Raw genomic sequence first — 67,134 nt, forward strand, 5'->3', positions numbered from 1 at the left:
CCAAACCTGAGCAGATTGTCCTATTAGTTGGAGCAATAAAGATCGTTCAAGCTGGCACCAAGCACCAATAGGACATTTGTTGGTCAGGATCACCTCCACTTAGATTCCCTTCCACTGGTCGTCAATTTGTAAACCAAAAAGTATCTGAGACAGGTCTCAATCAATTTAGAAGTTTATTTTGCCAAGGTTAAGGGCAATGCCTAGGAGGAAAAAAGCACAGAATCACAGAAACAGCCTGTGGTCTGTGCCTTTCTCTGAAGATAATTTTGAGGGCTTCAATATTTAAGGGGAAAAGCAGGCTGGAGGGGGAAAGGAGAGGGTATGGTCACACTACAGAACCCACATGTTGCAAAAGAAAAGGAGCAGGTAGGTGAATAGTCAATTATGTATTCATCTCATGCTCAGCAAATTGGCACTTTACCTAAGTAGCTACCTGTGCAGATAGGTAACATTTTATCAGTAGGAGCAAAAAAAAATCAGCTTCTTGTATGACTCGGCCTTCAGCTTAATTAATTGAGGTCCCAAGTTTTTGTTTTCCTTCCACAGATCTGGAGTCAAAAGACCTGAGTTCCAGTTCTGCCAGCAACCTTCTGTGTATCCCATCAACTCACCTCTCCTCTTGGGGCCTTCCTATTAGTAAAATGAAAAGATTGGTCTGTGTACTTTCAAAGACTCATCCAGCCTCAACAATCTAGCAGTCTGCAGGTTTCATACCTGGGAAGAGGGAGTACCTGCTTTTAAACAGGCCATTACTTTAATAGCTGTTGAGCTTCTACTGTGTGCATGGCAGACATCCAGCAGTGGTCAGGATGTGTGCAGTCTCTGAGGGTATTAGTTTCCTATTGCTGCTGTAATAAATTACCACAAACTTAATCGTTTAAAACCACATAGTTTATCATCTTACAGTTCTGAAGGTCAGGATCCTGCCATTAGTTTCACTAAGCTAAAATCAAGGTGCCAGCAAGCTTGTGTTTATTCTGAAGGCTCAAGAGGAGAATGTATTTCCTTGCCTTTTCACACTTCTAGAAGTCATCTGCATACCTTGGCTGGTGGCCTTTCCCTGCACCTTCAAACTAGCAGCACAGAGTCATCATGTCACCTTCACTGATGAACCTTCCTGCCTTTCTCTTATAAAGACCCTTGTGATTATATTAGACCCACTCAGATATTCTAGGATAATCACCCTACTTCAAGGCCCTTAAGGTAATCAAATCTGTAATGTCCTTTTTCCTATTTAAAGAAACATAGCCACAGGTTCTAAAGTTTAGTACGTAGATATCTTTAGCAGGGAGACCTTTTATTCAGTCTACCATCCTGGGTTTAGCTTCATTTATTAAAAAACCAGGAAGCTCTCTTCAAATATAAGCCTATAAGAGATACTCTTCTCTGGATATTATAAGGGGTACCAATGAACTCTTAAAGTGAAAAGTGCCACCGTCTGACCACTGTCACCATCACTGTCACCAACAAGCATAGACTTTGTGAAACCCAATTCCTGTTGCCAGCAACTGACATGCACAAGGGCATAGACAGGCAAAGTTTATGTTCAAACCCTTCAGCAACATTGTCTTAAGATAATTTCCAAATGAGATAACATCAGAACAGATATCCAGGAGCAGCCAGGCGCAGAGTAGATGCTCAACAAAAGCCAGGAGTTTGGAGGTTTTCTCATAATCTTCATTAATCTGTGAGTTGAGGGTTCTGATATGCTTTTTGGCTGTACTTCTTTGGTAGGTTTGCCAGGCCAGATCCAGTTATGTCACAGTAATCAAGCATGCCAATGCTTAGGCTGCTTGACAACAACATTGAGAGGCTCTGATAAAGACCACTGGACAAGGGTCAATCTCTTTATCTTCAGTTCTGTGAATGAAAATAATCTGCTAATGCACTGGGGCTTAGCCATTGTTTGGCACTGACCTATGAGAGGAGGTTGCCCCTGCACTGCCTTTCTCTCCTCCCAGCTGTGTCTTATAAGCTGCTGTCACCTTAACCACAGGTTGTCCAGAGAAACGAAAACTCTCCTCCCAGGGGATTATGATCCTTCCACCTGCACGCCAGAGACTTAGGGCTACAATGGCATAGATGCCACAAAAGAAAAGGAGAAAGGAACTGACTTTCTGGCAGATATAGAACTGAGTCTCTGTGAAGGAGTTAACAGCCTTTCTGGATCAATAATATCATTTTCTGGTAAGGAAACAATGCATTTGGTAACACGGAGGTGACTCTAGTAAATGAGAAGTTGGGAAAGTACCACAGTAGTAAGAGAAAAAGTACGTTGGCCGGGTGCACTGGCTCATGCCTATAAACCCAGCACTTTGGGAGGCCGAGGTGGGAAGATTGCTTGAGCCCAGGAGCTTGAGACCAGCCTGGGCAACATGGTGAGACAAAAAATTTAAAAATTGGCCAGGCATGATGGCACATGCCTGTGGTCCCAGCTATTCAGGAGGTGGAGGCGAGAGGACCACTTGAGCCTGGGAGGTCCAGGCTTCAGTGAGCTATGATCATCACTGTACTCCAGCTTGGGTGACAGAGTGAGACCCTGTCCCCCACCAAAAAAAAAAAAAAAAAAAAAAAGAGAGAAAGAGGCATATTGTCTTGCCGTAATTGGATAACTGCAGACCCAACCCTAAAAAACTGTCCTCTGACAGGAAAATAAAATGTTCTCCTACTTCATTAAGGCTGATAGAAATGTAGCAAAAACCTGGTAGTATTTCCTTGCACAGCTTTGGAGACAACAAAGGTGGGCTGGAATTTTTGCTGCTTGCTAGATGGATGGCTTTTTGATAAGTTGCTCACTTCTCAGTACCTCAGTGACCTTATGCATGAAATAATAAATTGCATATACAGAAAATAAAATGCCTACCTCCTAGTGCTGTTGAAGTATTTAATACGACCACACACCAATTGGTCGATCATTTTTTTTCACTGTTAATGTTTCCCTTAACACTCTGGAAATCACTAAAACTTTTAAAATCATCTAGTTTGAGCCTTAATTTTACAGATATTTTCTGGAGATACTTTGTTACATTAATTTATATACAAATTTCAACGAAGATAATGTTTTGAGCTAAAATAGTCAGTGATTGTCATATTTGACCCTGGAATCATATGAGCTTTCTACAAAACCCTAAGTCAAGAAATGGTTCTGTTCAATGCAAAATGGCAGCTTTTCAGAGTTTTGTGATCTCCTTAAAGGTCTATTCACACCAAACCTAATCTGGAAATCAAAAGCAGATCAAAGAGATAAAAAAGAAGTAATGTTGTTGGCAAAAAGATTTTAAAGTTTAATTGAAAAATTCTACTTTATAATATCTTAATTTATATTTTATGACTAATCATTAGGTTTGCATATGCAATATCTATTTCACTCTATATATATACAACACAGGAAATGCTGAAATGTATATTCAGATCTGATCTGTTGACATTTAGTTTTAAATTTGTTGGTATGTTAATTGGGTGTTTTCTTACGATTTAGAAAATTTGTCCATAGAAGCAAGGAATAAAAAAGCAATTCATAAAAAATCATTTTCCAATTTAGAGGGGATGGAGAAGAGATTTGCGTTAAAAACTATCCACTATATTCTCTGCACTAGTTTCTTTAGGAAGCAAGAATGTTCCAGCTTCCCCCATCTTGGAAGTTTTTCCACTTCATCATTAAACTGAGACCAAGAAAGGACAAGATAATGGAAGTGAAAGTTAAACTGCTTCAGACTGATGGAGGCTCAGCTCAGCCCCAAGAGCTTGGAGCACAGTGACAGTGTGCATTATAAGAGGCAGAAACAAGATAACTTAGCAGCTCCAATCCAATAGCTTTTCTTTGTTGTTGTTGTTGTTGTTTGAGATGGAGTCTCACTCTGTCACCCAGGCTGGAGTGTATTGGTGCAATCTTGGTTAATTGCAACCTCTGCCTCCCACGTTCAAGTGAGTGTCCTGCTTCTGCTTTCTGAGTAGCTGGGATTAAAGGCAGGAGCCACCATGCCCAGCTAATTTTTGTATTTTTAGTAGAAATGGGGTTTCACCATGTTGGCGAAGCTGGTCTCGAACTCCTGACCTCAAGTGATCTGCCCACCTTGGCCTCCCAAAGTGCTGGGATTATAGGCATGTGTAGAGGACTACATGCTCGCAAACGAGACATTCCCGATAAGTCCTGCTCTTGCAAACAAAGCAGGGCGTTCCTTCCCTGTAAACAGGGAGGACAAAGGAGCCAGCTGCAAACAGCAGACCCTGGGTGCTTATTTATGTGTAAACGTCTTGAAAATCCAGAAAGTCAGGGAAAGGTCAGAAAAACAACAATGTGTCTTGTGACTTGGCAACATTCCACAAACGACTGTATAAAATAAAGCAGAGCGCGCCATTCGAGGTGGCCGCCATGTTTGTCTTATCTTGTGTTGTTTTGTGTGTTCATTCCTTTGTTTAGGAAACACGCGGACCCCAACATCTGGCACAGCAAGCAGGGTCCATGGCTCCATGAGGGCAAGGAACTGGAGGGGGAACACCCCGGGCAGGTAAATAAAGAAAGGGGGACCCACGGGAAAATTATGGGGAATTCCACCTCTCTGGCCTCTGCATATTTGTGGTTACTCCAGGGACTGTTGATGTCTATAGGAGTAGAAGTTAAAGAACATAAGACTTTGAAGTGATTGTTTGCCCATGTTGAACAATATTGTTATTGGTTTCAATATCAAACCAAAGTGCAGTTAAATCGAAAGGAATGGTTACAAGTGGTTAAAGTCCTGCGTCGAGCTCATCAGAGAGGGCAAACGATGCCTCTGACTTTGTGGACTTTGTGTAGTTCCATTACTCAGGCATTAGAGTTACTTGAAACTGACTCAGAGCATGGCGATACTGCCACAGGAGGTGAGGCATCTGAAGCTTCAGAGAGGAATGATCCTAGAGAGGAACATATTTACGCCCTGGTTGTTGAGGACAAGGAATTGGAAAAAGAGCTAATGCCTCCTTCATCTGAAGGAAATTCTGATTTGCAGCGCATTTTAGAGATGTTACAACAGTTGTTAAAATTGCAAGGTACTGCTGCTCCTGTTTCTCCTATCTCTCTGCCATGAGCCTTCCCTGTTACCTTCCCTTCTGTTCCTTTGGAAAAGGATTTCCCTTTGCCTCCACCTCCAACCTCTTTGCCTATGTCAGGTCAGGTTTTCTCTGTGCCTCTTCCTCCTGTAGGAGAAAAGAAGGAATCAAAGGAAAAGGATGATTTCGAGGAATTAGATTTATTCCCAATAACACAGGCTGCTTTCGGCCCCAATGCTCAGTTCCCAAACGGTGGCCAGAATGTGACTTTTACAGCCCTAAAATTTAAATTTTTGAAAGAAATGAAAGCTGCAATTTCTAATTATGGACCTCAGTCACCATTTGTTCTTGGCCTTCTTGATTCCTTCTCTTTAGAACATATGATGATTCCTATTGACTGGGAAACGCTGGGACAGGCTGTCCTTGATTGTTCGCAATGGCTTCAATTAAAAAGTTGGTGGTGGGAGGAAGCAAGAGTACAAGCTAAAAAAAATGCTACCCGAAATCCCCCAGGACCTACTGAAGAGCAGCTTATGGTTCAGGACAATACGCCACTCTTAATGCTCAGGCAGGCCTAGATGATATTGCTTTAACTCAGATTAAAGCCTTGTTTATAAAAGCGTGGACTAAGGTTGAAATAGCGGGTAAAACTTCTTTATCTTTTGTAAAGATCCTACAAGGAGCCACTGAGCTGTATCCAGATTTTGTAGCCCGTCTTCAAGATGCTGTATTAAAGACTGTAGGTTCAGGCTCTGCTGCTAAAATTCTTTTGGATACTCTGGCTTTTGAGAGTGCTAATCCCGAGTGCCAAAAATTGCTGTGTCCTGTAAAAGCTAGTGGAGCTGATTTAGCTGAATACATTTGGGCTTGTGCAGGTGTTGGAGGAGCTATTTACAATGCTCAATTGTTTGCTGGGGCACTTTCTAAGGCTTTAAAAGGCAATTCTAAACAAAGTATATGCTATCAATGTGGGAAACCCGGTCATTTTAAAAAGGAATGCTGAAAAAATTAGGCTCTTCTGCTCTAAAAGAAAAAAGGTTACCATCTGATATGTGTAAATGATGTGGCAAGGGTCAACATTGGATCAATGAATGCCGTTCAAAAACTGGTAAAAGTGGGAATGTATTGTCACCCCTCTTGGGAAATGGGAGCCAGGGCCCGCCGGCTCGGGGCCCCAACAACTACAATGCAGGCCTACCCCAGTACCCAGTGAGCAGTGGCTTACAACATCAAGGAATGACCTCGAGTCCTCCTTAAAGACATCTTACCCTACCCCAGTTTCTCAGCTTTATGCTGCCACTAAGCAGAGTGCCACTGCTGACCTAGCTATTGTCCAACCTTGTACTTTATCTCCTAATGGAGGCATATATAAGTTGGCGACCGGAATGTGTGGTCCTTTGCCAAAGGGACATGTAGGACTTTTACTAGGTCGAAGCAGCAGCACTATGCGGGGGTTAATGGTGGTCCCAGGAATTATTGATCCTGATTTTACTGATGAAATCCTTATTATGGTACAAGTCTCACAATTTATGCACCTAGAGGCAGGGGAATGTATTGCACAAAGTTTGACGTCTTTGAACCCTATGAACCCTGTAAAAACTTTGCTGACCTCTGTTTCTAGTAATGTATTGATTGTTGTTCTTGCCTTTGTCATTTTCACAGTCTGCTGGAGACGGTGCCAAAGGGCAAACACCGAATCCCAGCGAGCCCAACATGTAATGATGGTTTTAAAAGAAATTCAAACTTGTAAATAAGGAAAGGGGAAATGTAGAGGACTACGTGCTCGCAAACGAGATGTTCCCAAAAAGTCCTGCTCTTGCAAACGAAGCAGGGTGTTCCCGATAAGTCCTGCTCTTGCAAACGAAGCAGGGCGTTCCTTCCCTGTAAACAGGGAGGACAAAGGAGCCAGCTGCAAACAGCAGACCCTGGGGGCTTGTTTATGTGTAAACATCTTGAAAATCCAGAAAGTCAGGGAAAGGTCAGAAAAACAACAATGTATCTTGTGACTTAGCAACATTCCACAAACGACTGTATAAAATAAAGCAGAGCGCGCCATTCAAGGTGGCCGCCATGTTTGTCTTGTCTTGTGTTGTCGTGTGTTCATTCCTTTGTTTAGGAAACACGTGGACCCCAACAGGCGTGAGCCACTACACCCGGCCTTCCAAACCAATAGCTTTTCTAGGTTTCTTTATATATCAAGAGCTGAAGTCTTCTGCCACAAATGCTTCTGAGGTTTTTTTTTTTTTTTTTTTTTTTTTTGAGACGGAGTCTTGCTCTGTCGCCCGGGCTGGAGTGCAGTGACCGGATCTCGGCTCACTGCAAGCTCCGCCTCCCGGGTTCACGCCATTCTCCTGCCTCAGCCTCCCGAGTAGCTGGGACTACAGGCACCCGCCACCTCGCCCGGCTAGTTTTTTGTATTTTTTTAGTAGAGACGGGGTTTCACCGTGTTAGCCAGGATGGTCTCAATCTCCTGACCTCGTGATCCACCCGTCTCGGCCTCCCAAAGTGCTGGGATTACAGGCTTGAGCCACCGCGCCCGGCTGCTTCTGAGGTTTTATTTTTAATATGTAGCATTTATTCATTCCTAGCCACGAACCATGCACTGTGTTAAGGTACTCACTAAAACCTTGCAACTACCTAGTGAAGAAGGTATTATTACTGTCATTGCACAGATGAAAATGAGACACGGAGATGTTAAGCAACTTGGCAAAGGTCATCCAGAGAAGCAAGTTTGAATGCAAGTGTGGTGCAAGTGGTGTGTGTGTGTGTGCGTGCACATCTGGGTTTTAGGAGAGGGACGGGAGTCTCACTTTTGGCAGAATGCTAAACCATGAACATGGTCCACTCTGCTTCTCTTTTCTCCCTCTTCTTTACTCTTGATAATTGCACTATACTTCCAGAAAATTGCCAGGTAAGGCACTATCCCTCTTCGTTTTTACCTTGCCATAACAGAGAGTTTAACACCAACAGTATTGCCAGAAATAGCTTTTCCTGAAATACAGCAAATTGTGTTTGCACCAAATGGACCTGCCACTTATCCAGAAGTCACTCTGAGCAGCACAGAGGGCTTGGCAATAACAATGATGGATGGCACACCCTGCACCCTCCTTTCTATTGTTTATTTGTTATCACCATGCCGCAGATTCAGGTACTCTTTACATTTGCAGATTCTTCCACTCCGTTCATAACAACTACACAAGCCTGAAGGCAACAGGGTGAAGGCCTTCACCATCAACAAGAAACCTTTATTGAAGAAGGCAGCACAAAGGAGAATAAATAGCAGAGAAGCTAAGTAAGTAAGCTTTGAAGTCAAACCAGAGAGGTTCAAACCTTGTCTCTGTTTGGTTGCGTCATTGAGCTCATGGTGGTAGAGGCAAGACATGGTTTGTCTTGAGCTGAATGACCATGGATAAGTTCCTTGAGTGTACATAAGCCTCAGTGTCTTCATCTGTAAGATGGAGATAGTAATAGCACCAACCTCACAAGCTTGTCATGAATATTGAATGACATTAGAAATGCAAAGTGCCTGCCTACATCAAGAACCTAAAAGCTGCCTTTTATTATTGCAGATCTTCTGTGAGTCATGCTTAGTGCTAAGAACGTATTACGTCGCCTCAACCCACACCAGCTGGGTAGGGAGACAGGGCACATATATGAAAAACTATCATTGATAATACAAGGTAGACGACTGTCACACAAATAGCATAAATGCATGTTGTGGAAAATCCAAGGAAGAAATAAACACCAAATTATAAAAAAAAGTAATTAGATTACAGATGGCAGTCCAGAAAGAGCAGGCAATTTTACCAATACTAAAAGCAATTTTTGAAAAAGAAATAAAATCCAAGTCTTCTGGTACATATTGTAGAATTTTTAAAAATAAAACTGTGCCACAATAATATTAAGGAAAATAACCTTAACAACAGCAGTAGTTGGCTGAGTGCAGTGGCTCATACCTATAATCCCAGCACTTTGGGAGGCAAAGGCAGGAAGATTACTTGAGGCTAGGAGTTGGAGACAAGCCAGCCTGGGGGACATAGTGAGGCCATATTTCTACAGAAAAAAAAAAAAAATTAGCTAAGCATGGTGGTGTGGCACTGTAGTCCTAGCTGCTCAGGACACTTAGTCAGGGGGATTGCTTAAGCCCAGGAGTGTGAGGCTTCAGTAAGCTATGATTGCACCAGCCTGGGTGAAAGAGCAAGACCTTGTTTCTTAATAAGAAACAACAAACAAACAAAAAAACAAACAAAAAAAAAGCAGTAGTAATTAACACTTGGAAGTCACCTTTTACGAGCCAGGCATTTTATACACATTATCTTATGAAATCCTCACAGTAACCCCAGGAGGGAAGTACTGTATTTTTCCCTATTTTACAGAAGAGAAAATTGAGGTGCAGGAAGATAAGTAACTTGCCCAAAGTCCTACGGCCAGAAAGAGGCTGAACAAGGACTTAAACCCAGGTTTTCAAGCAATCACAATGGAGAGTTGAAGGGGAGAGGAGAACAGGGTAAGCAGGAGCCAGGGAAATGACAGGCCACTCTTAGTAGGGGAAACAGACATTCATGGCAAGTTAACGGGCCGCCTCTACTGGAAGAGAAAATTCAAGTAGAGGAGTTAGCAGACACACAACAGTGTATAAAGCAGATGAAAGAAGGCTCTGAATGCCAATCCAGACAGCAAAGTTTCTCTTTGTCTGTTGTTTGGTTGGGGAGAAGACAGGAACAGAGTGACAATTCTGTAGTTAAGGGGTTTTTTAAGACTCATGTGGTCCCAGACAAAGTGAAGAGGAAGAGTTCAGTGGGAGGGAGACCAGTCATTGGCTAACAGCGCAGCTCTGAGGAAGGATGAGGTGTTTTTCAGGTGTTCCCCAACTTGCCAGGGACACACAGCCACAAATCCACCTCCCAGTCTCACCACAGAGCATCGAGAAACTGATACTGTCTATCCATCTCTCCCTACAGGCTGTAGTACTTCTATGTCCATAGCAGTAGACAAAGTTCTTTGGGAATCATGAAGATTTTTTTCCGCTACCAGACATTTAGATTCATCTGGCTCACCAAGCCACCTGGCCGGCACTTTCACAAAGATCGCCAGCTTTGGACACCTCTGACTCTTGCTGACTTTGAAGCCATAAATCGCTGTAACAGTCCATTGCCTAAAAACTTTAACTTTGCTGCGGATGTGCTGGACCAGTGGGCCCAAAAGGAGAAGGTATATGATGATGGGCTTCCAGTAGATGCTTGGTGTCCCCTTATCTCTCAGTCTTCCATTTCCTTGTTCTGTAGTCTACCACTTAATTCCAATGCACTCTTTCACCCTCTTGGTTTCCATTGTTTGTTTTCCAATTGTCCTCCCCTCTCCCCAGGGAAGATCTTAGATCCTCAGCTACAAATGGCTGGGTGGCCCTGGAGCCTTCTCTGTCCCCCATCCCCAGGGTGGTTCCTCACAGAGTTAGGCCTCTTTTCCTTCTCTTTTCTCCAAGCCCCACGCAACAGTGCTTTGTTTTTAAGTTGGTCACAGGCTTATCCAAAAAGTAGTAAATTGAGTTTTGGTTTTATGAATACAGTTATCATTGGAGTAATTAGGAGAGAATTGGAGGTTGACAAGAATAAAGCAAGCAGCCCTTATGCAATGTTTACAGTGCAGCCTCAGGATGAGTTCTCTGTGTACTGATCCTCATCCCCTGCCAGGCACTGAGCTAAACACTTAACCTAGCAGTGCTTATCAAAATGCACTGCAGGCCCCATGGATGGGAACATGATGTTAGGTACTAGACAGACAAGGTATTAAATAACACTGAACCAATTCTTCCTGTTGAATACATGGGGAAACCTTCCTTGAAAACCATTGTGTCTTTAGCACCTAACACTTGCTAAACACTCTCTTGAATAAAGACCACAGGTAGAAGCTAATCATCTCTAGATAAAATTTAATGGCATAGTTTTTTTCTTAGCATAATTGTTTTTCAATAACCTATTTTTTAGCAAGTGGTAATAATTGTCCAATATGGTGCTGATTAAATGTATATTCCTTCTTAGGTAAATGTATACACCTAAGAAGTGAGTCAATGTAGAGAAGTATACAAAATAAAGAATAGTGCAGGTGCAGACAGAGCTGACAGAAACAGTGATACTTAAATGACTAAAGATTGAGAAATACTGACCTATATTATTTCACCAAATCCCTATAACAATATGGGAGGTTTGCAGATGAGGAACTTGACCTCATAGAAACTAAGCTACTTATCCAAGGCCACACAAAAGAACATAAACCAAGTCCCTGATCTTTACAGAGGTTACATCCATAGGAAAGAGACACATCTGTCATATGATGAATTGGAGCTGTCTGGAGTATGAGCACAACGAGGAAGGAACACAGAGAGGTCGGTGGAGAAACAAAGAGAAGTCTAAGAAAAGCTCTCAGACGAACTGACATGTCAACAGGGCTTTTAAGTATTTGCCAGCCAGAGAAGATAAAATAAGTTCTCCAGGTAGGGGGAAGAAGGGGGAGGAATTTTTTTTCCAGATAATACATAAAGCAAAGAGGTTTTGCAGTACAGATGACTCACTTTGTAGAATGAAGGGGAAGAAGTTTCCTCTAGAAGTCAATCAGTAGTGCCTCCCTCGACCCTGTTTCTTGTGACTTGTGAAAACCACACCTCAGCCTTAGGGTACAAAGAGATGTTTGGTTCTCAGTCAAACTTAGTAGATCCATTCAGGTTATTTGGATGGGACAGAATCTAATTTAGGCAAGAAAGAAATTTATTCAAGTAATATAGGAGAGCTCACAAAATTAGGCTGGACGCTGGAGAGTCCATCTCGATGAGGACAGGAACCAGGACAGTTCTCTGAGGATGCATAAGCACCAACAACCCATAGATAAGTTTTGTACCAGCCCTTTTCTATCTTTTGATTCCTCTCAGAAAACCAAAAAGTCCGGAGAGAGAAGGTCTGATTGGCTCAACTTTGGTCAAATGCCCACCCACTGCTCAGGGAAGGGTAAAAGCACTCTGAGGGATTCTCTTTTCAAGGCTGTGTTCGATAGAGAGGAGCAGTGCCCTCAAAGTCCAACTCAGGGTGCTGTTAGCAGAATGCACCAGAGCCGGTGCCAAAGGGGGAAAACAGCAGATGCCCCATGTAAGAGTAATCAGTCATGTAAACCTACTCCTCTCTTTCCCGTGTGTCCCCGGTCAGACAGGGGAGAGACCAGCTAACACAGCCCTGTGGTGGGTGAATGGCAAAGGGGATGAGGTAAAATGGAGCTTCAGAGAACTGGGCGCCTTGTCCCGAAAAGCTGCCAACGTGCTCACCAAGCCCTGTGGCCTGCAGAGAGGAGACCATGTGGCTGTGATTCTGCCGCGAATCCCTGAGTGGTGGCTGGTCAATGTGGCTTGCATACGAACAGGTCAGTGCCAATATTTAACATTGTAAATCACACAGAAACATAGAAAGACTGAAACTCAAGGGTTTTCTGAAATGTTAGCTCTGATTAAAGCTATGTGTACAGAAGACCAAAAAAAAAAAAAAAAGAAGAGTTAAGGTAATCATGATATAATGATAATAACAATAACACTAAGAGGGAGGTATTAGTGTGATAACCATTTTGCAGAAGAGGAAACCAAGGCTCAGGTTAAGAAGCTTGCCAAGGTTAGCTGGGCATCATGGCTCACGCCTGTAAGTTCAGCACTTTGGGAGGACGAGGCGGGTGGATCACGAGGTCAGGAGTTCGAGACCAGTATGGCCAACATGGTGAAACCCTATTTCTACTAAAAACACAAAAAATTACCCAGGTGTGGTGGTGTGCACCTGTAATCCCAGCTACTCGGGAGGCTGAGGCAGGAGAATCACATGAACCTGGGAGGTGGAGGTTGCAGTGAGCCGAGATCTTGCCATTGCACTCCAGCCTGGGCAACAGTGCAGGACTTTGTCTCAAAAACAAACAAACAAAAGCTTGCCAAAAGTCACAATTAGAAAGCCATTCTAGTCAGTCACAGCTAGAAAGCTATGCAATCGAGTTTTAAAAACAAAAGCTCTATAAAAGCAAATTTGGGTACCAACATCTCTTTGCAGTGCTGGATTGTTTAGGACATGTTCATCCAAAATTTACTTCTCTGGATATATTTAGATTCTCCCTGGAAAAAAAATTACAAGAAGAAGAAAAAGTATTTATACATCAGGACTTGTAAGAATATGATTGGCACTTCCCAGTTGAAAAATCTCTACCTTTTTTTCAGACTAACTAATGTATTCAATGATACACTTTCTCCCAAAGTAGTAATTTATAATTTACCCCAAATAAAAATTCGACAGGATTTTTTCCACTCTAGGACAGGAGTTGACAAGCCATGGCCTGTTGGTTGGGCACCTATTTACATAAGTGATTTTAATGGAATACAGACATGCTTATTTATTTACATACCGTCTATGGTTCCCTTTGTTTCACAACAGCAGAAATCCTCATTGAGATGGAGATACTATGGCCCTCAAAGCCTAAAATATTTGCTATCTGGGCCTTTATTGAAAAAGTTTTCCAATTCCTGCTCTAAAACATGACATAAATGTTTATAAGTCAATTAAAAATAAATAAGAATATCAAAGGATAGAATACTGTAAAGAACACAAAGATGTTTGTTGCAATGCTATTAATAATAAAAATTTGGAAACAACTAAATAGAAATGACTGAATTATAATAGGTGAGACTAAGTTTAGTTGAGGTGTGTGTGCATAAGTGATTAAAATTATGGTAACTCAACTTGAAATACCCCTAAAATGATAATTACAAGGATTTCATAATACTGTTGAAAATGATCTGTCAATATTAAATAAAAACAGCATTATATAAAATTTGTTTATATAAAATTCTTTTTGTATTCACTAAAAACAACCTGCAAATGTTAAATCAATTGTGTGTTGAGAGTAGATTGAAGGTGATTTGTTATAAAAAAAGTAATATTGCTTAACGTAAGTTATGAAATGTATAAAATAATAATGAAAACTAAACACGCAGGTTGAATGGCTAACATAAAACACTAAATTAAATGTAAAGCAAGGAGGTGAGATTATATTTTCCAGCTCAGAATTATTAAATCTTCAGTGAGAATATTGAAATTGTACTATACCACATAGCAAAATATTTTGGATTTTTGCTGTAAAGTGTATGCAGTAAAGCCTAAGATATTTGCTATCTGAACTCCACTAGAAGAAAACTTCTCCCAACCCTGAATTTAGCGGTCTACCCATTGAGCACATTCATATCACCAGTCTACCAAGGGTACCAATTCTTTGTGAGTCATTAAGAACAAGTGGTTTCTAAAATAAATAATCTTAAATTTTTACATGGAGCGAATATTCTAAGGTGTTTTCTTAATCAGCTTCCTTATCCTTTTGCATTTATTCACTTTCTCAAGAAGGGATGATATTTAAAAGCTTTTAAAATATATTTATAAAATAAAATCTCCTTTCTAGCAATTCAACTCCACATTTTTGTATTTAGCAAACTTCAGGGAACTCACCAAGAAATAAGTAGTTTGGCTTATAGCACAGGTCTTGGGAGTTTGGGAAATGTATCTTTGAATCTTTTCTATCCTTTGCCACTTACTGACTTTGTGACCCTTGGACAGGTTATTATTTATATACTGGGATTAATTTTAAGTGAGATACTGGGCACGTAATAAGTGCTCAATAAACAGTAGTGATTATCTGTAATACTTTATATACACTTCACTTCTTCTTCCCAATAATTCACCTTAGAAAGTACAAACTTTTCTCTTTCATCTAATTTGGCCATGTATGTTCTTCCCAGAATGAACTGGTACTTTAAAATCAGACGTCTCCAGTCAGTGTTTAGGATGAAATGAAGAGGTGAGATAAACTAAGCACTGCTAAAGTAGTCTAGGCAAACCTTGATGATGCCAGACCACTGGAATCCATAGAGTTGAGGGCTGGCTCTGCCACTCACCAGTTATGACCAAATCTCATATTCCATCAATGGGCACAACCACATGGACCTACTAGGGTTGCTTAAAACAGTAGTCTCTAGGCATTTTTGATTGTATAATCTATCAATAAAAATATTTAGGATACACATCTTCCCATCTGGGTATAGCTATTTATTTGCTTCTACTGCACTAATAGACTATGCATATTATAAAACATACACAAATGAGATAAAAGCATTAAAAGAATTGTAGTTTCTCAATAATTTCTAATTCTTTAAAATTTTAAATATTATTTTAAAAATTAAACAGGAATGTAATCTCATTATGTTGCCCAGGCTGGTCTCAAACTCCTGGGCTCAAGTGGCCCTCCTGCCTTGGCCACTCAATGCGTTGGGATTACAGGTGTAAGCCACCATGCCCAGCCAATAATTTTTCAGATTTCTATTTTCATTTCTTAGTCCCAATGGATTGTTGAAAAACTCACTTTGGAGACCACTGTTTTTTTTCTTTCTTTCTTTTGTTTGTTTGTTTGAGACAGAGTCTCACTCTGTCACCAAGGCTAGAGTACAGTGGTATGATCTCAGCTCACTGCAACTTCCATCTCCAGGGTTCAAGTGATTCTCTAGGCCTCCTGTGTAGCTGGGACTATAGGTATGCGCCACCACACCTGGCTAATTTGTGTATTTTTAGTACAGACAGGGTCTTGCCATGTTGCCCGGGGTGGTCTCAAACTCCTGAGTTTGATTAAGCAATCTACCGGCCTCGCCTCCCAAAATGCTGGGATTACAGGCGTGAGCCACCACACCTGGCAGGAGACCATTGGTTTAAAGAATTGAATGAGACAGTGCTCATGAAATGTGTTATAAGCTGTAAAGTGCTATTTAAGTGGTACATAATAATGATTCAAACGGACGTTAAAATGTTACATAGTAATGGCCCACCATTATAATGTCTACTATATTCCAGACACTTATTGCTGTTATTCCCATTTTACAGATAAGGAAAGAAAGGCACAGAGACATCAAGGTCACAAAGCTTGTAAATTGCAAGGCCAGGATTAGACCCATGGTCTGTCAAACTCTGAAGCTAGTGCTCTAAGGGATCTCTCAGGAATCAGGGTCCTGTGCAATATCCTTGGGGATCAAGGCAGAGGTAGCTGAGGTAACTGAAGAATGGATTGTGATGCTTCTCCTCACTGAGGCACAAAGCCCAAGTCTTCCACGATGGACAGCAGTTCTGTTCAGTGAGGGGCCCTCTGTCCTTCCCAGGGATCGTCTTCATACCGGGAACAATCCAGCTGACAGCAAAAGACATCCTCTACCGGCTGCGAGCATCCAAGGCCAAGTGCATTGTGGCCAGTGAAGAGGTGGCGTCAGCGGTGGAGTCCATTGCATTGGAGTGTCCTGACCTTAAGACAAAACTCCTGGTGTCTCCACAAAGCCGGAATGGGTGGCTCAGCTTCCAGGAGTTATTTCGGTGAGTATTTTTCCCAGCCAATCTACTCTGCTGGTAACACCACAAATTATAGCTACATCTGGGAATCTCTTTGCCTCTAAGGACTTAGGAAAACTGTGAGTTGATCTGGGCTCTTACTTAGAAAAGAATTACCTAATAGCCGGGTATGGTGGTTCACACCTGTAATCCCAGCACTTTGGGAGGCTGAGGTGGGCAAATCACTTGAGGTCACGAGTTCAAGACCAGCCTGGCCAACATGGTGAAACCCTGTCTCTATTAAAAATACAAAAATTAGCTGGGCGTGGTGGTGCCCACCTATAATCCTAATTACTCAGGGGGCTGAGGCATGAGAATCACTTCAACTTGGGAGGTGGAGGTTGTAGTAAGCTGAGTTTATGCCACTGCACTCCAGCCTAGGCAACAGATTGAAACTTTGTCTCAAAAAAAGAAAAAGAAAAATATTACCTAATAAATGGATTTAAGGGCAGAAGAAAGGGACATAGCTCTGCCTCCACCCTCCTGCTTTCTACTGTGGTCTATGATGAAAATCTTGTGTGGTTTGGCCCTTGCTTAAAGCTGGACCACATCTCCTACTACTCTCCCTTTTCTTCCTCAAACATGCCCTACCTCAGCTCCTGTTATTTCTTCTGCCTGGAGGGCTCTTCTTATCCCTTTTCATGAGTGGCTCCTTCTTGTCATATTTTGACTCAATATTTTATCCTAAGAAGCTTCCCTTGACCACACTACCTAGAATAGAACTACGAGCCACTCTGTCACATCGTCCTCCTGTTCTCTTCATATCACTCATCACCATCTGAATTATCATGTCCATTCATCTGTTCCCTTATGTAGAGTCTTTTTTTCTCCTCTAGAGTAGGGTTTGGTAAATTCAGGCCCAAAGGCCAAATCCGGCCTGCCACCCTTTTTGTTGTTGTTGTTTGCTTGTTTCTGTTTTTTTTTTTTTTTTTTTTTTTTTTTGAGACGGGGTCTCACTTTGTCACCCAGGCTGGAGTACAGTGGTGTGATCTCGGCTCACTGCAACCTCCACCTCTGGGTTCAAGTGATCCTCCCACCTCAGCCTCCTGAGTAGCTGGGATTACAGGCACTGGCCACCATGCCTGGCTCATTTTTGTATTTTTAGTAGAGAGGGAGTTTCACCATGTTTGTCAGACTGGTCTCGAACTTCTGACCTCAAAGTGATCCACCTGCCTCAGCCTCCTAAAGTGCTGGGATTACAGGTGTGAGCCACTATGCCCGGCTCTGTTTTTGTAAATAAAGTTTTATTGGACTGCATCCATGCTCATTTATTTCCATATTGTCTATGTAAGAACAGCAGAGTGGAGTAGTTACAACAGAAACTGCATGGCCCACAACGCCTGAGATACTTGCTATCTGCTCCTTTACAGAAAAAGTCTGGCAATCCCTGCCCCAAACCATAAGTTGTAAGAAAGCAGAGACTGTGTTTGGTTCATCTTTTTATCTCTAGTTTCTAATGCGTAAATCGTGCTTAATATTTATAAGCGAATGAACAAAAGAGATCACAACTGCAGTTTTCCTCATAAGTAAAATGGCAATAATTACACTGTACTTATCTCAAGTGTTGTTTTGAGGATACATTAAATGAATATGCGAGAAAGTGTTTTTTAAGCTGTAAAAAAATGAGTAAAATGTTAATTAATGGTATTATCCTTCAAAGAGGTGTTGAATAGCTTATGTTTATAAATAATTCTTCCAGAGAAGTTTATAGAAAGAGAAGACATGTAAACCCTGCTGAATAATAGGGCAGTTTTTCTTGTTAGAATGAAATTTTATCTTACGAATTAATATAAACCAAATACTATTGGCCAATCCCAAAATTCTTTCCCAAGGGCCACACCAGTGAATACTACTTGTGTCTTTTATAAGCTGTGTAACCTTGGATAAGTCAAGTAACATTGCTGAAACTCTTTATCTTATCCATAAAGTGGAGACTACGATAGTATCTACCTCATGGGTTTGTAGAAGGACCAAATGTGGTAAAACATGTAAAATTCTTAGCTGAATGCCTGGCACAGAGTAATTACTCCATAAATATCATAGTAATTTTAACGGCTATCATTATTATTTTCAAGTTAACAAAGTCATTCAACGGTATAGTGATTCCTAAGGTAATGGCATTTCTATTATTTGAATATGCATCTCCATTAGTAACATACTTTTTAAACATACCTCCAATACATGTATTCATTTATAAATTATATACATGTACTTTTGTGCATTATACAAATACCAAAAATAAAAATGTTAGAGGATGAGTAAAACAGTACTATTGTGCCACTGCACTCTAGCCTGAGTGACAGAGTGAGACTCTGTCTAAAAAACAAAAAAACATATAATTTGCGATTCTTCTTTTTTCTTCTCTGCCCCAGTTGCCTTGCACACTCTTTGAGCAGCAAGCACTTCCACTTTGGAGACTCCTGTCCTAAAAATCTTTGCAATAATCTGTTGAGTCCCCAAGAAACCTTAAAGATGCCACAAAATTTACAACAGATAAAGGACTTTGAATTCATGTGGATTTCAAATTGAAATTTGCACACTTTGGGAGTGGTTTTCAAGATGGAAAAAATCCTCATTTTAAACAAATGACTTTGGAGTGTCATACCTCCAAAAAGGCCATGGATTGTTTCTCTAAAAACTAGGGAAGGGATAGCTGTCTCATTGCCAACAGTTGGCTAGTTTTTCAGAAGACTACACATAGCAATAATGTGGGCTAATTTTACATTGTCAGAGTTGATCTTTTATTCAATAAGTACATTTTAAGGCTTCTTGCCCTCCTTCTGCCTCCCAAGTATAGAAGTCCATTAACACTTTCCAGAATATTCATAATGGGATAAGGGAAAAGGTCAAAATTATAAGCCAGATTGATATGTCTCTTTTTCTGTCCTAGTACAAAGGACCCTGTCCTGTGGGGTCCAGGACTCTGGATTCTGACCATGACAGGGTCAAGATGGTGTTCCAAGCATGGGAATAGCATGACCAAAGATATGGAAGCAAAAAAACAAAAAATACCCTAAGTTGTGCAGGGAATGGACTACAAGCAGTTTGGTTTAGCTAGAGAATAAAATATGGAGTCCGAGTGAAGCCTGGAAGAGCAAACAGGCCAGACTATGGGAGATCTCACATGCCATGCTAAATCTTAAACTTGACCCTGTAAACAAAAGAAGCCATCGATGGGTTTTAAGAAAGAAAGTGCCACGGTCAGGTTTGGATTTTAAATAGATTTATCTGGCAGATATGTAGAGGATTAGTTTGAGGAGGAACAAACTGGAATCAGAGAGGCCATTCTGGAGCCTCATCTAGGGCAGAGATAATAAAAAAACTAAATCTGAGCTCTAATGAATAGGATGGGGGAAAGGAAACAAACTAAACAACTAGCACGACTTGAAGAGTATTGGATGTGGAAGATGAAGGAAGGAGTCAAGGCTGAGCTGCTTTTTGACTTAGGTGATTGGTGGGTAGGTACCATGAGTTGGAGAAAGAGCCAGTAGATGAGGTTAACATAACAAGTTTAGAGTTGGACATACAAGATTGAAGGGTCTGTGAACATTCAAATGTCTAGCAGGTAGTAGATACATGAGTCTCAGGGACAAGAGGCAAAGATACGAAGCAAGAAGTTATTAATATATAATTAGCTCTGAAATCTGGAAAGGCATAACTCAGAACTCAGGTATTCAAGGAAAGGAAGTCAGATAATGGAATCACTGCTTGAAAATCTTCCTGTCACTCACAGGTTGTGATGCTTTTTCTTTTAGATAGATAGACAGATAGACAGATAGATAGATAGATAGATAGATAGATAGATAGATAGATAGATGGATAGATAGATAGATAGATAGATGAAAGATGGATAAGTAGATAGGTAGGTAGGTAGATAGGTAGGTAGACAGATGGATGGATGAATAGATAGATGAAAGATAGGTAGGTAGATAGATGATAGACAGAGATAGATAGATGATAGATAGATAAGATAGATAGATGCCTTCTATCAAAAGGTTCCGTACTGTCCATCTGAATTATCACCATCTGAATTATCATGTCCATTCATCTGTTCCCTTATGGATTGAGAAATGTTTAAACATAAGAGGTCTCCCCACAGGTATTAGATTCTGTGAAGTAATGCCCCTCTCTAGTCCAACACATATCAACTTCACTCTATACATACATTGAAAAGAAAATCAATATAGTTGAATGAATGATCTTTTTCTATTTTAAGGGGAGGAAGCAAGTTACCAAGAAAACCATGTTATTATTTTATGAAACTATTTTTAAATAATCCTCACTGTTGGCTGGGGATGGTGGCTCATGCCTGTAATCCCAGCACTTTGGGATCCCAAGGCAGGCAGATCACATAAGGTCAGGAGTTCGAGACCAGTCTGGCCAACATGGTGAAACCTCATCTCTACTAAAAATACAAAAATTAGCTGGGCATGGTGGCACATGCCTGTAGTCTCAGCTAATAGGGAGACTGAGGTGGGAGGATTGCTTGAACCTGGGAGGTGGAGGTTGCAGTGAGCCGAGATTATGCCACTGCACTCCAGCCTGCGTGACAGAGTAAAACTCTGTCTCAAAAAAAAAAATCCTGTTTTTACTGTTTCAATGACAATGTCACTTATTCACCATCAAGATTAACTAAAACAGCATCCTTAACCCTGTTCCCTTCAACCAGAGAAATTAAAAATATGATACACCAGCCAGGTGTGGTGGCTCACCCCTGTAATCCCAGCATTTTGAGAGGCTGAGGCGGTGGATCACCTGAGATCAGGAGTTTGAGACCAGTCTGGCCAACATGGTGACACCCCATCTGTACTAAAAATATAAAAATTAGCTGGGTGTAGTGGTGCATTGTCTGTAGTCTCAGCTACTTGGGAGGCTGAAGCAGGAGAATTGCTTGAATCTGGGAGGTGGAGGTTGTAGTGAGGCGAGATCATGACACTGCACTCCAGCCTGGGCGACAGAGTGAAACTCCATTTCAAAATATAAATAAACAAATAAAATAAAAATATGATGCACCAGTCTCAAAAATTCTCGGATACTGTACCAGTTATCCATCACTGAGTAACAAATCATTCCAGCACTTAGTGGTGTAAACAGTAGTTATTTTATTTGCTCATGAGTCCATGGGTCAGAAATTCGCATAGGGCTCAGCAGAGGCAGCTGGTCTCTGCTCCAAATCAGCCTGACTGGGGCTCAAGTATCCAAGGTGGGTTCACCTTTAAGTCAGGCTGGCTGCCAGCTGAAGCACCTCAGTTTTCCTGCACATAGCCTCTCCCTCCAGCAGGACAGTCTAAACATCTTTATATGGTGGCTAAGGTACCCCACAGGGAAAATGAAAACTATGAATCTTCTTGAGGCCTAAGCTGAGAAGTCCCAGAACCTGTGCCACAGTGTATTAATGAAAAAAAGTCATAAGACCACCCCAGATTCAAAGAGAGAGGACATAAGCGCTGCCCTACAATGAGGGAATGACATACAAGGATGATTTGTTACTCAGTGATGGATAACTAATACAATATCTAAGAATTTGTGTACAGGGATGGAAGGAATCATGGAGCTATCTTTGCAGACAATCTTACACAGAGATTGTTATCAGTTTGGTGAATTCAGTGGGTCAATGAAATTAACACGGACACAGATTTATTCATCTTCCTATCACGCCACTCTCAGTATAAATCCAAGATGGCCAGGGTAGCTCCAGACATCCTGTACTTGCACAACAATACCCAAAGGCCATAAAACAGGATGGGCTGGGGAAGAAAGCTGTATCTTTTCCTCATGACTCTTTTTAGAACAAGAAAACATATGCCATTAAAGCCTTACATCTCATTGTCCATAACTGCATCATGTGTCCAATCTTCAACCAAAGGAATGACTGTTCCTGGCTTAGATTAATCAAGATTTGCCCCTAGGAGCTATACAGAGACAGTCTCCCCTGAAGCACTTGATTGCCTGATACTTGAACAGAATCAGTTCTATGAGTGCAAGGAAGAAGGAGACAGCTATTTGGTAAGCAGCTAGCTGCGTCTGCCACAGATATCAAAGATACTGAAAAAAAAAAAAAAAAACTATTTAAAAGTTTGATTCAAATGCCAAAAGATCTTCCTTTAAATAATAAAAACTCCTGAAACATTAATAGCACTATATGAAGATTCAATGCTGATTTTTAAAAACTCACAGACTTTTTAAAAACACACTTGGAAAAAAAAGTTACGATCCATAAAATGCATGTCTTTTGTTATTAATATTGAAAGTTATCTTGGCTATTTCTTTACCCTATAGGGAGATGAAGCTTAAAAGAAGAACTAGGTTGTTAAATCTTAGCACTGATATTCAAAATCCCGCTAAGATTTCTTGAGGAATTCCTCTCAGGAAAGCTTTGGATTAGGTTCAGTTCTGTTAACTATCTTCTGGTAGCAAGAGGGCATAAGTAGTTGAGCAGAAGAAATATCAGAGTTAAACTGGTCTGCCATCTTCCACCACTATCTTGGGGTCCATATTTTGCAGATTCGCCTCTGAAGAGCACAGCTGTGTGGAAACAGGAAGTCAAGAACCAATGACCATTTATTTCACCAGTGGGACCACAGGCTCTCCTAAAATGGCCCAGCACTCTCAGAGCAGCCTCGGCATTGGGTTAACCCTCTGCGGAAGGTAGGGAAGAAAATTCAGTTTGTTTTTGGTGAACTCCCCCAAAGCTGCCAATATGTGTATCTAACTAACTGATACTTCTCCTTGAATTGCTGTAAGATATTGCTAACATAATGGCTACAAAACAGAACTCTTGCTGGACCCGCCCAACCTAGCTCAGTAAATGGCAGCATCTAACCAGCTGATCAAGCAAGAACTTAAGAATCGACGTTAATTAATCCCTTAACAGCATGTCTGGCTCCCTGTTCTCATTGCCAGGAAGGACTACCCAGAAAGGCTTTCCTAAAAGAGAGGCTGTCCTACAATTGTCACATTATCCCATTTTATTTTCCTCATAGCATTTATACTACTTGAAATAATGATATTTATTAATACACTTAACTCACTTTATTGTATATTTATTCACTATCTGTCACCCTAAAATAAGAGCAGAGATTTGGTCTACCTTGCTCACTGCTGTAGAACAGCGCCCAGCACATTCTGGCTTCACAAGTATTTGTTGCATCAATGGACAAACTCAAAAAATCATGCCACACCCAGCTTCTCACTGTATTCTCAGACCACCTGGGATTCTGAAAATGCCCTTAAGAAGAGTAGAAGTAGAATCTATCACCTTGCCTGGGGATTCTTTTGACCCTTCTCTGTAGCCCTTAAGATTCTGGGGCAAAGTCACCCCTGAAAGATACCAGTTTGTAATTTTTGTTTCTTTACTTTTGGTCTGTTTTGTTGCTTCTTCATATCATTTAGGTATTGGCTGGACTTGAAGTCCTCAGATATCATATGGAATATGTCTGACACGGGCTGGGTCAAGGCCGCCATTGGCAGTGTGTTTTCTTCCTGGCTGTGTGGAGCCTGTGTTTTTGTGCATCAAATGGCACAGTTTGACACTGACATCTTCCTAGACGTAAGTCATGTCCTTCAGCTAGATAGATCTTTAGAGTTCCTCCTTGTTTCCCATAAAATCACCAAGAAATTATTCCTCAGAATACAAGGCTTCTTGGGATTCTGGAAATCATTTCTTTATACAAAGCAAAGTCTGAAGGGTCTTGGCTTTTGAAATGTATTTGACAGAATGGAGGGGGAATAACTGCAGCACTCTTAGGCAGGAAATCCGGACTGCTGCTTCAAATAGCTTAGGATTAGTGTTGCTCAATCTGTAGCTACTTAAGAAACTGGTTCTAAATAACAGATTAGGAGTCTGAAGTCTAAACAAATACTTCATTTCTGATTCAGTGAAATAAAGATAATAGCTGATAAACCAGAACTCTTGTGTGGAGTGGACATTAAAAGTGGGGGTGCCTTTCTCCCAAGCAGCTCTTCTTATTCTCCCCCAGCCTATACTTCCCACTTTGTCAGTTCTCAGAACCCAGTACTCTGTCGGAAACCGGGTATGCATGCCCTGCCTTCTCAACCGGGGACAGCTAGATTGAGATCTCAGATAACTCCAATTTCTTTAGACTTTAGAAAAATGTGATTAGGGCCAATTATTTTTCAACCATGACAAATTTATTAAGTTTAACAAAATACATATTATTACATACAAACTATACTGGTGTGTGAATAAAAGCTCTTCACCTGTTATTTTGCTAACTGGTCTGACAAGATGGTTTAAGGCAGCAGTCTGCAACCTTTTTGGTACCAGGGACTGGTTTCGTGGAAGACAATTTTTCCATGGAGACTGGGGGGAGTGGGGAGATAATTTCAGGATGATTCAAGTGCATTACATTTATTGTGTGCTTTATTTTTATTATTATTAAATTGTAATGTATAATGAAATAATTATACAAGTCACCATAATGTAGAATCAGTGGAAGCCCTTAGATTGTTTTCCTGCAACTAGACAGTCCCATCTGGGGGTGATTGGAGATAGTGACAGATCATCAGGCATTAGATTCTCTTAAGGAGCACACAACCTAGATCCCTCATGTGCACAGTTCACAATAGGGTTCAGACTCCTATGAGAATCTAATGCCACTACTGACCTGACAGAAGGTGGAGCTCAGGCGGTAATGCGGGCAATGGGGAGTGGCTATAAATACAGATGAAGCAGGTGTAATCCCAGCACTGTGGGAGGCTGAGGGGGGTGGATCACGAGGTCAGGAGTTCAAGACCAGCCTGGCCAAGATGGTGAAACCCCTTCTCTACTAAAAACACAAATAATTAGCCAGACGTGGTGGTGGGCGCCTGTAATCCCAGCTACTCGGGAGGCTGAGGCAGAGAATTGCTTGAACCCGGGAGGCGGAGGTTGCAGTGAGCTGAGATCATACTACTGCACTCCAGCCTGGGTGACAGAGCAAGATTCAGTCTCAAAGGAAAAGAAAAGAAAAAAAAAATACAGATGAAGCTTCGCTCTGTTGCCCTACCACTTACCTCCTGCTTTGTGGCCCAGTTCCTGATAGGCCACAAACAGAAACCAGTCTGTCCTGTGGGTTGGGATCCCTGGTTAAAAGGTCTTAACATAAATGTATGCTAACATAAGAACTGGGATCTCTACATCAGGTTTACAAAGTGCCCTAAAGTTGGTAAGTTAACTTTGCAGTTTCAAAACCTATGTTTGTAAAATAAGAATATTTTTATTTTACAAAAATCATGTGTATATTTTAAGTGCTATAAAAACCTTTATCGATGTATGCTATTTTTAGGTGTATACATTATACTTTATAAAAATAATTAGAATCTACGGAGCAGATACCTACGGTAGAAATGCTTACTTACTGATCAAATGCTATACTTTATCTGTGACAATCCAGGTAGCCCAGATATACATTTTGAGAGCCTTCTCCCAAATACTTAAGTTTAATGCAAATTGTCAATACATTGAGGGACATGGTGGAACTTCTCCAGAAGAAGGAGCTCTAAAACAGTGTTTCTCTAGATTGAAGATGCCTAGGCCATATCTTATTTAAGAAACCAGAGGCATACTGAACTCAGCACATTTTTAAAAATTAAGAAAAGGCCTAAAAAATGCTTGTTTCTACATTTATTCAACTTACTCAAAAAGACCAATCTATTTTACAGGAATGGAGCTGGAAACGTCCCAGTAGGTTTGCTTATACATCCATGGTCAATACTATCTATGAATATATGGGCAGGAGGTTACAAGATTACACTATAAAAGGTAACCTGTAGCCCTGAGGAAGAATAAACCAGTTCATCCTTTGGGTTGTTCTCAGATTCAGTAATTCACTTGTTGAATTAGATTGTGTATGTCTGTTACTGTAATATTAATATATATACATTCTTTTCAGTAATTGGAAATTCCCAACAGATATACACTCACTAGTGACAAGTAATAAATATTAGTTTTCTTATTCCTAGTAGTGACCATGGGACGGGCACATATTAATGGAGGAAAATAACAGGGTGTAGAATAACAGCTCTCGTCATGGCCTTTGATTGACCACTTCTGACATCTGTGTCTTTCTCCATCATCCAGACGCTTACCACTTATCCCATCACGGCCCTGTGCAGTCCTCCCACTGTGTACCGGATGCTTGTGCGAAAAGACCTTAAGAGGTACTTGGGCAGAAATCTCCATCTGAACCACAAACAATAGCTACCATCCAGGATCACAGATCTCCCTTTTTCAGCTTAGGATAGCTGAGGCTCTGTCAGTCTTAACACCACTGACATTGTGAACCGAATAATTCTATTGTTGGGAGACTGTCGTATGCATTACAGAATATTGAGCAGCATCCCAAGACTCTATTCAATGCCAGTAGCACCTCGTCCTCCCCATTTGTGAAAATAAAAAATGTCCCTAGACACTGCCTAATGTCTCCTGGGGCACAAAACTGTCCCCTAGTCTAAGAACCACTGGAATATCTTCTAGGACAACTGGACATTTTTCCAGGGACAATCAGACCTCTATAGTCCCAGAACTCCCACTCAAAAAAAATTATCCTCTAGTTCTACTCTTTTAGAAACACTGTGATTTAGAATCAGCCCTCAAAAAAGAAAGAAAGAAAAGTGCATTTATATTGCTTTGAAGAAAAGCTAACAAAGTTTATGACTTGAAGGTCATATTGAATTTAGCCAAACCATATGAACACCCAGCAGCGTTGCAATGTAGATTTGTTTAATTCAAACTCAATACATGAGGAGAGAAAGGAAGAGAGGAGCAAATTCAGTAGCATAGGCTTGTCCATCCTCCTTTGCCACCAAAGTGTGGTTGCCAAGAGGGAAAGTGCTATGCGAGACAGAATAAAGCAAATATGAATCTTCTCTTTTCCTAATCAGTGTCAACTCCTTTGCTCCTATGTCACGGCCTTTGAAACATGAGCATCTTGTTCATGATCCAAGAGTAATTCAGGGACTATTCAATGATTATTTTGAATGCATATGATTTGTATTCTGCCCACACTCTCTGGCCCATTTGGGGCCTCAGTGTATGAGAAGCAGGCTGTTCCAGGCTTTCTCACTTGTGTCCAGTAAGGCTAGTGGTTAAAAGCTAAGCTCCAAAGTCAAACAGGCAGGGCCCTGCTACTTACTAATCATGTGGCCTTGGACACTCAAGATAACCTTGCTAAGCCTCCATCAACTCCATCTTTAAGAGAGGATTAAGAGCCCCCTCATAAGGTTGTGGTGAGAATTTAATGTAAGTGACATGCTTGGTGAGATCACCCTGAGAAGTGGAAGGTGCCTGGTAGAGTTTCATGAGTATCAACTCAGTCCTTTATTACATGGGAGGCTTTGGGCAAGTTCTTTAACCTCTCTGAGCCTCGATGTCCTCATGCGTAAATAGGGGTTGAGAGAAGTCTAAGAATGCTTCTAAAGCCCTTACGACATAGCGACTACTCAATCAATATTAGCTGTTATATGTGGCTCATAATAAACACTCAGTATCATTAATAGCATTTTCTCCTGCCATTTTACATCTTTAGTAGCTAAGTTCTCCTCCATCTGCTAAAATGAAAGCTCTCAGGAATTTTTGTTCTAATCACTAATGTGCCCCCATATACCGAGAACAAAGTCTGGCAATATGGCAGGTGTTCAACAAGTATTTGTTGAATGAACTTTCCTAAGACTTGCCTCTCCCAGCTGCTATGCTTGCTGCTTGAATGTCCTAATTGTCTTGCAGTGAAAGCACTCAGGTTCCTCTTGAAAAGACCCATGCAACTCTCTCTCTCCAGGTATAAATTCAAGAGTCTGCGGCACTGCTTGACAGGAGGGGAGCCACTCAACCCAGAAGTGCTGGAGCAGTGGAGGGAGCAAACTGGGCTGGAGCTATATGAGGGCTATGGACAGACGGAAGTGGTATATCTAGCGGGCATCTATGTTTAGTATATGAGGGGGCCTTTCTGCCCCAGGTTTGTCAACTGAGCCCCTGAAGTGCCTCCCTCCCGCTCTGAATTTGTATAGAGTTTCCCAGGATACCTCACCTTGCCGGTAGTTACCAAAACTTGCCGATTGCTCAATTAGGTTTTGCTGAAGGGGAATAATGATTATTCCATCATTCCTGCCTCCCCCTTTTGCAGGAGAAACCTCAGAGGCATTAGAGGGTGGGTGAGGTTCAGAACTGAGCAGCTCATCTTTCCATTGTGCTGGGAATAATCCTCTGAGAGCGTCCATGGGAAGCTGATTCTAAGGTGCACTTAATGGAGTCTAAGGAGTGGTTTTCAAAGTGTGGCCCTCAAACCAAGCAACATCAACATCATCTGGGTAGATTTGGTAGAAATGCCAAATTCTTAGACCCCACTCCACACCGAATGAATCAGAAACTCTGGGATAAGGCCCATTAATCTGTGTTTCAACAATGCTCCAGAATCTCAAATTTGATTCTAATGCACACCCAAGTTTGAGAACTACTGGTCTCAAATAATATATTTCGGAAGGTGTGCCTGCATGCCAGGAAAATCAGTCAAAATCAAATCTTAATTTTCATTGCCATGATATAGTTTCAGAAAATGAACTTTTGTATACTTACACAAAGCTTGTCCTCTCAATAGGGAATAATTTGTGCCAATCAGAAAGGCCAAGAAATCAAACCAGGTTCAATGGGGAAAGGAATGCTGCCCTATGATGTCCAGGTAGGTTGAAAAAATATCTGACTGGTTCAATAAAGGAGAGAGAATGTGTTCCTTTTCTGCTATTCATTGTACAACTATTCACAAGCTGCTTTCATTTTGTGAAAAGAAAATTCTAAGAACATCAATTGTTTATTTCATTCCAGATTATAGATGAAAATGGCAATGTTCTACCGCCTGGCGAAGAAGGGGAAATTGCCCTCAGACTAAAGTCTACACGGCCCTTCTGTTTCTTCTCTGAATATGTGGTATGAGGATAGAAAGTGCTGGCCGTGCCTTAAACACAGACTTGGGTTCAAATTTCATTTCCCCCATGTCTTGCTATGTAACCTTGGGCAAGCAACAAAATCTTTCATCCACTGTAAAATGGGAAGGCTATCATCTATCACCCAAGAGTACTGTAAAGATGAAATTCCAAATGTGAGAAACTGGTTGCAGTGGTTATCCTCAGAAAGGAAAACTGGACAGGCTGGAATGAGGATGCAGTTGGGGGTGCTAGAGATTGAAGAGGGGCTTTTTATTATACTCTTTAGGACCTTTTGTAGTTTATACTAGGAACTATCTTTTAAAAAAAATTTAATTTCCAGCCAGGCACAGTGGCTCATGGCTATAATTTCAGCACTTTAGGAGGCCAAGGTGGGAGGGTGGCTTGAGCCCAAGAGTTCAAGACCAGCCTGGGCAACATAGTGAGACCCCATCTCTACAAAAACATAATACAATTAGTCAGGTGTTGTGGCACATGCCTGTGGCCCCAGCTACTCAGGAGGCTGAGGTGAGAGGATCACTAGAGCCCAGGAGGTCAAGGCTGCAGTAAGCCACTGCACTCCAGTCTAGGCAACGGAGAGAGACTCTGCCTCAAAAAACAAACAAAAAAAAATTCCTTTAGAAGTAGGATGTGTAATGTACTAGTAACTTAATGAGTGCCATACCCATCTCTGTCCTGACCAGACTAATCCCCAAATGTCATCCTTGGTTCCTAGGACAATCCACAGAAAACTGCTGCCACGATAAGAGGAGATTTTTATGTTACTGGAGACAGAGGAGTGATGGACAGTGATGGGTATTTCTGGTTTGTCGGCAGAGCTGATGATGTCATTATATCCTCTGGGTTTGTACCTTTTCCACTCTGAAGAGGTAACAATTTGACAGGGAGGGAGATCTCTTACTTGGAGGATGTGGTGGGCAAAAACTTCTTTTCCTCTTCAGGTACCGTATCGGGCCATTTGAAGTGGAGAGTGCACTCATTGAGCACCCAGCAGTTGTTGAATCGGCTGTTGTCAGTAGTCCAGATCAAATCCGAAGAGAGGTAGATGAATGTCATTCATTAAAGAAGCAACTTCATGTTTTCAAGTTCTGTCCATTTGACCGCTGTAAAGGCTGAACCAAGAGTGGTCAATCTATTAATTCTCATTATGAAGCATGCATTTGGCCAAAATATAAATCAGGCAACAAACTTTACAATAAGTTGTGTCCCAAAGAGGCAGTATTAGAATTCTTTTGATGGCAAGTGACAGAAACACAATTCAAACTGCCTTAAGTTAAAAAAAAAAAAAAAAAAAAGGCATTTGGCTCATATAAATGACAAGTACTTAAGTACAGCCACATCCAAGGGTTCATATGAGGTTGGCAAGATTTAGCCTCTCCTCACTTTTTTTTTTTTTTTTTTTTTGGAGACAGAGTCTTGATCTGTTGGCCAGGCTGGAGTACAGTGGCCGGATCTCAGCTCACTGCAAGCTCCGCCTCCCGGGTTTATGCCATTCTCCTGCCTCAGCCTCCTGAGTAGCTGGGACTACAGGCATCCACCACCTCGCCCGGCTAGTTTTTTGTATTTTTAGTAGAGACGGGGTTTCACTGTATTAGCCAGGATGGTCTCGATCTCCTGACCTTGTGATCCGCCTGTCTCGGCCTCCCAAAGTGCTGGGATTACAGGCTTGAGCCACCGCGCCCAGCTTCTCTTCACTTTTGACTCTGCTGTTCTTTATTATGGCTCCATTTGATCAGATTCTTCCTACTTCATATCAACCAACTCCAGACGTATACACCTTAGCAGCCCTCCACCCCTTCAGGGAAGCATACAGCTCTGCTTTCAGTTGTTTCAAGTAACTCTCAAGATTTCATTTGCCTACCTTAGATCACATCTCTAACCAATGTGGTTCAGAGACTGGTATATGCTGATTGGTCAGACTTGGATCATATGTCTATCCTTGGAAATAGTGTTGGTGTCAGTCCCACCAGAGAGAAGTTAGGGTACACTCCATAGGAAAATTAGTTACTAAAAAGGAGGAACAGATACTGCATAGGCAAAAGCCACAGATTTCACTGAATGGAAAGCTGTCATGGAGTTCAGAATATACTTTCTCACAGAAACAAGACAAATAGAAAACTGTGGGCACGGTGGCTCATGCCTGTAATCCCAGCACTTTGGGAGGCTGAGGTGGGTGGATCACTTGAGGTCAGGAGTTCGAGACCAGCCTGACCAACATGGTGAAACCCTGTCTGTACTAAAAATACAAAAATTAGCCAGGTGTGGTGGTGAGCACCTGTAATCTCAGCTACATAGGAGGCTGAGGCAGGAGAACTGCTTGAACCTGGGAGGCAATAGTTGCAGTGAGCCAAGATTGCACCACTGTACTCCAGCCTGGGCAACAGAGAGAGACTCCGTGTCAAAAAAAAAAAAAAAAAAAAAAAGAAAGAAAGAAAGAAAAAGAAAATTGTGGCCAGGTTCCCAAACAATCTCATGAGCCTATTTAGGACCTAAGGAAGGGGAACTCTGGCAATGACGGTAATAGCCTTAATTCTAGGAGGAAGCCCTATTTTCATAATTTGTTTTACTCATGGAAATTTCCTATGGACATAGCAAGTGACAAAATTTTAAAACAGTTTGTCAGCATCATTCCACATCTGAACTTCCCTCTCACACACCAGTTAGCCTCTGTAGTGACACTATGGATCCCATATTCTTACCTCCTGTACCCACTCTACTCTCCATCTACTCCATTCTCAAAAATAGTTTCTTCCTGCCACCATGTTCTTATTCTCTCAATACAAATGATTTCAGCTGAACCGAAGTAACCACGAATTAGAATCAATGTATGAACAATAAATAATATAAATTATGCTTACTAACCTCAGTAATTATCTAATTGGTGGGTTTTAAACAGTATTTCAAAGAGAAGCAAACAATATGAGTCAAAAAAGACCTCACGAGATAGACCGATCCTTCCTGAGAGGTTTTGATTTTTGGAGATGGAGACTTGCTCTGTCACCCAAGCTGGAGTGCTGTGGTGCAGTTAGAGCTCACTGTAACCTCTCAATCTGCTGGGCTCATTCGATCCTCCTGCCTCAGGCTCTCGAGTTGCTAGTACTACAGGTGTGCACCACTGCACCCTGGCTAATTTTTTTACAAAAAGTCTTTGTAGAGATGGGAGTCTCACCATGTTGACCAGGCTGGTTTCAAACTCCGGGGCTGAAGCTATCCTTCTACCTCGGCCTCCCGAAGTCTCGGGGGTGATAGGTGTAAGCCACCATGCTCAGCCCCTTCCTAAGATTTGATCTCCCAGGATACACAGTCCTTCCTCCACTGGGACCCTCCAAACTCCTTTGAAACCACATGTTCTCTAGGAGCTCCATTTGTCCCCCTCCTACATGCTTCTAATGGTACCGGTTTAATGGAGTAAGTGGTCATCCATAAACCATGGACTGCCCGTATAATAAATAGGATCAGTCTGATTGCAATGTTAAATACATGCGTGATCTGTAAATAGAACTTAACTTTCTTGAACCACTGCACTCCTCACACTCATACACCATTTACCTGAAAATATTCTGAAAAACATCACTTTGCAGTTGTATCCAAGCTTTGTTCAGAGGTAACCTCTGGCATTTGTAGTCATCACACGAACTGTTGTTAACAAGTAGTAAGCAACTGCATTCAGCATTGGCTGCAAATCCTTGACATGTCTGAAAAACAGATGAGCAAGATAAATTAACTTTTCTGTTGCAGGTGGTGAAAGCTTTTGTTGTCTTAGCTGCACCCTTTAAGTCCTACAACCCAGAGAAATTAACTCTTGAGCTTCAGGATCATGTGAAAAAATCAACTGCACCTTATAAATATCCAAGAAAGGCAAGTACTTTGCCCAAAAGTTAAGTTTGGAAGTTACCAAACTAGGGTCTAAGCTAGAATTAGATTTTACTGGATTTTGACTTTATAGTAGCTCATTATATAGGTAGATGACGCTTTTCAATTTGTTTAACCCTAAGAATTTTGCTTTAAAATGTTTTATATTAGAACGGTATAAGTGAATTATAAACCAGAACCTTTCATCAACTCTGCAATACTGAATCACTACTGAGAGTCTTTCTAGGACTAATTAGGCCCATTCTGTATGAGAACAACACAGTGGCAAAGAATTGCCAAGTGCCTTGTTTTTAGGGACAGCCCTTGATTCATCTGTCTCACTACTCTTATCCCTAATACCCCTATAAATTCAAAGTACAAGCCTTGAAGTATGAAGTAACCTCAGTTAATGTTCAGAAGAAGATGGTATCCAAAGAAACTATGGAATCTTTCCTGAAACCGTCTTCAAAGAAGGATTTAAGAACAACACTATGTAAATACATGAAGATGGCCCTGTAGTTTCCTTCTAACTGTGGAATTGGTTGATAATTACTGATCCGCTGCATGAGATTTCTATTTCATTTGGCATCATTTCAGTCAAAAAGCAGTTAAACCTAAAAACTACTCACATTTCCTCCATTAAGTTCACTAAATCAGTAACCGTTGACTTTCAGAAAGACTATTTGGGGGCATTTTAAAATACAGTAGTCTTATTTTGAGAGAAGAGAACAAAAGGAGGATTTTTGTGGTCAAGTCAGGGCAGAAGGGAAAACTGTATATACTCCCAATTATATACTCCAAATTATATACCCCAAATTACCCCTAAAACTCTTCCTCAAAACCTCCAGGATCCAGCTCTGAAAAGACAAGAACTGTTCTTTTTGTGTTTAGCTGTGATCTCCGTTTCTCGGGAAGAGTGGAGGCCTAGGACTTATTTGAACTAGGGGAAAGAAATGGGGTAAAGGGACTATGACTTTCTTCTGGCAAAGCATTTCAGTGAATTTGCACTAAAAATCCATAAGATAGAGCTACACTGTTATCCTTCCTATATAAACAGACCAGTTTCTGGTGTCCATGAAATTCAATGAGCTTAGGCTAAGATAATCTCGACTTTAAAATTCAGTCAAAGTTTCATGCAAGCTCTCTCCCATTGCACTGACAATTGGAAGGATAGAATAAAGTGTCTCATAATGTTTTTTTCTGTCAATTAGGTGGAATTTGTTGAAGAACTCCCAAAGACAATCACTGGGAAAATCAAACGCAACGTTTTAAGAGACCAAGAATGGGGACGAAGATAGCTTGATAAGAAAACTGAAGGGTTAAGTAGTAATATGGTTGCTTTCTTTTAGTATTTGTTCCTGATAATTCAGTGACTATTCTCTTAAAATGTTTAAGATCTTTCCTGCTTGAAAACTGAACTGTTGAGTTTTTGGTTTTTACTTACCTAAAAAATTTGAAAGTAAATAAAAGCCTAAAAAATATATGGATGCAAATTGTTATAATGACCAAACTGACAAAGGTAATGATGATGATTTGTAGTGTTGAAAATAGCAGGACTCAAATGATTGCTTAGAACAAGAAAGAGCACAATGAATCTGTATTTCATTTACCTTGTGCCTGATTGATTCAAAATAAAGACATATCCTGAGAGAAATATTCAAGACAATTTCTTCTGCTTAACATCTTTATGAGACCAAACTTCAAGACATTAAAATAAAGAGTATAAATAATTCAAAAATTGTGAGTTTAATGAAATTAAATACTGTATTTTTGTGCCTCATTTTGAAGCAAATTAACTGTAAAATATCTGAATGTATATATATCTATATATACAGTATATATGTACTGTGTATACAGTATATATGTGTATACAGATACATATACATATATACAGTACATATGTATCTGTATATATACACATATACTGTATATATAGACACACATATAAATATGTGTATATATACATATGTATATATACAGATATATCTGCATTAACTGCAATACTGAGCTATATCTGTATATATACATATGTGTATATATCTGTATATATATCTGAATGTATATATACATCTATATACATATATATACATCTGAATGTGTATGTGTGTATATATATACACAAAGCAAGAGATTTACTAAGAGGCTGAAAGAAAGAAAAAGTACATAATACCAATCTTTAGGGAACAAATTTACTTTTATTTTTCTAAAAATATCAGAAACTATGAAAAACAAGCTTGATATTTGGCCATACCAAAAGCAAAATACAAGTAAAAATAACATTTGAAAACCATGTTTAACCTTAGAGAAACATATATTAAAATACAAAGCTTAACATTCTTTCCTCTACAAAGCGAAGCAAATTTTCTAAACCACAAGACTACAGTTTTTTTTTTAAACTGACATAATTTTTTAAAAGAAAAAACTAAAGGGGGGGAGAAAAGCACTCGATTCCTACCCTGGAATCTCATCATTTATCAAATAACATGCTCAAATGTCAGTAAAAAGAAATAGTTGATAAACCTGAAGACAAGTCTTTTAATGAGGATTTTATAGCTGGGAAAGAACAGCTTGTATAACAACCAAGCCTTACCAAATACAAATAAATATAAAAGCCAATTAAAAACAAACTATAAAATCAAAATCTTTTTGCAGAGTAGCAGCTTTCACAAAGTGAAAACAACTCAGTTCCACAGAGCTGTATGTTCTGTAGGCAAACGGCCAATTTTATTCTGAGTCCTTTGGTCTTGTACTATCAAAAGAATCTTTGTCTTAGAGCAAGTCTACTGAAGAAGGCACAAAATCCTATCCTCCCTATTGACCTAAACACTTTTAATAATCCTCTTATCAATCCTTTCAAGGTAACTACAACATTATTAAGAGTTAACACTCTAAACATCTAAAGCTATGGAAGGAAGGTCCTGCCTATTCTCTTTGCCCCTCTCAAATCCTTCTAGTCTGGTTTACCAAGCAAAAGCACTAGCTAGGAGGGTACAAATTTATTCCTATGTTCACTAGCCATTAAATAAACATAGCCACCTGTGTGGGAAGCCTAACCTTTTTTGCTACTTTTTAAAACTTAAGAATAAGTCCATTTCCATAAGCTAACTTTACAGCCCCTCAATATTCTTAATCTGGACAGTTTACTTCACAGACTCTGTTGGTGTCTGTCTCTTCTAGCCTTTTTCAATTGTGTTACCCAGGAATAGTCCTTGAAAAAGCTTTCAAATTCAGGAAACCCCTGCAGGGAACCCTCATGGTATGTGAGTGTTAGCTTTAAGTTGAAGAAACTCCTATTTCACAGAAACCCAGAACTGTCTGACTAGGGCTGAGTTCACTCTCTTCCTTCAGAGACAAAATTTCAGGCGGAGCAAATTTAGACAAAGCTTTCCTCATCCAGTCATACACTAGCGCCGGGAAAAGGAGAGAAAATTCTATTTCATTTGGTTTTGTGGTTCCTTCCGGTGGGTTATACAGCAAGATTTGAGAGTTGTACCCTTCATTCTGAAGTCCAAGTGGCTGCAAAAACATTTCAAGAGTTCCTCTGGCAAGGTGGCAAGTCAGTTTCCTTTTAGAACTAAGACTCTTGTCACTTGAGGAAAAAAATTTTTTTTCTCCAGAACCTTTTAGAAACTTGTTCATTTGCTCATGTGACGAAAAATATCTGCTACACAGGCTCGTTTCTATAGCCATTCTTCATTTTTTAAAGCACAGCACTCAGCAAAAGCTGGCTTACAGTTTTCTTGTAAGTACTCTGGCAATTCACCTTTGAACTCAAACATCCTGTACAGAGCTCTTCCTCTAGTAAAGCCACTGGCTGTGTATGGTGCAGATTTGTGTGCTGTTTGTCCAAGTTTTTGTTTTGGGTTTTTTAAAAAATATTTTTACGTAAATGGGTCTTTGATGCAGGTAAGCATTTTTCAGAACTTCACTGTATCTCCAAGTTTTTGATAATAGCATCTCTGTGAAGAAAGCAGTGTTATAACGTCAACGGCAGGATTTTTTTGTCATTGTTAATGAGGCAAACATCATGGAGGCAATCACCGATGGGGCACCAGGAGTACCGATGACAGACTCTGGTTATAAGATATGATGACACAACATTATAGATTGGCCTTTGTCACGGGAGGCTCCTAGCAATAGAAAAAGTTTTCGTTGAATTTCATCATTTATAAATCTTACAAATGCTACAACATGACAAATACTAGTGAAACCCGTTGACTCATCAACCTGGATACAGAAGCTGCTGCTTTTCAGTTAATGACACAAAACCTTTTTAGCATCATATGAGATATCTTCAGTAATTCAATTTATTGAGAATAAAGTCTTTTCAATTTTGTACTACATCATGCCCCAGCATTTTAATTTTATTATTAGATTCTCACCCACCATGCAAATTTTTCTTTTCTGAGATAAGTTCTGCTACAAAATAATTTGCTTTCTAAACCTTTTGACTGAATGTGATTTTTGAACAAAAGCCTTACTGTTTTGACGTTCCAAAAGCCATTTAAAATAATAAATATTCTTTCTGGTCAAGTGGCTGTGATTTATAGTTACAACTGCTAGTTTTGTAAGTTTCATGCCACAGAAAATACACAATGGGATAGGACAGCTTGGACCAAGTCCATATAAAACCCTTGAGAAGTAGCTTTCTTTATAAAGACATAACAAAGAGAATTTCTTTGTGTCCCTTGTTGCACTCGTATACTGAAGTATCCTCAGAAGACTGAAATTCTTCATCACCAACCTTATCAGAAATGTCTGTAGCTCTATGCCTAAAACGCCTAAAACGGGCCTCTTCTTTCTCACATCTTGCCTTCCAAAATTGTGGCACTGGACTGTCAGCTTTGTTACACACAAATGTTAATAAAACATAAAAACAGACATAACCAAACAAGAAAATCACAAGAGTACACAAACTTCACTAAACAATTCACTTCTAACTTATATGATCCACATTTTTGCAATGTTTACAACAAAGTGGCAGGAGGAAAGCTGAGCTGTGGCGTGGAAAAACTCCTTCCTTAGTGAAAATTTCCCTCTGATTTTCTACTTCACAGTCAGTTTACTCCCAGAAGTCAGCTGGCACCGCAGAAGAGGAGCCTAGGAGAGGCCAACGTCCCCCTCCTCCCATCCTCCTCTCTGTGCAAAAGGAGCATATGGGTCTGACTATACATACACCATATGGGGCGGAAAGATCCCTAACACAACTGTTAATAGGCTACAAAATCATTGTTCGCTACTGTGAGAACAGCATTATGCAGCACGCAAATAAAAACCAGTATTTTTAGTCACAATTTTAGGTGGAACCCCAGCAACATCTTGTAGAACCCGTTGAGAAACTCACCTCCAACACCAAATGACTTCCTAGGAGAGGTCATTTTCATTTGATTTGGATCCTTCTGTGACTTGACTTGCAAGTTCAGGTTTGGCTCCGCCCTCATTTACCACCTGTGGATCAGACATCGGTTTTGTCTGCCCCAGCTCCTCGTTATTCTCTGGTATGACCTGCTGGTTGTTTTTTCCTTCTGCTGGGTTCTTTTGATCTGATTTGTCAACAGATTCCGATTTAGCTTCTTTCCCATTTCCCTGCTTTGGGTTAAATTTTGATGGATCCTTAGAGCTCTTCACCACCTCCTGGAGACTGTATTTTCCAAACATGTAATCTATCAGAACACTCAGGCAACAGACAGCTTTGATGATTTCTATTACCACCGTATACTGTGGATTGGTGAGATGTACTTTATTTTCTGAGTTAAGGGTGCCCACTATTCCTGTAACAAAAACAGAAAACCATGTAGCTGAGGAGGATACCATTAAGTTTGATAGATACAAAAAAATCTTTCATCCCTGTTTCTCGTTAAAACAAGATATATACTAATCCATTCTTCTAAGTGGACTTCAAATACTCTGAACCCTTGCAATAAATAAATACAAATGAAACCCTAAGACATTTAATAAAGTTCTTTTCTCCAAACAAAATTCAATTCTGAGTTAAAGATTTTACCCGACTACCAGAAAATCTCATATCCAACAAATTGAAATCAGTTAGATTTAATATTATTTTAAGAACATTTTAATATATTTGTCCTACACTCAAAAATGTAAGCCATAAATCTTTAAAAAGAAAAAGTCCTTAAAAACAAGAACAAGTGGCCAGGTGCGGTGGCTCACACCTGTAATCCCAGCACTTTGGGAGGCTGAGGTGAGCGGATCACGAGGTCAGGAGATCGAGACCATCCTGGCTAGCACAGTGAAACCCCGTCTCCACTAAAAATGCAAAAAAAAATTAGCCGGGCGTGGTGGTGGGCTCCTGTAGAACCAGTTTCTCGGGAGGCTGAGGCAGGAGAATGGCGTGAACCTGGGAGGCAGAGCTTGCAGTGAGTCGAAATCGTGCCACTGCACTCCAGCCTGGGGGACAGAGTGAGACTCCGTCTCAAAAAAAACCAAAAAAACCCAAGAACAAGTGTTTACCATTGAATGTCTATGGAAAATCACTAAACACCTACGGAAAACCATACCTGCCAATTCTTTGATAACTTCTTCTCTATTCATGTGACTGTTATTTTGAGATCTGTACACAATCGGAAATGTCCCTTTGTTTGGAGCTTTAAACCAGGGTTCCAACCATGTTTCTGCACACGTTTTCATATCTTCTAATAAAGTGCCTGAGATGGATTAACATTCATAGAATAACTGAAGTCTTCTTCTTCCTGGTTTTGTACATATCCTGGGGAATATGATGCACCACTTTCTCAGGTTTTGAAAGAAAAAGAAAAAATTATCACAGAATAAACAAGTTAAGAAAATAATTTCTCAGACATTTTAAAGATCAAACTCTAGGCTGGGCGTGGTGGCTTACGCCTATAATCCCAGCACTTTGGGAGGCTGAAGTGGGCAGATCACTTGAGGCCAGGAGATCGAGACTAGCCTGACTAATACAGTGAAACCCAGTCTCTACTAAAAACACAAAATTAGCCAGGTGTGAGGGAAGGTGCTTGTAATCCCAGCTACCTGGGAGGCTGAGGCAGGAGAATTGCTTGAACCCAGGAGGCGGAGGTTGCAGTGAGCTGAGATCGCACCACAGCACTCCAGCCTGGGCCACAGAGTGAGATTCCGTCCCCCACCCCCCCAAAAAAAGCTTGAACTCTAAAATGAATATTTACTGGCAATGACATAAGTTGACAGAAGAAGAAATTCTCATAATAAATTTTAAATGAATCTACCTACTCATTTTTCCAACTAATATTTCTTCAGTGCCTAATATGTACTTATACTGTATGTTAATATTTGGACTTTTCATCATTATTACTGCTTACACTAGAAACAACTGTTTATGTAGACAGGTTGTTAACATTTTTGTGATGTCCTGAGTTTTCAACCATAACACTATGCTCTTGTATTCCTATAGCAACAACTATCAGAGGAATAAACATTAAACTTTCTTACAAAAAAAGCACACACACAAAAAAACCTGTGAGTCACTTAAAAAGATTTAATTAATCTATTAGCTAAGTTAGAAGTCTAAATATCAGACCCAGGAGGAATCCCAGAACCATGCTGGGCACAAGATCATGAAGAGGCAGTCCTCAGCCTGCAACCTGCCTACATACAAGTCTACTTGGGACTGCTTCAAAAATGTTTACATTAGTTGGCCACATTGGAAAAATAAAAAAACTCCAGATTTCCAACTTCTTTTGAAAAACTGGAAGATCTGGCCCTACATTCCCAAACAGCAATGGCTGGCTGCAGCTGAGTAGCAGTTGCTCCTCTCAGACAGAACAAGCACTCTGGTTCTGCCTTAAGTTACATACGAAGGAAGCAGCAAAGCCAGGTTTCCACTCCTAAGCCAATGTTATGTCCACTGCCTCGACCTCATTCTACCTCTCCACAGACCTACTGCTAATACAGTGTATAGAGGCTGCGATCAAATGCCTAACTGAGCCATGCCCAAGAAGCCATCTTGTAAGCAGTATTCTCTGAGACAGGAAGATACCCAGATGTTATGGAATCAATAATCTTAACAAGTATCAGCCATACCTATCCCAAGTGTCCTGATGAACGTTATTTGCTCCACTTTCCGCTGCCTGGAATCTTCTTAGCCTCATCTCTGTAGATGCCTTCATGTCACTAACTCCTTTTTTTTTTTTTTTTTTTTTTTGAGATGGAGTCTCGCTTTGTTGCCCAGGCTGGAGTGCAGTGGCCGGATCTCAGCTCACTGCAAGCTCCGCCTCCCTGGTTTACGCCATTCTCCTGCCTCAGCCTCCCGAGTAGCTGGGACTACAGGCGCCCGCCACCTCGCCCAGCTAGTTTTTTTGTATTTTTTAGTAGAGACGGGGTTTCATCGTGTTAGCCAGGATGGTCTCGATCTCCTGACCTCGTGATCCGCCCGTCTCGGCCTCCCAAAGTGCTGGGATTACAGGCTTGAGCCACCGCGCCCGGCCTAACTTCTTTCTTCAAGGCAGCCTCCACATCACCATCTTCTCCCTCACTTCCAGAGGGCTGCTGATCCTTGCCTGCAAACTGTTTGCATAAAACTAAGGAGCAGAAATGACGTAACAGCTCACATTTAAACACTATAATTAACTATTTATGTGAAATCCGTGGAGGCAGGTGGCTCAGTATTGATTTCTGTTTGTTTTTGGATGGAGTCTCACTGTCACCCAGGTTAGAGTGCAGTGGTGCAATTTTGGCTCACTAAAACCTCCATCTCCTGGGTTTCAGCAATTCTCCTACCTTAGCCTACCGACTGGCTGAGACTACAGGCACAAGCCACCATGGCCAGCTAATTTTTATATTTTTAGTAGAGATGGGGTTTTGCCACACTGGCCAGGAATGATCCACACGCCTCAGTCTCCCAAAGTGCTGGGATTACAAGTGTGAGCCACTGAGACGGGCCCGATAATAAAACTTTTTATTACAAGACTGAGACACCACTCCCTTTAAAATGTGGAGGAAGAAGGGAGTTCCCTCAGACTACGATATGTAAAATCTGAAAATTTTTAAAAAAACATCTTGGCAGTTTTTGAGATGGAGAGAAATATGCTGAGCAGATAAATCATTTCAAGGTGGACCTCAACGCCTTCACCAGATATCTGTGTGCCTGACATGACACTGTCCTTTTAGTGAGATTAGACCAAATACTTGTGGAATTAAAAACTCTTACTCTTGTTCTACTTAGGAACAAGGCACAGAAATACATTGTTCAATAATTTTGGCCAGGCATGGTGGCTCAGGCCTGTAATCCCAGCACTTTGGGAGGCAGAGGTGGGCGGATCCCTTGAGCCTAGGAATTTGAGACCATCCTGTGCAATAGGGCCTGAGAACCTGTCTACAAAAAATTAACTGAGCGTGTGGTGGCACACGCTGTAGTTGCAGCTACTCGGGGCTGAGGCAGAAGGACGGCTTCAGCCCAGGAGGTGAAGGTTGCAAAATCAAGCCACTGCACTCCAGCCCCCAGCTTGGATGACAGAGCAAGACCATTTCTGCTGAGACCAGCTCGGTCGGGCAGACCCTAACCCAGCGGCGCTAGAGGAATTAAAGACACACACACAGAAATATAGAGGTGTGAAGTGGGAAGCCCCGAACAGAGATTTACCCACATATTTATTAACAGCAAACCAGTCATTAGCATTATTTCTATAGATATTAACTAAAAGTATCCCTTATGGGAAAGGAAGGGATGGGCTGAATTAATTGCAACAGGAACACGCCCTTAAGACACAGATCGCTGGGGCTTTTGTTTGTGGTTTAAGAATGCCTTTAAGCGGTTTTCCACCCTTGGTGGACCAGGTCCTTGCCTTCATTCCTGTAAACCCACAACCTTCCAGCTTGGGCGTGAGGGCCATTATGGACATGTTATAGTGCTGCAGAGATTTTATTTATGGCCAGTTTTGGGGCCAGTTTATGGCTGGATTTTGGGGGGCTTGCTCCCAACATGTTTCCAAAAACAAAACAAAACAAAACAACAGAATTTGCTCAAAGTATTAGTGTAGACAGGACATGTATCTCTTGCTCAGTTTTCTGTCCCCCCATGCCCAGTGGGATTCCCCATCAGGCACAGTAATAATTATACACATTTACAGAAACTTTATACCACTATGCACTTTATGTATATAAGGAAGTCTCTAGCCAATCTTAAAAGTATTCTTTTTTATCAAGCTCAGCAGCATCAAGTAATGTGCCCATGTTCGAGTCCCCGAGCTAGTAAAGGATAAGCCTTGAATTCAAATTCCATCTGTATTACCCTTCTTCATTTAGTCCCTCACTGTGCATGTGTGTAGTGGTCCAGATAAGCCAACAATATGATTTCCATTGAGACCGGCCCAATTAAAGTCTTAATAACAATAAGACTTTAGGTGTTATTGGTAAACAAGTTTTTACTTTCTTTTTTCTTTGAGACAGAGTCTCGCTCTTGTGGCCCAGGCCGGAGTGCAATGATGCAATCTTGGCTCACTGCAATCTCCACCCCGCCAGGCTCAATTGATTCTCCTGCCTCAGCCTCCCTAATAGCTGGGGTTACAGGTGCGCGCCTGTAAACTAGCCAGCTAATTTTTGTATTTTTGGTAGGGACGGGGTTTCACCATGTTGGCCAGGTTGGTCTTGAACGCCTGACCTCAATGATCCACCCGCCTCGGCCTCCCAAAGTGCTGGGATTACAGGTGTGAGCCACTGCGCCCGGCCTAAAATGTATCTTAAGTGCAATAACTAGCATTAGTACTAAACCTATTATTTCGGAGACATTTTTGCTTCAGGCAAACACATTATTACTGCCAACTTCACAAAGCTGTCTTGAGAAGTGTGTTTCTAAAGGAGCTTCAGCACACCGCTCAGCACTCAATGAACAATCAATAAGCAGAAGCCAGGCCGGGAGAGCAGCTCACGCCTGTAATCCCAGCACTTTGGGAGGCAGAGGCGGGAGGATCGCCTGGGTCTAGGATTTGAGACCAGCCTGGGCAACATAGTGAGACCACCTATCTACAAAAACACAAAAATCAGGCAAGAGTGGTGGCGCACACCTGTGGTCCCAGCTACTATGGAGGGTGAGGGAGGAGGATCGCTTGAGCCCAGGAAGTCAAGGTTGCCCTGAGCTATGATATCCTCCGGCCTGGGCAACAGAGCGAGACTCTGTCTCAAAAATAAAATAAAATAAAATATAAAACAAAACAAAACAAAATAAAATAAAATAAAATAAATAAAATAAATAAAATAAAATAAAAAATAAATAAAATAAAATAAAAAAGTAAGTGGGAGCTACTGTGATTAATGATGGAAAGAAAATGTTAAAGTACTTCAAGCACAAAACCGATCCCCCCGGAGTCTGCGAGCGCCAGGGGTAGGTGTGGAAACGCAGGCGAGGCCGCGCGCCTACAAGCTTCAGGCCAGAGACCCAAGGCGCGCAAGCCTACGCCCGCAGCCGGCCCTCCCGCCTTCCCTCCGCCCCTACCCCAAGGTCTGCCCGCCGCCCGCCCACCCAAGACCGGTACCTTTTGTGGCCCCTACATGTCGTCGTCTTACTCGCTGAGCAGGCTGTAGGCTTCCACGCACTTGCACTCATTCATTCTGCAGATGATGAGGAGGCCCTGTAGCCCGCGCTCCAGCTGCCGAGGCCCACCAGAGTCGCGGCGGAGTTCGCTTGGCCAGCACATACTGAGCTTGCCTTTCTCTTCTCACCGCCAGGCTCAGTAGGCTGCTGGGCCGGGGCCGCCATGGTGCGCGCAAGCTGAAAGGAACGAGAAGGGTGTTTCTGCGCGACTGTTGGCGTCCTCACCTCTACAGAATGGATGGTGACGTCAGACATAAGCAAAGGCCTCCCCTAGCCGGCCTCCAAGCCTCCTTCCGTGCTGCTCGGTTCCTAAAGCCCTGGTTAACCACCAGAGAGAGGCGTGGAGCGAGACCGGCACAAGCCCCGCCTTCTCCCCCACCCCTGCCCCGCCTCTCGCCGGATTCTGAATCCGGTAGGGACAGCGTAGCAACCATTCTGGAAGTGGTGGCAGTGGCTCTCTCTCCAGACCCTTGAGCTGGCTCCATCCTCCTAGCTTCCTCCAGCCATCCTTAGTACCTGTTCCTCCAGCCTCCCTGTATTTCTAGTTACCCAAAAGGCTTCCAGTAAATTCCATTTCAGCCTCAATTTTCTAGGCTAAGTTTCTAGTTGACTTATAACCGAGAATGTTGGCTGGGTGTTAAGTGTTTCACACTGTTTTCTCTGCGATTTTTTTTTTTTTTTTTTTTTTTTTTTTTTGAGATGGAGTCTCCCCCAGGCTGAAGTGCAGTGGCATGATCTTGGCTCACTGCAACCACCGCCTCCCCAGTGCAAGCGATTCTCCTGCCTCAGCCTCCCAGTAGGTGGGATTACAGGTGCATGCCACCACACTTGGCTAATTTTTGTATTTTTAGTAGAGACTGGGTTTCGCCATATTAGCCAGGCTTGTTTTGAACCCCTGACCTCAGACGATCCACCCACCTCATCTCCCAAAGTGCTGGGATTACAGGCATGAGCCACAGCGCCCGGCCCTCTGCGGCCTTTTTAGCCATAGTTTGGCAACTATCAAGTTGCTATCTTTTTAAAAATCTTTGAAAATATGCCACTTTTGAAGAATGTGTTTAAATGCAAGTGTTTCCCATACTGCTCTTCAGGCACTCAGGTACAAAGTTGTTACCAGATTTAAGTTCCTACAAAGTCCTAAAAGAGATTTTGATGGTTAATATTGAGTGTCAACTTGATTGGATTGAAGGGTACAAAAGTATTAATCCTGTATGTGTCTGTGTGGGTGTTGCCAAAAGAGATTAACATTTGAGTCAGAGGGCTGGGGAAGGCAGATACACCCCTAATCTTGTGGGCACAATCTAATCAGCTTCGAGCAAATATAAAGCAGGCAGAAAATGAAAAGGAGAGACAAACCTAGCCTCCCAGCCTACATCTTCCTCCTGAGCTGTATGCTTCCTGCCCTCAAACATCAGATTCCGAGTTCTTCAGTTTTGGGACTTGGGCTGGCTCTCCTTGCTCCTCAGCTTGCAGACAGCCTGTTGTGGGACATTGTGATTGTGTAAATTAATAAAATCATACACACACACACACCCTGTTAATTCTATCCCTCTAGAGAACACTTACTAATACAGATTTTGGTACTGCAACCACCGCCTCTCTGGTGCAAGCGATTGCACTCTAGAAGTGGTTCCAGAGGAACAGAATATTAAGGATGGAGTTCTTTGTTTGTTTTAGGTTTCTGGAGTTGGATGCCTAATATGATTAGACCCCAAAATGCCAAAGACTCTACTTCTAATACTATGGAGAACACTGACAGTCCTTGGCGGAAACTGTTTAGAGAGTTATGCAAAATAAATGCATTTGACACTCCTGATTCACCATTTGTGAGAGGCAAGGGGATTAGTGATTCTATACATAATATCTTTGACCATTTGTGGAGGACCAAAGAACATAATGAGGCTGGTTGGTTACTCCTAAGTTCAGTGGAAAAAGTGATGAAAGAAAATGATGAGCTAAGGGATTCTGTCTCCCAGCTTCAGAAGCCGATACTCAGCCTTAAATCTGCTAAAATTGAGTGAGAATCTTATTTCCTGTAGAGAAAGTGCTAAAATTGTGGAAAAACAGACACAAGCTCAGACACATCCTGTGAGTGGCTGACCTGCAACAAAAGATGCATGCACAGCCTCACCAGGTGTCTACTGTTAAAGTGAGGATATTAACTGGAAAAGAATGGGACCCTGCAACTTGGAATGGGGATGTGTGGGAGGACCCTGATGAAGTTGGGAACACTGAGTTTGTAAACTCTGATGAACCTTTCTTTCCAGAAGGAACAGCCTCCCCATCCCCAGTAGTGGCAACATCCCCTCCTGGACCCATGCTGCCATCAGCCTTTCCACCCTTGTCTGAGGCAATAAACCCTGTGCTGCCTGAGGCAACAGTGATGGCCTCCCCTGAGGCAGTTGCCAGGCAAGATAATGTTGATTCTCCTCAGGAGCTGCCCCCAACACCTCTGTTTGCTTCTAAACTTTAGACTGAAGTCCTGGTGGCCCCTAGCGGTGAGGTTGAGAGTGTGATCCATGAGGAGGTGTGCTACACTCAAAAACAACTGTTTGAGTTCTCTAATTTATATAAACAGCAATCTGGAGAACAGGCATGGGAATGGATATTAAGGGTACAGTATAATGGTGGAAGGAACATAGAGTTGGATCAGGCTGAATTTATTGATTTAGGCCAACGAAGTAGGGACTCTGCATTTAATGTTGCAGCTCAGGAAGTTAAAAATGGTTCTAATAATATATTTGCTTGGTTCACTGAAATATGGGTTAAAAGATGGCCCCCTGTGAGTGAGCTGGAAGTGCCTGATCTCCCTTGGTTTAATGTAGAGGCAGGGATCCAAAGGCTTAGGGAGATTGGGATGGTGGAGTGGATTAGTTATTTGATACCTACTCATCCCAGCTGAGAGGGTCCAGAAGATATACCCGTAAACTATGACTTGTGAAATAGATTTGTGAGGGCAGCACCTGCATTTTTGAAGAGCCCTGTAATTTCCCTTCTCTGTATGTCAGATCTAATGGTGGGAATCATAGTCACTCAACTACGAAATTTAAATACAATGGAAATAATTGGGTCCTGAGGTGGCAAAGGTCAAGTGGCAGCACTCAACCATCAAAGGCAAGGTGGGCATAGCCACCATAATGGACACCAGAGGCAAAACAGCAATCAGAATAGTCTGACTCGTATAGAGCTCTGGCATTGGCTTATTAATCATGATTCTACTTGTATGTTCAGTACAGAATCTGGGTAGGATACACTCTTAGACCCTCCTCCTGTTCTGACCTTACTCCCTATTCAGACTTCCTACCTTATTCTCTTGTTACCCAGCATCTTTAGGGAACAGATGTCCTGACACTGAAAGTTGGTCTCCTGACTTGATTCCCAATGTCTGCTGCCTTCAGAGTATGTGTCATATGATTAAGACCCCAGGTTTGAAAGTCAACCAAGTTCAAATCCTGGCTTTGCCATGACCTGGCTGTGGAACTCTAAGTAAGTTACCTAAGCCAAGTTTTAGGTTCCCTGTTAGATTTTAAAAAATTAATGGAGATAATAATAATACATTATCGGTTATTGAAAATATCCAGTAAGATCAGGCATGACAAGTGTTTAGCTCACAGTCACTGTTCAGTTAATGTGTACTTAAAAACAGCTAGTTTCAGACTCATGGAAGCCTGTTTGCCTGTTTTTTCTTTTTGCTATGAGTATCCATCCCTCCATCTGATCACTTAACCTCATTATTTGTCTATCATTCTCTAATTTCAGTGGTTCTTTTATATTTCTGACTTACTGAAAGCTGTTTAATCCTTTTACTCAGGAGGTGAAAAGGGAATTTTATTTTATTTTTCCTTTTCGTAGACCTCCTCTGTGGACAAGGGAATTTAAAAAAATATATAGTGTAAAGTAAAATAACATAAAATGCATAAGACCTACATGCCTTCCCTCTGCCAACTGGTTTCTGCCTCACATTTGATTGAATGACATCCCATCTTTCACTGGCTTTGTAGCCTCACTGGCAGCTTTCATCACACCCACACACTGTGTAAGAAACTCACCCAACAGCCTGATCTTCCAGGCTGGAACCCAGCTTTGAACCACTGCGAACTTGAGTCTGTCCTTGGAGGATTCACATTTAGCCTGGCCCTTGTACCTACTCAGTCCTGCTGAGTGGGAAGAACTGATCCCCACCACCTCTAGTTCATTGCATCCCACCAGTGTCTGGGTCCCAGTTTTGACACACGTGTTTCTCTAAGGCAAACTTGGCATTTTGTGAGCCTGTGTTCTTAAGGGCAAAAGTGAATGAATCTTTTTCCCTCCAATTTTCTCCTCCAATTTTATACTCTATACATATAAGTCTTTCTTTCTAAACTTTTACTGGTGTTTTGTGGATACTTCCTTCCCACTCCCTTGAAAATTGGTTGAATAATTTATGTCCCAATGTAATTGTTTTATGATTTAGTTCTCCTTCTTTGAGCACTTCTAGATCATTTGCCTGCTTCTTACTTTCACTTTAGTCAATGCTCCAAAGAATAAATCTCAGTTTGATAAGTTAGAGAGAAATACTTCCATTTACAGCTCAAGTCAAACTGTGGACTGCATACTCCACCAGTGCAGAACACTAGTCTCAAATAAAACACAAGAAGTATAAATTTCAAGGTAGGTATAGTGTACATTTAAGAGTCTCGCCAAGCGTGGTGGCTCATGCCTGTAGTCCTAGCACTTTGGGTGGCCAAGGCAGGTGGATGGCTTCAGCAAAAGAGTTTGAGACCAGCCTGGGCAATATGGCAAAGCCCCATCTCTACAAAAAATTCAGAAGTTAGTCAGACATGGTGGTTGGTGCATGCTTGTGGTCCCAGCTAATTGGGTGACTGGGGTGGGAAGATCACTTGAGCCTGGGAGGTCAAGGCTGCAGTGAGCCTGATGGCAACACTGCGCTCCTGCCTGGGGGACAAAGTGAGACTCTGTCTCTAAAAATAAATAAACAAACACATAAATACATACATAAATAAACAGTCTAGAATGACTGGGGTATAGACTCTCTTTCTGTACAAATGAGGCCTAATGAAGAATTACATGAGAGGATTGCTGGCAAGATGGCCAAACAGGAACAGCTCCGGTCTGCAGCTCCCAGCGAGATTGACACAGAAGGCGGGTGATTTCTGCATTTCCAACTGAGGTACCCGGTTCATCTCACTGTGACTGGTTGGACAGTGGGTGCAGCCCAGGAGGGCAAGCCAAAGCAGGATGGGGCATCGCCTCACCCAGGAAGTGCAAGGGGTTGGGGAGTTTTCTCCCCTACCCATGGGAAACTGTGAGGGTCTGAGCCTGAGGAACTCTGGCACAGATACTGGGCTTGTCCCACAGTCTTTGCAACCCGCAAACCAGGAGATTCTGTCTGGTGCCTACCCCACCAGGTCCCTGGGTTTCGAGCACAAAACTGGGTGGCCATTTGGGCAGGCACCGAACTAGTTGGAGGAGTTCTTTATTTCCGTACCCCAGTGGCACCTGGAACACCAGCGAGATAGAACTGTTCACTCCCCTGGAAAGGGGTGCTGAAGCCGGGGAGCCGAGTGGTCTGGCTTGGCGGGTCCCACCCCCATAGAGCCCAGCAAACTAAGATCCATTGGCTTGAAATTCTAGCTGCCAGCACAGCAGCAGTCTGAAATCAACCCAGGACATTGGAGCTTGGAGGGAGGGAGGGGCATCCACCACTGCTGAGGCTTGAGGAGACAGTTTTTATGCTTACAGTGTAACAAAGCCACTGGGAAGTTCGAACTGGGCAAAGCCCATTGCAGCTCAGCAAGGCCGCTATGGCCAGACTGCATCTCTAGATTCCTCCTCTCTGGGCAGGGCATCTCTGAAAAAAAAAGGCCGCAGTCCAAGTCAGGGACTTATAGATAAAGCCCCTGTCTCCCTGGGACAGAGCACCTGGGGAAAGGAGTGACTGTGGGTGATGCTTCAGCAGATATAAACTTTCCTGTCCGACAGCTCTGAAGAGAGCAGAGGACCTCCCAGCACAGCAGTCATGCTCTGCTAAGGGAAAGACTGCCTCCTCAAGTGGTCCCTGACCCCCCCGTGTATCCTGACTGGGAAACCCCTCCCTGTAGGAGCTGACAGACACCTCATACAGAAGAGCTCTGGCTGGCATCTGGAAGGTGCCCCTCGGGGACAAAGCTTCCATAGGAAAGATCAGGCAGCAACCTTTGCTGTTCTGCAGGCTCTACTGGTAAGACTCAGGCAAACAGGGTCGAGAGTGAACCTCCAGCAAACACTAGCAGACTGGCAGCAGAGGGGCCTGACTGCCAGAAGGAAAAACTAACAAACAGAAAGGAATAGCACGTTCACTCAAAGACCCCATCTGAAGGTCACCAACATCAAACACCAAAGGTAGATAAATCCACAAAGATGGAGAGAAACCAGTGGAAAAAGCCTGAAAATTCCCAAAACCAGAACACCGCTTCTCCTCCAAAGAACCACAACACCTTGCCAGCAAGGTAACAAAACTGGACAGAGAATGAGTTTGACTAATTGACAGAAGTAGGCTCTGGAAGGTGGGTAATAACAAACTCCTCCAAGCTAAAGGAGCACGTTCTAATCTAATGCATGGAAGCTAAGAACCTTGAAAAAAGGTTAGACAAATTGCTAACTAGAATAACCAGTGTAGAGAAGAACATAAATGACCTGATGGAGCTGAAAAACACAGCATGAGAACTTCGTGAAGCACACAAAACTTTCAATAGCCGAATTGATCAAGGAGAAGAAAGGATATCAGTGATTGAAGATCAACTTAATGAAATAAAGAAAGAAGACAAGATTAGGAAAAAAAAAAGAATAAAAAGGAGCAAACAAAGCCCCCAAGACATATGGGACTATGTGAAAAGACCAAATCTACATTTGATTGGTGTACGTGAAAGTGACAAGGAGAATGAAACCAAGTAGGAAAACACTCTTCAGGATATTACCTAAGAGAACTTCCCCAGCTTAGCAAGACAGGACAACATTCAAGTTCAGGAAATACAGAAAATGCCATGAAGATTCTCCTCGAGAAGAGGAAAACCAAGACACATAATCATCAGATTCACCCAGGTTGAAATGAAGGGAAAAATGTTATGGGCAGCCAGAAAGAAAAGTCAGATTACCCACAAAGGGAAGCCCATTAGACTAATAGCGGATCACTCTGCAGAAACCCTACAAGTCAGAAGAGAGTGGGGGCCAAAATTCAACATTCTTAAAGAAAAGAATTTTCAACCCAGAATTTCATATCCAGCCAAACTAAGCTTTATAAGTGAAGGAGAAAAACTCCTTTACAAAGACAAGCAAATGCTGAGAGATTTTGTCACCACCAGGCCTGCCTTACAAGAGCTCCTGAAGGAAGCACTAAATGTGAAAAGGAACAACTGGTACCAACCACTGCAAAAACGTACCAAATTGTAAAGAACATCAACACTATGAAGAAACTGTATCAACTAATGGGCACAACAACCAATCAGAATCATAATGACAGGATCAAATTCACACTTAACAATATTAACCTTGAATGTAAATGGGCTAAATTCCCCAATTAAAATACACAGACTGGCAAATTGGATAAGAATCAAGACCCATCAGTGTGCTGTATTCAGGAGATCCATCTCACATGCAAAGAAACACATAGGCTCAAAATAAAGGGATGGAGGAATATTTATCAAGCAAAAGGAAAGAAAAAAAATGAGGAGTTGCAATCCTAATCTCTGATAAAACAGACTTTAAACAAACAAAGATCAAAAGAGGCAAAGAAGGGCATTACATAACGGTAAAGGGATCAATGCAACAAGAACTATCCTAAATATATATGCACTCAATACAGGAGCACCCAGATTCATAAAGCAAGTTCTTAGAGACCTACAAAGAGACTTAGACTCCCACACAATAATAATGGAAGACTTTAACACCCCACTGTCAATATTAGACAGATTAATGAGACAGAAAATTAACAAAGATATTCAGGACTTGAACTCAGCTCTGGACCAAGAGGACCTAATAGACATCGACAGAACTCTCCACCCCAAATCAACAGAATATACATTCTTCTCAGCACCTCATCAAAAGTATTCTAAAATTGACCACTTAATTGGAAGTAAAATACTCCTCAGCAAATGCAAAGGAATGGAAATCATAACAAACAGTCTCTCAGACCACAGTGCAAACAAATTAGAACGCTGGATTAAGAAACTCACTCAAAACTGCACAACTACGTGGAAACTGAACAACCTGCTCCTGAATGACTACTGGGTAAATAACGAAATTAAAGCAGAAATAAAGATGTTCTTTGAAACCAATGAGATCAAAGACACAATGTACCAGAATTTCTGGGACACATTTAAAGCAGTGTGTAGAGGGAAATTTATAGCACTAAATGCCCACAAGAGAAAGCAGAAATGATCTAAAATTGACACTCTAACATCAAAATTAAAAGAACTAGAGAAGCAACAGCAAACAAATTCAAAATTCAACAGAAGACAAGAAATAACTAAGATCAGAGCAGACACAAAAAACTCCTCAAAAAATCAATGAATCCAGGAGCTGTTTTTGGAAGAGATCAACCCAATAGATAGACCACTAGCCAGACTAATAAGGAAGAAAAGAAAGAAGAATCAAATAGACGCAATAAAAAATGATATAAGGGATATCACCACTGATCCCATAGTAATACAAACTACCATCAGAGAATACTGTAAACACCTCTATGCAAATAAACTAGAAAATCTAGAAGACATGGATAAATTCCTAGACACAAACACTCTCCCAAGTCTAAACCAGGAAGAAGTCAAATCCCTGAATAAACCAATAACAAGTTCTGAAATTGAGGCAGTAATTAATAGCCTACTAACCAAAAAAGGCCCAGGACCAGATGGATTCACAGCCGAATTCTACCAGAGGTACAAAGCGGAGCTGTTACCATTCCTTCTGAAACTATTCCAAGCGGTAGAAAAAGAAGGAATCCTCCCTAACTCATTTTATGAGGCCAGAATCATCCTGATACCAAAACTTGGCAGAGGTACAACAAAAAAAGAAAATTTCAAGCCGACACCATTGATGAACATTGATACGAAAATCCTCAATAAAATACTAGCAGACCGAATCCAGCAGCACATCAAAGAGCTTATCCACCACAATCGAGTCAGCTTCCTCCCTGGGATGCAAGGCTGTTTCAACATACACAAATCAATAAATGTAATCCATCACATAAACAGAACCAGTAACAAAAAGCACGTGATTATCTCAATAGATGCAGAAAAGGCCTTTGACAAAATTCAACAGCCTTTCCTGCTAAAAGCTCTCAATAAACTAGGAATCGATGGAACATATCTCAAAATAATAAGAGCTATTTATGACAAACCCATAGCCAATATCATACTGAATGGGCAAAAACTGGAAGCATTCCCTTTGAAAACCAGCACAAGACAAGGATGCCCTCTCTTACCATTCCTATTCAACATAATATTGGAAGTTCTGGCCAGGGCAATCAGGCAAGATAAATAAATAAAAGGTATTCAAATAGGAAGAGAGGAAGTTGAACTGTCCCCATTTGCAGATGACATGATTGTATATTTAGAAAACCCCATTGTCTCAGCCCAAAATCTCCTTAAGCTCATAAGCAACTTCAGCAAAGTCTCAAGATACAAAATGAATGTGCAAAAATCACGAGCATTCCGATACACCAATAACAGACAAACAGAGAGCCAAATCATGAGTGAACTCCCATTCACAATTGCTACACAGAGAATAAAATATGTAGGAACATAACTTACAAAGGATGTGAAGGACCTCTTCAAGGAGAACTACAAACCACTGTTCAAGGAAATAAGAGAGGACATAAACAAATGGAAATATATTCCATGCTCATAGATAAGAAGAATCTATATTGTGAAAATGGCAATACTGCCCAAGGTAATTTACAGATTGAATGCCATTGCCATCAAGCTACCATTGACTTTCTTCACAGAATTGAAAAAAACTACTTTAAAGTTCATATGGAACCAAAAGAGAGCCCACATAGCCAAGACAATCTTAAGCAAAAAGAACAAAGCTGGAGGGATTGTGCCACCTGACTTGATCATGCCACCTGACTTCAAACTGTACTCCACCGCTACAGTAAAAAAACAGCATGATCCTGGTACCAAAACAGATATATTGACCGATGGAACAGAAGAGAGGCCTCAGAAATGGCACCACACATCTACAACCATCTGATATATATTTACAATTGTTATATCCTCTTGCTGAATTTTTCTATTTATTATTATACAATGTCCTTCTTCCTCTCTTTTTGCAGTTTTTTTTTTTTACTTAAAGTGTATTTTATTTGATGTAAGTTAGCTATTCCTGCTCATTTTTGTTTGCATAGAAATTTTTTTTCATACTTTCGCTTTCAGTCCTGTTTAATTTTTTTTTTTTTTTTTTTTTTTAAGAGATGAGGTCTTGCTATATTGCCCAGCTGGTTTTAAACTCATGGGCTCAAGCAATCCTCCTGCCTTGGCCTTCCAGAGTCTTGGGATTGCAGGCATGAGCCATGCACCCAGCCCTATTTCTACTTAACTTTAAGTTGTAAATTTAGGATGTTGATTTTAGATCTTTCTCATTTTTTAATGTATGCATTCATAGATGTGAAGGTCCCCCTTAGTTTTGCTTTCATTGTGTTCCATATGTTTTTATAGTTTTCGTATGCTGTGCTTACATTTTCGTTTGTCTCTAAGAATTGTCTAATTTTTTTTTTCTGATTTCTCCATTTGTTAAGCGTGTGTCGCTTAATTTCCACAACTTTGTGAAGTTTCTAGTTTTTCCTCTGTTATTAATTTCTAACTTTCTCCTGTTGTGGTTGGAGAAGATACTTTGTACACATATACCTTTCAAAATATATTGAGACTTAATTTGTGGTCTAACATATGGTTTATTCTAGAAAATGCCTCATGTGCCCTTGAGAAGGATATGCATACTGTTGTTGTTGGGTAGAGTGTTCTGTAAACATCTGTTAAATCTAATTGGTTTATTGTGTTGTTTAAATCCTCTATTTCCTTACTTCTGTCTGGTTGTTCTATCCATTACTAAGAGTGGAATACTAAAGCCTCCAACTGTATTGTAGAACTGCCTATTTTATTTCTCCTTTCATAATTTTTATTTGAACATTGTACATCATATATAGAACAGTAGAAAATGAGATAAATAACATTTACATCTAGAAATTTTAATGCCTCTTCTTTTACAAGTTTATAAGTATAGGGGCCGAGTTTGTCTAGCTAAAAATTCAGCTGTTTTGAAATGTTTTTGCTATCATTATCTTCAGTACGCCACAAACTTTATATTTCCCCAGAAATGGGTTGCTGCCATCTTGTGCTTAGAGTTGGGACTACAGTACCAAAGCATTTTTTTTCAGTGTTCTTTATTCTCCTTCAATTCAGTGTTTCTGCAAATCTGTGCCCCAGAGATAATTTTTCTCCTCATTCATGCTTCAGTCTTGTTACTTAGTGCCAAGTTCACTGTGAGAGAAGAGAGAGTTCTATCTTTTCCTTGTCCACTCCCAGTCTTAGAATACTTTATGCATTTGGACTTAAGGGGTGGATCTTTTCAGCATCTGTTTTCTTCCTCCCCATAATGGCCAAATTCTAAAATGTATCATGGTTGATATTTGGTGGTTGTTTTTTACCTCTTTACCACTGGCTAGCAGAGCTCTGCTTGGTATTAGTGTTGGTTCCTGAGTCAAAGACAGTTTCTTACATCCAATCCAGAAGTAGAGAGTTTTTGCTTCAACACTCAACAGAAGCAATGAATCTTTTATTATTATTATTATTATTATTATTAATTTGTATCATGGAAGCAAGAGACAGACTGGTTTTGCTTCTACTGCTTCCTCAGAAGCAATGAATTTTTCTTTTTTTTTTTTTTTGCCTATACCCTGAGGCAAAAGGGATTGCTGCTTCTTATCTGGTGATGCAAGGCTTTTCCTTTTTGTAAGAAAACGTTTTGAAGAAGACAGGGCTTTTTCTCCCCGGCAGTTGTTGATTACCTCTCACACTCTTGTAACATTGGAGGGTCTCTATGCAGTGTCCTATGCTGCTCTTAATCTTTTTTGTGAGGTCCCAGTAAAGGCCCATGAAGAAGAGATTGTGAAGAAGTATAAAATTCCCCTGTTTCTGGGTACCCCAATGATTCCAAACTGATAAAGTAGCCCACGCTTAACAACAATTCATTAGAACTTTACCTTATGTCCTATTTTTTGAGGGGGCTGTTTATCTTGGAATTTGAATTACTTGGATGGCTTATGGCTTCAGTTATCTAATGAGCTGAAGAAAAGGTATGATTCTGTAGTGCAACTTCTCATTTTTTGGGCAATAGAAATATTCTTTGTAGCTTCCACATTCTTTGAGCTACCACTTCAGTAGAGGTGGAAATCTCAATCATTATTATTTTAAAATCCTTGTATATTTATGTTAGACTCTTTCATGATATGCAAATCTGTTTTTGTTGTCTATTTTATCTCACTCCTTCATTTTATCCCATTTTTTTGGTCGTGTTTGGCAATGTTTGATTGAGTGTGAAATTTTTTAAATAAAGAATTTTATTCCAACTTGATTTTATTTTCCTACAGACAGGATTCCTTCTTGGAAACATGTAGCAGCCAAGAATACTATATCCAGCAAAGCTAACCTTCAGAACTTAAGGAGAAATAAAATCTTTCCCAGACAATCAAAAACTGAGGAAGTTCATCACCACTAGACTACCTTCAAAGAAATGTATAAGGGAGTTCTACATCTGGAAACAAAAGGAAAATAACTACCATCATAAAACACATGAAAGCAAAAAAACTGACTAATAGAGCAGATGTACAAATGAGAAAGAGAAATAAATTAAACCTTATCACTACAGAAAACCACCAAACCACAAAGACAAACAATAAGAGAGGAAGAAATGAACAAAGAAAATACAAAACAACCAGAAAACAACTAACAAAATGATAAGAGTTAGTCTTCATGTATCAGTAATAACCTTGAATGTAAACAAATTAAATTTCCCAATTAAAAAATATAGATTGGCTGAATGGATTTAAAAAATACTTTATATATTGCTTATAAGAAACTCACTTGACCTGTAAAGACACACACAGACTAAAAACAAAAGTATGAAAAAAAAGATATTCTATGCAATGAGCAGGAATAGCTACATTTACATCAGATAAAATAGACTTTAAGTAAAAATTAAGAAAAAAAAACTGCAAAAAAACCCAAAGAAGGTCATTGTATAATAATAAATGGATAAACTCAGCAAGAGGATATAACAGTTATAAATATATATCCACTGAACACCAAAGTTCTCATATATATAAAGAAAATATTATTAGATTTCAAGGGAGAGACCCCAATACAATAATAGCTGGGTACTTCAATACCCCACTCTCAAAATTTGATGTATCATATAGACAGAAAATCAACACAGAAACATCAGATTTAAACTGCACTATAGATCAAATGAACCTAACAGATATTTACAGGACATTTCATCCAACAGCTGTAGAATACACATTCTTCTTATCAGCACACAAAATATTCTCCAGGATAGATCATGTATTAGGTAACAAAACAAATCTCAACAAATTAAAAAAATAGGAATTATATCAAGGTTTTTTTGTTTTTTGTTTTTTTACCTTAGTGGCATAAAACTAGAAATCAACAAGAATAAATGTCAGAAAGTATATAAATACATGAATATTAAACAACATGCTCCTGAATGACAAAAAGTTAATGAATAAATTAATAAGAAAATTAAAGAAATTCTTAAAACAGATGGAAACAGAAACATGACATATGAAAACCAATGGGCCTTCATAGCTAAAGTAGTGCTAAGAGGGAATTGTATAACAATAAATGCTTACATCAAAAGGGTAGAAAGATTTCAAATAAACAACCCAATAGTGCATCTCAAGGAATTTTGAAAAGCAAGAACAAACCAAAAACAAAATTAGTAGAAGAAAATAAATAAAGATCAGAGCAGGACTGGGAGCGGTGGCTCACACCTGTAATTCCAATACTTTAGGAGGCCGAAGAGGGTGGATCATGAGATCAGGAGATCGAGACCATCCTGGCTAACACAGTGAAACCCCATCTCTACTAAAAATACAAAAAATTAGCCAGAAGTGATGGCATGGGCCTATAATCCCAGCTACTCGGGAGGCTGAGGCAGGAGAATCACTTGAACCTGGGAGGCAGAGGTTGCAGTAAGCCAAGATCATGCCACTGCACTCAAGCCTGAGCGACAGAGTGAGACTCTGTCTCAAAAAAAAAAAAAAAAAAAAAAAAAAAAAAAAAAAAAAAATCAGAGCAGATGAAATCAAGACGAAAAACAATATAAAAATCAACAAAATGAAAAGTTGTTTCTTGGAGAAGATAAACAATATTGACAAATCATTAGCTAGACTAATAAAAAAGAGAAAGAACCCAAATAAATCAAACAAAAAGAGACGTTACAACTGATAACCACAGAAATACAAAGGATCATAAGTTTTAAGAAAAACTATACACCAATGAATTGGAAAACCTAGAGGAAATGGATACATTCCTGGATACATAAAACCTACCAAGATTGAACTAGAAAGAAATAGAAAATCTGAACAAGACTAAGAACAAGTAATAAGATTGAAGCCATAATAAAAAGTCTCCCAGTGAAGAAAAGTCCAAGACTGGATGACTTCACTGCTGACTTCTATCAAACATTTAAATAAGTGTTAATACCAGTTCTTCTCAAACTATTCCAAAAAACTGAAGGGGACTCCAAACTCATTCTATAAGGATAGCATTAATCTGATACCAAAACCAGATGAAGGCACAACAACAAAGAACTATAAGTCTATATCCGTGATGAACATATATGCAGAAGTCCTCAATAATATACTAGAAAACCAAATCCAACAACACATCTAAATATTTTGTAGCATGATCAAGTAAGATTTATCCCAGGGGTGCAAGGATGATTAAACACACATAAGTCAGTAAATATGATGCATCACATCAACAGAATGAAGGACAAAAGCCTTGTGATCATCTCAATAGATGCAAAAAAAGCACTGGATAAAACCCACTATCCCTTCATGAAAAAACCCTGTACGAATTAGATACGGAAGGAACATACCACAATAAAATGAAGATCATATATGAGAAAACAGGTAACATCACACTAAACAGGGAAAAGTTGAGTTTTTTATGTATGAACTGGAACAAGGCAAGGATGGCCATTTTCACCACTCTTATTCAACATAGTACTGGAAGTACTAGTCAGAGCAATTAGGCAAGAGAAAGAAAGAGCACTTAAATTGAAAAAGAAGCAGTGAAATTGTTACTGTTTGCAGAGGACATGCTCTTACATACAGAAAAACCTAAGACTCCACCAAAAACTTTTAAAATGGGCATACAAATTTAGTAAAGTTGCAGGATACAAAATTAACATATGAAAATCAGTAGTGTTTCTATACACCAATAATAAACTAGAGAAAGAAATCAAGAAAGTAATTTCTTTACAATAATTACCTAAAAATCAAATACCTAGGAATAAATTTAACCAAGGAGGTGAAATATCTCTACAATCAAAACTACAAAACACTGATGAAGGAAATTGAAAATGACACACACACAAATGAAAATACATTCCATGTTTATTGATTGGAAGAAATAATATTATTAAAATGAACATACTATACAAAATAATCTACAGATTTAGTGCAATCTCTATCAAATTATGTGTGCCATTCTCCACAGAAATAGAAAAAAAAAATCCTAAAATTCTATGGAGCCATAAAAGACCCCAAATAGCCACGGAAATCCTGTGCAAAAAGAGAAAAGATGGCAGCATCACACTATCTGATGTCAAAATATACTACAGAACTGTAGTAAAGAAATCAGTATGGTACTGGAGTAAAAACAGACACATATGCCAATAGAACAGAACAGAGGGCCAAGACATAAATCCATGCATTTACAGCCAAATAATTCTTGACAAATACACAAAGGATATATTTTGGGGAAAGAACAGTCTCTTCAATAAAAGCACCATTAAAGACAAAAATTAACATATTATAATGATAAAGAGGTCAACTCATCAAAAATTAATTCTAAATCCATCAACCCTTTAAAATAATGAAAATTTACACACAAAAAAGAGAAATGAACAAACCTAAAATCACAGGTTCATAGAACAAACATAAAAAATGCATTAGGATATATATTATATATTACCTACTACACCTGGTAGATTGTATGTATGATGAATTATGGTGATAGTGATAGAACTCACTTCATTAGCAATATGAGGGAGAGAGAGAGCTTTTAATATGTCAGCATGTATCGTGTTTGCTGTAGGTTTTGTGTAGATGTTCTTTACCAGGTTGAAGAAGTTTCCTTCCATTCTTATTTTGCTAAGAATTTTTAACATTAATGAGTGTTGAATTTTATCAAATGCCTGTTTGATATGTATCAAAATAATTGTATAATTTTGGCCCTTTTTCAGTATCAAAGAAATATTACATTGATTGAATTTTTAAATGCTAAATCACCCTTGCATTCCTGGCATAAGCTTTACTTAGTCATAATATATTATTCTTCATATATACTCCAGATTAATTTTGCTAATAATATGCTTAGTCTTATGCAACATGCTCATAAGAGGGATTTGTTGTATTTCTTTCTCATAAAGTTTTTCCCCCCAAGCTTTGGTATTAAGTTATGCTGGCTTAAAAAACATGTTCTATACCATAAAAGTATTTTTATAGCACACATAATTTGATAGAGATTGCACTAAATCTGTAGATTATTTTGTATAGTATGATCATTTTAATAATATTATTTCTTCCAATCAATAAACATGGAATGTCTTTTCATTTTTTTGTGTGTACTTTTCAATTTCTTTCATCTGTTGAAAAGTAGTGATATTTCTGATCTAAATACTTGGGAGAATCATTGGTGAAGTTATGTGATCCAGAAGTTTGCTTTCTGGGAATGTTTTCAATAATGCATTCAATTTTTGTAATACTTAGAAGACTACTGAGATTTCCTAATTCTTCCATTGCCGGTTTTAAAAGAAATTGTCTACGTTGGTACAAGGTGTATTATCATTTTAGCATCTGTAGAATTTATGGTAGCATATCCTTTATTCATTCCTAATAACAATTTGTATTATACTTTTTATATCCTTTATCAATCTTGGTGGAAGATTTTAACAATTTCATTAAGATTTTCACATAGTTTTTAGCTTTAATGATCTACTCTATTACAGGTTGATTTTCTATTGTATCATTTTCTAAGCTTGTTTCTGTATCTTTATGCATTCTATTACTATTTTTAGATTCATTTTGCTATAATCTAAGATTTAATATAATTATGTCTGTAACTTTTCCTGTAACTGTTACGCTACTTTTTAAACTATTTTTTAAGAGATGAGATCTTGCTATGTTGTCTAGGCTGAACTCAAACTCCAGGGCTCAAGGAATCCTTCTGTCTCAGCCTCCCATATAACTGATATTATAGGTGCGTGTCACCACACCTGGATGTAAGTACTACTTTATTTAATAAATTTTATATATTATATTTTCACTATTGTTCAGTTAAAATTATTTTCTAATTTTATCATTATTTCCCCACTTTGGTCAGATAATATATATGAATTATTACAAACATTTGAAATCATTGAGGCTTTTTTATGATCCTAAAAATGAACCATACATATACCATAAGATCTAACTACTAGGTATTTATCCCAGAGAAAGGAAAACTTATATCCACACAAAAACTTGTATGTACTTTTTCATTGCAGCTTTATTTGTAACAGCCAAAATTTGAGCCAAGCAAATGTACTATTCTTGCAACTATGTGAATTTATGATTATTTCAAAATAAAGTTTAAAGATAGTCTCTGTTTAATGATATACTGGATAAATGTATTAAAGAATGTATATTATAAACCAATCTCTGGGGCCTAAATTCAGATTCAAGAAAGCCTAAGAATTCGATACACAGAAAATGTCTGGTTTATTCTCTTATGCCTACATAATTGCATAGCTGAACTTGGTGAGTTTCCCAAACATTTAAAAGGATTCACCCTTATGCTAATAATGGCATAGACTAAAACTGTAAGAAACTTTCAACTGCCTTTCCCTTGATAAAAAAAAAAATTATAAAAAGAATGATTTTCTTTTTTTTTTTTTTGAGACGGAATCTTGCTGTGTCTCTGAGGCTGGAGCATGGTGGCACGATCTCAGCTCACTGCAAACTCCAGTAAAAAGAATAAATTTTTAAAAGAGATTCTAATAAACCACCTTTTAATTCTGTACTATTTTCCTGTACCATTTTAATAACTTTGTTCATATATAGTTATTTTAAAGTTACTTGTGTTTATATTTTGATTATTAAATTGACTTCAGGTTTAAGAGTCCCTCTGGTTTTGTTAAAAGGAAAAAACAAATGTTATTTTTTATAAGCTACTTCACTTATGCTTATTTAAATGACATTTTCCCTTTCCTTACACAAGGGAACACAGATCATATACATAACAATAAAAATAATGAATCAAGTTCTACATAAAAAGGAATGAGCTTTCTAAGGGGAGAAGCATGTGCTAGAGTCAGAGTATTTTTTGGTCTAAAATAAGAATCTGTCTGTATGAGATATGAACACACACAAAACAAAATAACACAGGGACTAGATATAATTCTATGTAGTTATTAGCATTAATAATTATAAGAGTAAAACAGGATCAACAGTTTTTGGTTTCAACTTCTAAATATTAATTATCTCAATAACTTAAAAATGAAATTTAGACTGAGAAGTGTTAAGTTTCTGACAGTCTCCCAACATCATTTTTTCTCCCAAAAAGACAATAAAGGCACATACATGGTTGTCTTCATTCCCTGTTTCCATCTACTAAAGCCAAGAAGTCACTTTGAGCCTCAGGAGAACATTTCCTGTTAGTTCCATTTGCCTAGCTGTCATTCTTTCTCTGTGCTGTTCCATAAAGAATTCCCCAAGTATCCCAGCCCGTGATGACCTTTGACTTTTCTGCCTGGGATTTTATTTCCTCAGTTGGATCAGATGCTCGCAGAGGGAGCATTGGCACAGTTTAGATTCTTAGTCAGAGTCACAATGGTGGTGATTTCTCTTTGTTCTTTTGTGGGAACAAAAAAAGGGAACTTGACCTTGAGAGAACACACGTACTCATGTCAGATAGAGACTAGGCATGAAGACTCCTGGAGCTGGTACATGAGAAGTCTTGAGAGCTAGCAAAGGCTACAGAGTCATGCAAACACCTTATTAGTGGGTCTCCACTGGGCTTTTAGAGAAGGTTGTGTTTAGACCGAGATTGGGATCATCCTGTGCTGTGCAGCGTGAAACAAGGCAGAGACATCGCTATGGCAGTGGGCTGGGTCTCTCAGGAAAGGGACTTGAAGCATGAGACATCTTCTTGTAAGTGCTCTTATGAAAGGGGGAGAATGAATTGACCTAAATTCTTTGAAAACCATGAGATGGGTTTGCATAGTAGGTTAGGAATGCAGAGCCTCTCTCTCCTGTCTGGTTCCAGAATTGCTGCCAAGGATCAAGAAAGCATGTCACGGTGATAGTCAGAGTAACTATTGCTCGATATACTGTTTAGTTCACAAGACAATGTAATTTACATCTTGAAAAAAAACTGTTCCCTGGGGGTTCTGGGCAAGATGGCCGAATAGGAACAGCTCTAGTCTGCAGCTCCCAGTTAGACCAATGCAGAAGGTGGGCGATTTCTGCATTTCCAACTGAGGTACCTGGTTCATCTCAATGGGACTGGTTAGAAAGTAGGTGCAGCCCACTGTGGGCGAGCCGAAGCAAGATGAGGCGTTGCCTCACCTGAGAAGCACAAGGGGCAGTGGAACTCCCTCCCCTAGCCAAGAAAAGCGGTGAGGGATGGTGCTATCCAGCACAGATACTATGCTTTTCCCATGGTTTTTGCAACCCACAGACCAGGAGATTCCCTCGGGTGCCTACGCTACCAGGGCCATGGGGTTCAACCACAAAACTGGGTGGCCATTTGAGCAGACACTGGGCTAGCTGCAGGAGATTCTTCTTTTTCTTTCTTTTTTTTTCCCCCAGCGGAGCCTGGAACCCCAGTGAGATAGAACCTTTCCCTCCCCTGGAAAGGGGGTTGAAGCCAGGGAGCCAAAGGGTCTTGCTCAACAGGTCTCACCCCCATGAGTCCAGTAAGCTAAGATCTACTGGCTGGAAATTCTTGCTGCCAGCACAGCAGTCTGAAGTCGACCTGGGACACTTGAGCTTGGTGGGGGGAGAAGCGTCTGCCATTACTGAGGCTTGAGTAGGCAGCTTTCCCCTCACAGTGTAAAAATGCTGCAGGGAAGGTTGGACTGGGCAGAGACCACCTCAGCACAGGAAAGCCACTGTAGCTAGCCTGCCTCTCTGGATTCTTCCTCTCTGGGCAAGGCATCTCTGAAAGAAAGGCAGCAGCCCCAGTCAGGGGCTTATAGATAAAACTCCCATCTCCCTGGGACAGAGCACCTGGAGGAAGGGGCGGCTGTGGGTGCAGCTTCAGCAGACTTAAAAGTTTCTACCTGCCAGCACTGAAGAGAGCAGCAGATTTTCAAGCACAGGACCCAAGGTCTGCTAAGGGACACACTGCCTCATCAAGTTGGTCCCTGACCCCTGTGCCTCCTGACAGGGAGACAACCCCCAGAAGAGGCTGACAGACACCTCATAGAGGAGAGTGCCAGCTGGCATCCAGCAGGAGCCCTTCTGGGATGAAGCTTCCAGAGGAAGGAACAGGCAGCAATCTTAGCTGTTCTGCAACCTCCACTGGTGATACCCAGGCAAACAGGATCTGGAGTGGACTTCCAGCAAACTCCAGCAGACCTGCAAAAGAGAGGCCTGATGGTTGGAAGGAAAACTAACAAACAGAAAGCAATAATTTCAACATCAAGAAAAAGGAAACCGATGCAAAAACCCCATCTGAAGGTTACTAACATCAAAGATCAAGGTAGAAAATTCCACCAAGATGGGGAAAAACCAGAGCAAAAATGCTGAAAATTCCAAAAACCAGAATGCCTCTTCTCCTCCAAAGGATTACAACTCATTGCCAGTAAGGGAACAAAACTGGATGAAGAACGAGTTTGATGAATTGACAGAAGTAGGCTTCAGAAGGTGGGTCATAACCAACTCCTCCGAGCTAAAGGGGCATGTTCTAACCCAACGTAAGGAAGCTAAGAACCTTGAGAAAAGGTTACAGGAACTGATAACTAGAATAACCAATTTAGAGAAGAACATAAATGACCTGATGGAGCTGAAAAACAGCAAGAGAATTTCGTGAAGCATACACAAGTATCAATAGCCAAATCGATCAACCAAAAGAGAGGATATCCGAGACTGAAGATCAACTTAATGAAATAAACCATGAAGACAAAGAGAAAAAGAATGAATAAAAAATGAACAAAGCCTCCAAGAAATATGGGACTATATGAAAAGACCAAACTTAAAATTGATTAGTGTACCTGAAACTGATGGGGAGAATGGAAGCAATTTGGAAAACACACTTCAGGATATTATCCATGAGTACTTCTAACCTAGTAAGACAGTATAACATTCAAATTCAGAAAATACAGAGAACACCACTAAGATACTCCTTGAGAAGAGCAACCCCAAGCCACATAATAGGTTCACCAAAGTTGAAATGAAGGTAAACATGTTAAGGGCAGATAAAGGTCAGGTTACCTACAAAGGGAAGCCTATCAGACTAACAGCAGATCTCTCTGCAGAAACCCTACAAGCCAGAAGAGAGTGGGACCAATATTCAACATTCTTAAAGAAAAGAATTTTCAATCCAGAATTACATATCCAGCCAAACTAAGCTTCATAAGTGAAAGAGAAATAAAATCCTTTACAGACAAGCAAATGCTGAGAGATTTTGTCACCTCCAGGCCTGCCTTACAAGAGCTCCTGAAGGAAACACTAAATATGAAAAGGAAAAACCAGTACCAGCCACTGCAGAAGTATATCAAATTGTAAAGACCAATGACACTATAAAGAAACTGCATCAACTAATGTGCAAAATAACCAGCTAGCATCATGATGACAGCATCAAATTCACACATAACAATATTAATCTTAAGTATAATGAGCTGAAAGCCCCAATTAAAAGACACAGATTGGCAAATTGGATAAAGAGTCAAGACCCATCAGTGTGCTGTACTCAGGAGACCTATTTCATGTACAAAGACACACATAGGCTCAAAATAAAGGGATGGAGGAATATTTACCAAGCAAATGGAAAGCAAAAAAAAAAGGTAGGGGCTGCAATCCAA

The 67,134-nt window shown here is 40.4% G+C and overlaps 1 protein-coding gene and 1 pseudogene across 1 annotated transcript; one reads left to right on the forward strand and one right to left on the reverse strand.

The window, feature by feature from the left end:
• The first annotated feature begins 8,512 nt into the window (after window positions 1-8,512).
• ACSM4 (acyl-CoA synthetase medium chain family member 4) lies at window positions 8,513-34,890 on the forward strand. The gene is made up of 13 exons (XM_007967467.3): window positions 8,513-10,239; window positions 12,222-12,432; window positions 16,235-16,442; window positions 22,962-23,105; window positions 23,850-24,006; window positions 26,539-26,618; window positions 28,235-28,358; window positions 29,051-29,131; window positions 29,275-29,376; window positions 30,109-30,236; window positions 30,335-30,434; window positions 33,132-33,251; window positions 34,457-34,890. Exons 1-13 carry the CDS (start codon window positions 10,039-10,041, stop codon window positions 34,541-34,543), a joined length of 1,743 nt encoding a protein of 580 aa, XP_007965658.2. The 5' UTR covers window positions 8,513-10,038; the 3' UTR covers window positions 34,544-34,890.
• A 715-nt stretch (window positions 34,891-35,605) lies between these two features.
• On the reverse strand, window positions 35,606-45,142 carry LOC103218504 (THUMP domain-containing protein 1-like; annotated as a pseudogene).
• Between the last annotated feature and the right edge of the window lie 21,992 nt (window positions 45,143-67,134).

This window comes from Chlorocebus sabaeus, chromosome 11 (genome assembly GCF_047675955.1).
Source record: "Chlorocebus sabaeus isolate Y175 chromosome 11, mChlSab1.0.hap1, whole genome shotgun sequence".
NCBI classification, from domain to species: domain Eukaryota; kingdom Metazoa; phylum Chordata; class Mammalia; order Primates; family Cercopithecidae; genus Chlorocebus; species Chlorocebus sabaeus.

Coding starts and splice junctions, on each gene's coding strand:
- ACSM4 (XM_007967467.3), top strand. CDS start 10,039: ATGAAGATTTTTTTCCGCTACCAGACATTTAGATTCATCTGGCTCACC. Junction 23,106..23,849: donor GGGTTAACCCTCTGCGGAAG/GTAGGGAAGAAA, acceptor CATATCATTTAG/GTATTGGCTGGACTTGAAGT. Junction 33,252..34,456: donor CTTATAAATATCCAAGAAAG/GCAAGTACTTTG, acceptor TCTGTCAATTAG/GTGGAATTTGTTGAAGAACT.